Source organism: Triticum aestivum, chromosome 6A (genome assembly GCF_018294505.1).
Source record: "Triticum aestivum cultivar Chinese Spring chromosome 6A, IWGSC CS RefSeq v2.1, whole genome shotgun sequence".
Lineage (NCBI taxonomy): Eukaryota > Viridiplantae > Streptophyta > Magnoliopsida > Poales > Poaceae > Triticum > Triticum aestivum.
This window is the reverse complement of record NC_057809.1, coordinates 404,988,398-405,060,486: the sequence shown is the minus strand read 5'-3', so window position 1 is coordinate 405,060,486 and position 72,089 is coordinate 404,988,398. Positions and strand designations below refer to the sequence as shown.

Sequence of the window (72,089 nt, the reverse complement as noted above, 5' to 3'; positions counted from 1 at the left end):
CAAGTTTTACGTGGCTGCTATGGGCTACTAGCGAGAACCATTCTGACCTACACAAAACCACAATTGTGATTACCAAGTTTGTTGTTTTAACCTTCTGCTTGGACCGGTCGTAGTCAAATTTGATTCAACTAAAGTATGAGAAATAGACACCCTTGAGGGAGTCCTGGATTGCGGGGTCTCCGGACAGCCGGACTATCTCCATTGGCCAGACTGTTAGACTATGAAGATACAAGATTGAAGACTTCGTCTCATGTCCGGGTGGGACTCTACTTGGCGTGGAAGGCAAGCTAGGCAATACGGATATGGATATCTCCTCCTTTGTAACCGACCTTGTGTAATCCTAACCCTCTCCGGCGTCTGTATAAACCGAAGGGTTTTAGTCCGTAGGACAACAACCATAACATACAATCATACCATAGGCTAGCTTCTAGGGTTTAGCCTCTCTGATCTCGTGGTAGATCTACTCTTGTACTACCCATATCATCAATATCAATCAAGCAGGACGTAGGGTTTTACCTCCATCAAGAGGGCCCAAACCTGGGTAAAACATCATGTCCCCTACCTCCTGTTACCATCTATCCTAGACGCACAGTTTGGGACCCCCTACCCGAGATCCGCCGGTTTTGACACCGACATTGGTGCTTTCATTGAGAGTTCCTCTGTGTCGTCGCCGTTAGGCTTGATGGCTCCTGCTATCATCGATAGCGATGCGGTCCAGGGTGAGACTTTTCTCCCCGGACAGATCTTCGTATTCGGAGACTTTGTACTGCGGGCTAATTCGCTTGGCCATCTGGAGCAGATTGAAAGCTACACCCTTGGCCATCAGGTCAGATTTGGAAGTTTGAACTACATGGCCGACATCCGCGGAGACTTGATCTTCGACGGATTCGAGCCACAGTCGGGCGCGACGCACTGTCGCGATGGGTATGACCTAGCTCTGCCGCTGAACAGTACCCCAGAGGCTGCGCCCGCATTAGCTCCGACCCTTAGCTCGGAGCCAAATGCGCCTGTCGAGGACGGGTGGTTAGACACCGCCTCAGGGGCTGCAGTCTTAACGGTGATCGAGCCGAACACCAGCCTAACCCTCTGCGCAGCCCGTGACTCCAAGGTGCCGGACTCTTTTCCAGACTCCGAACCATCCGCGCCCCTGCCAATCGAATACGATTGGGCTTCGATCATGGAACTCACCGCCGCAGATATCTTTCAGCACTCGCCCTTCGGCGACATTCTGAATTCACTAAGGTCTCTCTCTCTATCACGGGAGCCCTGGCCGGATTATGGCCAACAGGATTGGGATGCGGACGTCGAAGAAATTCGACGCCCACCCAGCACCCACTTAATAGCCACTGTCGACGACTCAACCGACATGCTCGACTTCGACTCCGAAGACATCGATGGTATGGACGACAATGCGGGAGGCGAAGGGGAACCACCGCCCATAGAGCGCTGGATGACCACCTCATCATATGACGTATACATGGTGGAAACACCAAAAGAAGACGACAATGAGGAACGGAAGGACGCACCGAAGGCTTGTTCCCTCGAGAAGCAGTCAAAGCGGCGGCGCAAGCGCCGCCCCAAACCCTGCCTCGGCAGAAATAACGATCATACAGACCCATCGTTGGAGCAGGGCGAAACACTGCCGGACCACGGCAATACGGAGAATCAAACCGAACAAACCAATTCTATCAAAGATAATAGTCCGGTTGACATAACGCAGGACAGGCACCCGGAGCAGCAGAATGCCCGTCAAAGGCTTGTTGCCACCGCGAGGAGTCTGAAAAAGCAGAAGCAAAGGCTCAAGGCTGCGCAGGACACACTCCAAATCAGATGGAGTAAAGTAATCAACACAGCAGCGAATTACGGCGGCAATCGCCCCACCAAGAGCTACCCAAAGCAGAAGTTGCTACCTAAATTCGATTAGGAGGACTTAGACCCCCCACAACCAAAAATTAAAACAGCCATCTGGTCGGATAGACGACCTCACGGCCAACATAAAGCGGGAAGCAACGCCGCACATAAGCAAATACGCGGTCTACGCGAGGGCTCACATCAAATGGACGGCGAAACCAGATCCATCTATGGACCACGCAAGCGTGCTCCAGCATACGATGCAACACAACAAACATCCGAACGACGCGGTACACCCAGATATATGGGTGCCACACACACCCTATGTTTCACCGATGAGGTACTAGACCATGAATTTCCAGAGGGATTCAAACCCGTAAACATAGAGGCATACGACGGAAAAACATACCCTGGGGTCTGGATTGAGGACTAAATCCTCCATATCCATATGGCTCGAGGAGATGATCTCCACGCCATTAAGTATTTACCCCTCAAACTGAAAGGGCCAGCTCAGCACTGGCTTAAAAGCCTCCCCGAAAACTCCATTGGAAGCTAGGAAGAGCTCGAAGACGCCTTTTAGGCAAATTTTCAAGGGACTTATGTCCGACCTCCAGACACGGACGATTTGAGTCATATAACTCAACAGCCCGGAGAGTCAGCCCAAAAACTTTGGAACAGGTTTCTTACTAAAAAGAACCAAATTGTCGACTGTCCGGACGCCGAAGCCTTGGCAGCTTTTAAGCATAGCGTCCTTGACGAATGGCTTGCCAGAAACCTCGGCCAAGAAAAGCCAAGAACAATGGCAGCATTAACAAGCCTCATGACCCGCTTTTTGCGTGGGTGAGGACAGCTGGCTAGACAGATGCAGCACCAGCGACCCCAGTACATCTGAAGTTAGAGAGGGAAACGGGAAATCACGGCGCAACAGCAATAATAGACGCCGGAATAAAGAAGACATCACGAAGAGCACGGCAGTAAACGCCGGATTCAAAAGCTCTTGGCCAGGTCAACAAAAGCCGCCCTCTAAAGGCGCCAGAGACGAACTGTCCAGCCTAAACGAAATTCTGGACCGAATATGTCAGATCCATAGCACCCCTGGTAATCCCGCGAATCATACTCATAGAGAATGTTGTGTTTTCAAGCAGTCCGGCAAGCTCAACGCCGTACACAAGGGGGAGGATACACCAAGCGAAGACGAGGATGAGCCTCTCAAGCAAGACACTGGGGAACAAAAGAAATTTCCACCAGAAGTCAAAACAGTAAACGTGTTACACGTGATCAAGGGAAGAAACAAAACAGCACTCCCTGAAAAATATGCCCAAGGGCCTATCACCGCATAGTCCTGCCACTGGTCGTCTCAACCGATCACTTTCGACCATCGTGATTACTCAGCAAGTATCCGGCGTGCAGGATGGGCTGCCCTGGTATTAGACCCAATAATTGACGGATACCACTTCACACGAGTCTTGATGGACGGTGGCAGTAGTCTAAACCTGACATACCAGGATACAATCCGCGAAATGGGGATAGACCCAACAAAAATTTGCCAAAGCAATACTACCTTTAAAGGAGTAACGCCAGGCCTAGGGGCTCATTGCACGGGCTCCCTGCTACTAAAGGTTATATTCGGCTTCCCCGATAACTTCCATAGCGAACATTTAACCTTCCACATCGCTCCGTTCCAAAGTGGCTATCAAGCACTACTCGGACGCGAAGCTTTCGTTCGCTTTAATGCAATACCGCACTACGCTTCCCTCGCACTCAAGATGCCCGGCCCATGTGGCATCATTATAGTGAACAGAAGTACTAAGTGATCTTTGCGCGCCGAAAAGAGTGCGGCTGCCTTGGCAGCCGCACACTAAAAAACGGCCTGACCAACTAAAAGCATTTATCTGGTCGTCAAGACCTCGGACACGGTTAGACGAGTCCGGCGCAGCTATATGTAATTCATATCGGATCAATGGTCGCACCCCTATTACAAATACAAGGGGCTCAACACGGGCAGACAAGTGGCAATTTTTACTCATCTTGAATTATACATGGTTTCTTTAAAAACTATCCTTTTGCACGACAACTTTTTCACCTAAGTTCCTCTCTTTTACAGATGATCATCGTGCTACACCTGTTTAGGATACGGCACAATGGAGACACATGCGCAAACGTGCAACAGGGACCCGCTCCAAGGATTCTTTATAGATTAAGACCCTGCGTAAACCTTTTTTACTGTCTCTTATTGATACACATCCACCGAATTCTCGGCGCAGTTGAGAAGGATGCTGACGTCTTGGCATGTGGCCACGTCAGAATAATGCACGTACCTGGACACAAGGGGCTTCTTACAAAGGGAGTGTTCGGCGTCGCGAGTTTGGCCTTATATGCATCAGCTCCGAATCCTCGTATTCAAATTCTTCTGTGATGTATTCGGAGAAGGAACCCGCCTTGCAATGCTGAAGACAATACTGCGCGCCGGACTCATCGTCATTGAAGCCTGGTTCAGGGGCTACTGAGGGAGTCCTGGATTAGGGGGTCTCCGGACAGCAGGACTATATCCATTGGCCGGACTGTTAGACTATGAAGATACAAGATTGAAGACTTCGTCTCGTGTCCGGGTGGGACTCTACTTGGCGTGGAAGGCAAGCTAGGCAATACGGATATGGATATCTCCTCCTTTGTAACCGACCTTTTGTAACCCTAACCCTCTCCGGTGTCTATATAAACCGAAGGGTTTTAGTCCGCAGGATAACGACCATAACATACAATCATACCATAGGCTAGCTTCTAGGGTTTAGCCTCTCTGATCTCGTGGTAGATCTACTCTTGTACTACCCATATCATCAATATAAATCAAGCAGGACGTAGGGTTTTACCTCCATCAAGAGGGCCCAAACCTGGGTAAAACATCGTGTCCCCTGCCTCCTGTTACTATCCGGCCTAGACGCACAGTTCAGGACCCCCTACCCGAGATCCGCCGGTTTTGACACCGACAACCCTCTAGCCACCTTTATGTAAAACAAGTTGCATGTCAGTTGGTGGAACCAGTCTCATGTACGTTGACATGTAAGGTTGGTCCGGGCTGCTTCATCCCACAATACCTCCGAATCAAAATAATATGTTGGTGGTAAGCAGTATGAACATCACCGCCCACAAATTCTTTGTGTTCTACTCATGCATATCATCTATGCATAGAACTGGCTCTAATGCCATTGTTTGGAAACGTTACATGGAAAACAAAAAAATTCTATGCACACGCAAGATCTATCCATAGAGATGCATAGCTACGAGAGGGGAGAGTATGTCTACGTACCCTCGTAGACCCTAAGAGAAAGGGTTTATCAACGCGGTTGATGTAGTTGTACCCCTTGATGATCCGTCCCGATCAAGTACCGGACGTACGACACCTCCGCGTTCAGCATACGTTTAGATCCAGCAAGAGAGGCTAAGTAGTAGATGAGTTCTGGCAGCATGACAGCGTGATAACGGTAGTGGTGAACTTGTTCCTGCAGGGCTTCGCCATGCACTTTGGAAAAACTTGACGAAGGATGAAACCAGGGAGAGGGGCGTCGCACACGGCTTGGGGATTGTTGTGGTTGTGTGGCGCCCCCTCCCTCTCTTTTATATATAGGTGGGGGAGGGGAGGTAGCCAGGGTGCGCCCCAAGGGTGTGGTCGTCGGCCCCCTTTAGGCAGCTGCCCTATGGCGCCCCCTTCCTTTTCTGGCGCTCGGGAGAAGGCTCGAGGGGGTGGCGGCCCCCTTCCCTTTTTCTCATGTGGGAGAAAAGGCAAGAGGGGCCAGCCCTCTCCGTTTCCTTCCCTGTGGTCGGCGCCATGAGGTGGAGGCGCACCAGCCCCATGTGGGCTGGTGTGCACTCCCTCATTGGCCCGTTTGGCCCAACAAATTCACGGGGCCTTCTGGAACCCCTTCCGATGATCCGATGATTAACCGGTACATTCGGAAACCTTTACGATGACCAAATAGCATTTTCCTATATATCAATATTTACCTCCAGACCATTCTGGACTGCCTCGTCATGTCTGTGATCTCATCCGGGACTCCGAACAACATTCAATCACCAACTCACATAACTCATATAATATTATATCGTCAACGAACGTTAAGCGTGCAGAATCTATGGGTTCGAGAATGATGTAGACATGACCAATATGCCTCTCCAGTTGTCGGTGCAACAAACCCTGGGTCTGTTGACCAACTATGCACAGGCAGAAGATCAAGATTGAAGCAAAAGCTCAAGCGAGAGATTGAAGAACCAAGAGATTTGAAGAACCAACATGGAGCTCAGAAGGACTAAGACTGAGCCTAAGAAGCAAGATATCAACAAGAGAAGGGCCTCCCTTGCCGGGCAGGCGATCCCGACAAGGGGCGAGGCCACCACCAGATGCAAGCAACCGAGGCTCCCTGACAGAGCCCGCCGGGGCTCGCGGGGGCAGAACCACCCCACCAACCACTCAAGCATGACTCATGTCGTCAATAAGTGCGGCGTCAAGCCGCAGGGTGATTAAGTGGTAGCCATTCACCACATGGCAGCCATTTCCTACAGAGAAGCCTATAGATGACACCCGTCCTGCGACGTGTCAAGAAAGCAGGCGCGAAGCTAGCAAGATAGCCCGATAGGCCTTGCCTGGCGTCCAGTGATGTGACACTCAGCAGCGCATTAATTGCACCATGTCAGCCCGCAGAGTTAGGTATGATAACACTATTTTCTATCATATCAGTGGATAATGACCACTTTGCCACTGTGGTGACCCCTTAATCTATAAAAGGAGGCCCATGGCACTCGTAGGAGGGGTTAGAAGGTTGCAAAGTTAACAACCCAGGGCACCACATACGCGAAGTCGCCACAGGCAAACCTTGCCGGGAAAGTGCACTACGTACCACCACATTCATCCTTCAATCAATCCACTAAAGTAGGAGTAGGGTCTTACACCTCGCGGCAGCCTGAACCTGGGTAAATTGCTAGTGTGCTCCCCGTCGCGCTGTCGTACGCTGGTCTTCTCTTTGTGCAACGCACTATCCCCCCTGCTGAACCAACAAGGGGCCTCCTGGTCCCATAGGTGGCTGCGGAAATCCCGCGACATCTTTGGCGCGCTAGGTAGGCGAGCGCTTGTGCGAACCTGAAAGCATACACCGCGCGTCATCTTCATCGACATCTTCATCCTTGACATCGCCATCGACCATGGCGCCCAAGAAGAAGTCTGGCACCTTGGCTCATCCATCCACCTCGATGGCTCCTCCGCCCGTGGCCTCCAATGCCACGGGGGACACGGGAGCTCGCGAGGACGTGGACGCTGCTGGGGGCATGGTTGGAGTGGGTGTTGGGAAACGTAGTAATTTCAAAAAAATTCCTACGCACAAGCAAGATCATGGTGATGCATAGCAATGAGGGAAGAGTGTGATCTACGTACCCTTGTAGATCGAGAACGGAAGTGTTTGGTTGATGTAGTCGTACGTCTTCATGGCCCGACCGATCAAGCACCGAAACTATGGCACCTCCGAGTTTTAGCACACGTTCAGCTCGATGACGATCCCCGGACTCCGATCCAGCAAAGTGTCGGGGAAGAGTTCCGTCAGCATGACGGCGTGGTGACGATCTTGATGTACTACTGTCACAGGGCTTCGCCTAAGCACCGCTACAATATTATCGAGGACTATGGTGGCAGGGGGCGCCGCACACGGCTAAGAATAAGATCACGTGGATCAACTTGTGTCTCTGGGGCGCCCCTGCCTCCGTATATAAAGGCTCAAGAGGGGGAGGCCGGCCGGCCATCATAGGGCGCGCCAGGAGGAGTCCTACTCCCTCCGGGAGTAGGACTTCTCCCACAATCCTAGTTGGAATAGGATTCGCGAGGTGGGAAAAGAGAGAGAGAGAAGGAGGAGGGCGCCGGCCCCCTCTCTCCTTGTCCTATTCGGACTAGGGGGGAGGGGCGCGCGGCCCAGCCCTGGCTGCCTCTCCTCTTCTTCCACTAAGGCCCATTAAGGCCCATATAGCTCCCGGGGGGTTCCGGTAACCTCCCGGTACTCCGGTAAAATCCCGATTTCACTCGGAACACTTCCGATATCCAAACATAGGCTTCCAATATATCAATCTTTATGTCTCGACCATTTCGAGACTCCTCGTCATGTCCGTGATCACATCCCGGACTCCGAACAACCTTCGGTACATCAAAATGCATAAACTCATAATATAAATGTCATCGTAACCTTAAGCGTGCGGACCCTACAGGTTCGAGAACTATAGCAGCAGGGCTTCGCCTAAACTCCGCTACAGTATTATCGAGGACTATGGTGGCTGGGGGCACCGCACACGGCTAAGGAATAGATCACGTGGATCAACTTGTGTTTCTTGATCTGTCTTTGGTGCTAGCCCTGCCCCTCTATTTATATCTTGAGCCCTGGGGTCGAAACTTGGAGTTAAAGCCTTCACAAAGTCGGTTTCACCCGATAGGCAAGAGTCCTTCTCGGACTCCAGGGCCAGACGCCAGGGATCCCGGCGTCTGGACCCAGACGCCAGGGACCCTGGTGTCTGGCCCCTGGACTCTGCAAAACTTCTTGTTGCGCTTTCCAAAAACCTTGTGGGCTTTCCCCTTTGGCCCAAATAAAGTGTTCTCGTACCCAAACATTTCGGCAAACATCCGGGACCCCTTCCAGTGATTTCCGGAACCCTTTCGGTGACCAAACACTATTATCATATATATCAAACTTTATCTCCGAACCATTCCGGAGTTCCTCTCATGTCCGTGATCTCATCTCGGGACTCTGAACAACCTTCGGTATATCAAAATGCATAAACTCATAATATAACTGTCATCGTAACCTTAAGCGTGCGGACCCTACGGGTTCGAGAACAATGTAGACATGACCGAGACACGTCTCCGGTAAATAACCAATAGCGGGACCTGGATGCCCATATTGGCTCCTACATATTCTACGAAGATCTTTATCGGTCAGACCGCATAACAACATACGTTGTTCCCTTTGTCATCGGTATGTTACTTGCCCGAGATTCGATCGTCGGTATCCAATACCTAGTTCAATCTCGTTACCGGCAAGTCTCTTTACTCGTTCCGTAATACATCATCTCACAACTAACATATTAGTTGTAATGCTTGCAAGGCTTATGTGATGTGCATTACCGAGAGGGCCCAGAGATACCTCTCCGATAATCGGAGTGACAAATCCTAATCTCGAAATACGCCAACCCAACATCTCCCTTTGGAGACACCTGTAATGCTCCTTTATAATCACCCAGTTACGTTGTGACGTTTTGTAGCACACAAAGTGTTCCTCTGGTAAACGGGAGTTGCATAATCTCATAGTCATAGGAACATGTATAAGTCATGAAGAAAGCAATAGCAACATACTAAATGATCGGGTGCTAAGCTAATGGAATGGGTCATGTCAATCAGATCATTCACTTAATGATGTGATCCCGTTAATCAAATAACAACTCCTTGTTCATGGTTAGGAAACATAACCATCTTTGATTAACGAGCTAGTCAAGTAGAGGCATACTAGTGACACTTTGTTTGTCTATGTATTCACACATGTATTATGTTTCCGGTTAATACAATTCTAGCATGAATAATAAACATTTATCATGATATAAGGAAATAAATAATAACTTTATTATTGCCTCTAGGGCATATTTCCTTCAGTCTCCCACTTGCACTAGAGTCAATAATCTAGATTACACAGTAATGATTCTAACACCCATGGAGTCTTGGTGCTGATCATGTTTTGCTCGTGGAAGAGGCTTAGTCAATGGGTCTGCAACATTTAGATCCGTATGTATCTTGCAAATCTCTATGTCTCCCACCTGGACTAGATCCCGGATGGAATTGAAGCGTCTCTTTATGTGCTTGGTTCTCTTGTGAAATCTGGATTCCTTTGCCAAGGCAATTGCACCAGTATTGTCACAAAAGATTTTCATTGGACCCGATGCACTAGGTATGACACCTAGATCAGATATGAACTCCTTCATCTAGACTCCTTCATTTGCTGCTTCCGAAGCAGCTATGTACTCCGCTTCACATGTAGATCCTGCTACAACGCTTTGTTTAGAACTGCACCAACTAACAGCTCCACCGTTTAATGTAAACACGTATCCGGTTTGCGATTTAGAATCGTTCGGATCAGTGTCAAAGCTTGCATCAACGTAACCTTTTACGATGAGCTCTTTGTCACCTCCATATATGAGAAACATATCCTTAGTCCTTTTCAGGTATTTCAGGATGTTCTTGACCGTTATCCAGTGATCCACTCCTGGATTACTTTGGTACCTCCCTGCTAGACTTATAGCAAGGCACACATCAGGTCTGGTACACAGCATTGCATACATGATAGAGCCTATGGCTGAAGCATAGGGAACATCTTTCATATTCTCTCTATCTTCTGCAGTGGTCGGGCATTGAGTCTTACTCAACTTCACACCTTGTAACACACGCAAGAACCCTTTCTTTGCTTGATCCATTTTGAACTTCTTCAAAACTTTGTCAATGTATGTGGTTTGTGAAAGTCCAATTAAGCGTCTTGATCTATCTCTATAGATTTTAATGCCTAATATGTAAGCAGCTTCACCGAGGTCTTTCATTGAAAAACTCTTATTCAAGTATCCCTTTATGCTATCCAGAAATTCTACATCATTTCCAATTAGTAATATGTCATCCACATATAATATCAGAAATGCTATAGAGCTCCCACTCACTTTCTTGTAAATACAGGCTTCTCCAAAAGTCTGTAAAAAACCAAATGCTTTGATCACACTATCAAAACGTTTATTCCAACTCCGAGAGGCTTGCACCAGTCCATAAATGGATTGCTGGAGCTTGCACACTTTGTTAGCTCCCTTTGGATCGACAAAACCTTCTGGTTGCATCATATACAACTCTTCTTCCAGAAATCCATTCAGGAATGCAGTTTTGACATCCATCTGCCAAATTTCATAATCATAAAATGCGGCAATTGCTAACATGATTCGGACAGACTTAAGCATCGCTACGGGTGAGAAGGTCTCATCGTAGTCAATCCCTTGAACTTGCCGAAAACCTTTTGCGACAAGTCGATCTTTGTAGACAGTAATATTATCGTCAGCGTCAGTCTTCTTCTTGAAGATCCATTTATTCTCAATTGCTTGCCGATCATCGGGCAAGTCAACCAAAGTCCATACTTTGTTCTCATACATGGATCCCATCTTAGATTTCATGGCTTCAAGCCATTTTGCGGAATCTGGGCTCACCATCGCTTCTTCATAGTTCGTAGGTTCATCATGATCTAGTAGCATGACTTCCAGAACAGGATTACCGTACCACTCTGGCGCGGATCTCACTCTGGTTGATCTACGAGGTTCAGTAGTATCTTGTTCTGAAGTTTCATGATCATCATCATTAGCTTCCTCACTAACTGGTGTAGGTGTCACTGAAACAGTTTTCTATGATGCACTACTTTCCAATAAGGGAGCAGGTACAGTAAACTCGTCAAGTTCTACTTTCCTCTCACTCACTTCTTTCGAGAGAAACTCCTTCTCCAGAAAGTTTCCAAATTTAGCAACAAAAGTCTTGCCTTCGGATCTGTGATAGAAGGTGTATCCAATAGTCTCCTTTGGATATCCTATGAAGACACATTTCTCTGATTTGGGTTCAAGCTTATCAGGTTGAAGGTTTTTCACATAAGCATCGCAGCCCCAAACTTTTAGAAACGACAACTTCGGTTTCTTGCCAAACCATAGTTCATAAGGCGTCGTCTCAACGGATTTTGATGGTGCCCTATTTAACGTGAATGCGGCTGTCTCTAGAGCGTATCCCAAAAACGATAGCGGTAAATCAGTAAGAGACATCATAGATCGCACCATATCTAGTAAAGTACGATTACGACGTTCGGACACACCATTACGCTGTGGTGTTCCGGGTGGCGTGAGTTGCGAAACTATTCCGCATTGTTTCAAATGTACACCAAACTCGTAACTCAAATATTCTCCTCCACGATCAGATCGTAGAAATTTTATTTTCTTGTTACGATGATTTTCAACTTCACTCTGAAATTCTTTGAACTTTTCAAACATTTCAGACTTATGTTTCATTAAGTAGGTATACCCATATCTACTTAAGTCATCTGTGAAGGTGAGAAAATAACGATATCCGCCACGAGCCTCAATATTCATCGGGCCACATACATCTGTATGTATGATTTCCAACAAATCTGTTGCTCTCTCCATAGTACCGGAGAACGGTGTTTTAGTCATCTTGCGCATGAGGCACGGTTCGCAAGTACCAAGTGATTCATAATCAAGTGGTTCCAAAAGTCCATCGGTATGGAGTTTCTTCATGCGCTTTACACCGATATGACCTAAACGGCAGTGCCACAAATAAGTTGCACTATCATTATCAACTCTGCATCTTTTGGCTTCAACACTATGAATATGTGTGTTACTACTATCGAGATTTAATAAAAATAGACCACTCTTTAAGGGTGCATGACCATAAAAGATATTACTCATATAAATAGAACAACCATTATTCTCATATTTAAATGAATAACCGTCTCGCATTAAACAAGATCCAGATATAATGTTCATGCTTAACGCTGGCACCAAATAACAATTATTTAGGTCTAATATTAATCCCGAAGGTAGATGTAGAGGTAGCGTGTCGACTGCGATCACATCAACTTTGGAACCGTTTCCCACGCGCATCGTCACCTCGTCCTTAGCCAATCTTCGCTTAATCCGTAGTCCCTGTTTCGAGTTGCAAATATTAGCAACAGAACCAGTATCAAATACCCAGGTGCTACTGCGAGCATTAGTAATGTACACATCAATAACATGTATATCACATATACCTTTGTTCACCTTGCCATCCTTCTTATCCGCCAAATACTTGGGGCAGTTCCGTTTCCAGTGACCAGTCTGCTTGCAGTAGAAGCACTCAGTTTCAGGCTTAGGTCCAGGTTTAGGTTTCTTCTCTTGAGTAGCAACTTGCTTGCCGTTCTTTTTGAAGTTCCCCTTCTTCTTCCCTTTGCCCTTTTTCTTGAAACTAGTGGTCTTGTTGACCATCAACACTTGATGCTCCTTCTTGATTTCTACCTCCGCAGCTTTTAGCATTGCGAAGAGCTCGGGAATAGTCTTGTTCATCCCTTGCATATTATAGTTCATCACGAAGCTCTTGTAGCTTGGTGGCAGTGATTGGAGAATTCTGTCAATGACGCAATCATCTGGAAGATTAACTCCCAATTGAATCAAGTGATTATTATACCCAGACATTTTGAGTATATGCTCACTGACAGAACTGTTCTCCTCCATCTTGCAGCTATAGAACTTATTGGAGACTTCATATCTCTCTATCCGGGCATTTGCTTGAAATATTAACTTCACCTCCTGGAACATCTCATATGCTCCATGACGTTCAAAACGTCGTTGAAGTCCCGATTCTAAGCCGTAAAGCATGGCACACTGAACTATTGAGTAGTCATCAGCTTTGTTCTGCCAGACGTTCATAACATCCGGCATTGCTCCAGCAGCAGGCCTGGCACCCAGCGGTGCTTCCAGGACGTAATTCTTCTGTGCAGCAATGAGGATAATCCTCAAGTTACGGACCCAGTCCGTGTAATTGCTACCATCATCTTTCGACTTTGCTTTCTCAAGGAACACATTAAAATTCAATGGAACAACAGCACGAGCCATCTATCTACAAACAAGCATAATCAAGCAAGATACTTATCAGGTACTAAGTTTCATGATAAATTTAAGTTCAGTTAATTTACTTAAATAACTCCCACTTAGATAGACATCCCTCTAATCCTCTAAGTGATTACGTGATCCAAATCAACTAAACCATGTCCGATCATCACGTGAGATGGAGTAGTTTCATTGGTGAACATCACTATGTTGATCATATCTACTATATGATTCACGCTCGACCTTTCGGTCTCCGTGTTCCGAGGCCATATCTGTATATGCTTGGCTCGTCAAGTTTAACCTGAGTATTCCGCGTGTGCAACTATTTTGCACCCGTTGTATTTGAACGTAGAGCCTATCACACCCGATCATCACGTGGTGTCTCAGCACGAATAACTTTCGCAACGGTGCATACTCAGGGAGAATACTTCTTGATAATTAGTGAGAGATCATCTTATAATGCTACCGTCAATCAAAGCAAGATAAGACGCATAAAAGATAAACATCACATGCAATCAATATAACTGATATGATATGGCCATCAGCATCTTGTGCTTGTGATCTCCATCTCCGAAGCACCGTTGTGATCACCATCGTCACCGGCGCGACACCTTGATCTCCATTGTAGCATCGTTGTTGTCTCGCCAAGCTTGTGCTTCCACGACTATCGCTACCGTTTAGTGATAAAGTAAAGCATTACAGCGCGATTGCATTGCATACAATAAAGCGACAACCATATGGCTCCTGCCAGTTGCCGATAACTCGGTTACAAAACATGATCATCTCATACAATAAAATTTAGCATCATGTCTTGACCATATCACATCACAACATGCCCTGCAAAAACAAGTTAGATGTCCTCTAGTTTGTTGTTCCAAGTTTTACGTGGCTGCTATGGGCTTAAGCAAGAACCAATCTTACCTACCTATCAAAACCACAACGATAGTTTGTCAAGTTGGTGCTGTTTTAACCTTCGCAAGGACCGGGCGTAGCCACACTCAATTCAACTAAAGTTGGAGAAACTGTCACCCGCAAGCCACCTCTGTGCAAAGCACGTCGGGAGAACCGGTCTCGCGTAAGCGTACGCGTAATGTTGGTCCGGGCCGCTTCGTCCAACAATACCGCCGAACCAAAGTATGACATGCTGGTAAGCAGTATGACTTATATCGCCCACAACTCATTTGTGTTCTACTCGTGCATATAACATCAACATATAAAACCTAGGCTCTGATACCACTGTTGGGAAACGTAGTAATTTCAAAAAAATTCCTATGCACATGCAAGATCATGGTGATGCATAGCAACGAGGGAAGAGTGTGATCTACGTACCCTTGTAGATCGACAACGGAAGCGTTTGGTTGATGTAGTCGTACGTCGTCACGGCCCGACCGATCAAGCACCGAAACTACGACACCTCCGAGTTTTAGCACACGTTCAGCTCGATGACGATCCCCGGACTCCGATCCAGCAAAGTGTCGGGGAAGAGTTCCGTCAGCACGACGGCGTGGTGACGATCTTGATGTACTACTGTCGCAGGGCTTCGCCTAAGCACCGCTACAATATTATCGAGGACTATGGTGGCAGGGGGCGCCGCACACGGCTAAGAATAAGATCACGTGGATCAACTTGTGTCTCTGGGGTGCCCCTGCCTCCGTATATAAAGGCTCAAGAGGGGGAGGCCGGCCGGCCATCATAGGGCGCGCCAGGAGGAGTCCTACTCCCTCCGGGAGTAGGACTTCTCCCCCAATCCTAGTTGGAATAGGATTCGCGAGGTGGGAAAAGAGAGAGAGAGAAGGAGGAGGGCGCCGGCCCCCTCTCTCCTTGTCCTATTCGGACCAGGGGGAGGGGCGCGCGGCCCAGCCCTGGCTGCCTCTCCTCCTCTTCCACTAAGGCCCATTAAGGCCCATATAGCTCCCGGGGGGTTCCGGTAACCTCCCGGTACTCCGGTAAAATCCCGATTTCACCCGGAACACTTCTGATATCCAAACATAGGCTTCCAATATATCAATCTTTATATCTCGACCATTTCCAGACTCCTCGTCATGTTCGTGATCACATCTGGGACTCCGAACAACCTTCGGTACATCCAAATGCATAAACTCATAATATAACTGTCATCGTAACCTTAAGCGTGCGGACCCTACGGGTTCGAGAACAATGTAGACATGACCGAGACACGTCTCCGGTCAATAACCAATAGAGAAACCTGGATGCTCATATTGGCTCCTACATATTCTACGAAGATCTTTATCGGTCAGACCGCATAACAACATACGTTGTTCCCTTTGTCATCGGTATGTTACTTGCCCGAGATTCGATCGTCGGTATTCCAATACCTAGTTCAATCTCGTTACCGGCAAGTCTCTTTACTCGTTCTGTAATACATCATCCCGCAACTAACTCATTAGTTACAATGCTTGCAAGGCTTAAGTGATGTGCATTACCGACAGGGCCCAGAGATACCTCTCCGACAATCGGAGTGACAAATCCTAATCTCGAAATACACCAACCCAACATGTACCTTTGGAGACACCTATAGAGCTCCTTTATAATCACCCAGTTATGTTGTGACGTTTGGTAGCACACAAAGTGTTCCTCTGGTAAACGGGAGTTGCATAATCTCATAGTCATAGGAACATGTATAAGTCATGAAGAAAGCAATAGCAACATACTAAACGATCGGGTGCTAAGCTAATGGAATGGGTCATGTCAATCAGATCATTCACTTAATGATGTGATCCCGTTAATCAAATAACAACTCCTTGTTCATGGTTGAAACATAACCATCTTTGATTAACGAGCTAGTCAAGTAGAGGCATACTAGTGACACTTTGTTTGTCTATGTATTCACACATGTATTATGTTTCCGGTTAATACAATTCTTGCATGAATAATAAACATTTATCATGATATAAGGAAATAAATAATAACTTTATTATTGCCTCTAGGGCATATTTCCTTCAGTGGGTGACACCATTACCGCCTCCCCAGCGGCTGACACAGGGTCCGGAGCCACCAGAGGAGAACAACATCAACAGCGTCCCGACGGGCAAACTCTGCCAGGCATAGGCGAGGCGGCCACTCCGTCTGCGCCCCCTCCTCTAGCCGACGAGCACAGCCGCAGCAACGATGCTCGGTCAGGGGCGAGCCATCGTCCTCTGGTCGCCCCCTCCACAGGAGCGGCCGTGGCGCATGCGCCTCTTCAGGGATGAGCCAACCAAGCTCCTACGCTCAACGGAGCCGCTGATCTTTGAGCACCGCCGCCGCGCGACCCCGCTGTCCCGGTGATCATCCCACAATAGTGTGGGCGCGGCACCACCGCTGCCACTGGCACCATCCGGAGCTAGGTGACGGTGCAGTCGGCGTCATCGACATCCATGCCGAGCACGGCCACGGAGGCCATGGCGTGAGCTCAGCAACTACTGAGGTACCCGCCAGCGGCCAAGCAGATGGATGAGTGGCGTGCCACCATCCAAAGCCTGCTTGGTTTCGTCGAAGCTGGGGGCTCACGACAAGCTTGCCCACTACAACCTCCCCAAGCAACAGCCACCACCCGCGCTGATAGCCATACGAACGGGGCCGTCCCCACAGTTCAGTCCCTGCCGCGGCAGCCGGCGAGGGCGTGGCAGAATAAAGACCACGACAACGTGTCGATGGCCTCTTCTGACCCTCGAGCATGTCCAGGCCCGCGTCGAACCCCGGAAGACAGGCAACGGGGAGACGCGTGTGTCATCATCGAACGACGCTGCAACGACCCCCGCGAGACCGATGGGTGCGGCGGCCTCAACGTCGACGAGCCTGCGCTCGATGTTGGTGGGTGCCTACCTTTCGAAGTCGGCTGCCCTGCCTTTACACGAGAGTTGCGGCAAGTCCGCTGGCCATTCGTTTGTATGTTCAAGCCAGAGATACCTGAGAAGTACAGCGAGAGGCTGAACCCGGCAAAGTTCCTGAGCATCTACACCATCGTTATTTAGGCTGCCAGGGGAAGAGATGAGATGGTGTTCACCAACTACTTCCCTTAGGCTCTCAAGTCCAATGTGAGGTCTTGGCTGATGCACCTGCCGGAAAACTCCATTTCTTCATGGGCAGACCTGTGCCACGAGTTCATCGGTGCCTTCACCGGTGGCCACCAAGAGCCTGACAGGCCCAGCGACCTACAGCTTCTCCAGCAGAAGGAAGGAGAAACCCTCCATAAGTATTTGCAGAGATTCAGTAAGGTTCATAGAAATATTCCAAATATCCATCCGACAACTGTTATAGCCGCTTTCTAGTCCAATGTGCACAACCGTCGCATTCGTTCCAAAATGAACGTGCGGTTTCCCAAGACTGTGAAAGAACTATATAAGCTGGTGGACAAATGGGCCCGGATGGAAGAAGGAAGGAAGTTGCCCAGAGAGGAGGTTTGCATTAACGTCGATTCAAAGGATGAGGATGAATCAACGAGTCAGAGGAAGGGCAAGAAGTGTTGTAAGAAGCCAAGAGATAAGGCAGTGATGACTGAAGGAGGTTCGGGCACACCTATTACCGGCAAGAAGGCCAAAGTCGAGGCCCCCGACAAGGAAGCTGTCGCATGCACTGCCTGCCAAGAAGCCACGGGCACGCAAAAGGTTGGGAAAGGTGATGGGTCGTACTGTAAGATCCACCAGACCAAAGGCCACGACCTTCAGGAGTGTTATCAGGTTGAGCCGCTTGTTAAGAGACAGAGGGCAGAGTATGACAAGCGTGATAAGGAGAAAGGTCGCAATGCTGCTGGCGGTAAGGGCCAAGGCGGTGAAGCAAATTGCCCCGCTAGACCCTTTCGGAACCAAGGAAAACCCGCCAGGGGCCAAGAGAAGGAAAATATGTGATGATGTGAGTAATGAAGGGAATGAGGAGGAAACCAGCGAGCAGGAATTTTAGAGGGCCACTAACGCCCTATGCATTGATGGGGGTGCATCTTTGCACTCCTCTCATCGTCAACTCAAGCAATGGACACGAGGTGTCAATGATGTGGAACCAGTCCCAGAGGCCCGGAAGCCGCTCAAGTGGTCCCGCACGCCCATCATCTTTGATGAGGAGGATCACCCTTGCCACACTAATGCGGTAGGGTATTTACCATTGTTGGTCTCCCCAACAATTCACAACCTCAAGGTCACAAAGATGTTAGTGGATGGCAGGGCCGGGTTGAATCTCATTTCCCTAGCAGTTATCAGCAAGCTTCAGATAGGAGGGGAGGGGCTAGAAGCCACCGGCACATTTCAAGGAGTTAACCCGGTAGGAGTCATCCTAATGGGAAGATCATGTTGCCGGTGACGTTTGGGGGAGAGCTAAACTTTCGGACTGAGAATATTGTGTTTGATGTGGTTGATCTCCCCCCTGCCGTACAACGGGATTCTTGGACGATAAGCCCTGGCCAAGTTCATGGCAGCGTCCCACTATGCTTACAACACCCTAAAGATGTCCGTGCCATTGGGAGTCCTCACTATCCCGTCAGATGAGAAGGATTCAATTATCTGTGTGGATAAGATGTATCGGGATGCAGTCGTAGTAGAGGCAGTGGCAGCATCCGCTCCCACCAAAGAAAGAAAAGGAAAGAAGAGGGATTGTAGGACCTTCGGCAAGGAGTTCGGGAAGCATGCCCCCTCTGAGTGCACGGCACCCATTGACGACGTGCCTGAGTGTTCCAACAACAAGAGGTCCAAGGTTGCTGCACCCCAAGTGAAGAAGGTCCCGGCAGGGCTGGCTGGCGTTGATGGTACTTTCACTATCAGCGCCACCCTCGATGACAAATAGGAAAGCGCACTCATTGCCTTCCTGCGGGCGAATATCGATGTGTTTGATTGGCAACCATCTGATATCCCTGGTGTTCCGAGGGACACCACCTTGTTGTTTGCCTACATGCTAGACCCGTCAAGCAGAAGGTATGGAAGCAGGCCTTGGAGAGGCAGCAGTTCATTGCAGAAGAGATCAAGAAGTTAGAGGCAGCTGGTTTGGTCAGAGGAGTATTGCATCCAACATGGTTGGCAAATCCAGTGGTGGTCCAGAAAACCAATGGGAAGTGGAGTATGTGCATTGATTTCATAGATCTCAACAAACTTGCCCAAAGGACCCATTTCCCTTGCCGCGCATCGACTAGATCATGGATTCTACTTCGGGATGTGATTTGCTCTCTTTTCTGGATGCATACTCAGGATATCATCAGATCTTCATGTCTAAGGAAGATGAAGAGAAGACATCATTTATGACTCGATCTGGTACGTACTGCTTTGTCCGCATGCCATTCGGAAGGAAGAAAGTGGTGCAATGGCCAGTGTACTTTGTCAGGTCCTTATTACATGGCACTAGATCGAGGTACTCTGGCATGCAAAAGTTGATCTTTGGTCTTATTATGGCCTCAAGGGAACTACGCCACTACTTCCAAGCCCATGAGATCACGGTTGTCACTCGTTTCTCGTTGAAAAGGATACTCCGAAACCCTAAGGCAACTGGCAGAATAGTGGAATGGGCTTTGGAGTTATCCAGCTTTGGTTTGAAGTTTGAGAGCACTTCAACTATTCAGAGCAGGGCATTGGCAGATTTTATTGCAGAATGGACGCCAATCCCTGACGAGGAAAGGACAGAGACAGCTCTCCGCGGCAAGGAATCACCCCAAGAATGGATTATGTATTTTGATGGTGCTTTTTCCGTACAAGGTGCAGGGGCTGGCGTGCTTCTTGTTGCCCCCTCCCGGGGGCACTTGAAGTACGTCGTCCAGATGCACTTTGCCCAGGAATAATCCACCAACAATACAACAGAGTATGAAGGGCTCCTTGCTGGGCTCAGGATTGCGGCAGAATTGGGAATTAAGAAGCTGATCATTCGAGGAGATTCAGAGCTCGTGGTGAGACAAGTCAAAAAATATTACCAAAGCCCATTGATGGAAGCATACGTTGAGGAAGTAAGGAGATTGGAGGAGCACTTTGATAGGTTGCAAACAGAGCACGTACCCCGTGCGGAAAACAGCATAGCTGATCAGCTGTCAAAGTGTGCTGCACAGAAGCTTCCTGTGGAACCAGGGACTTTTGTTCTCCATCTCTCTCAACCCTCCGTATCACCAGCCACAATGGCCTGGAAGAGGAGAAACATAGACTACGGTAAGCCTCTCCCGGCAGAGACCCTGCCGGAAACAACTTTTCACAGCCTGCCAGACCACCCCCTCCAGCCGGGCCTATGGACCCCGTGAATGAGGCTGGTGCTCCCGCAACTGAGGAGGTGCCACTAGTCCTCGTTGCCGAGCCCCAGGCTCCAACTTGGGCAAGGCACATTGTCCACTTCCTCCAAACCGGAGAACTCCCTGGCAGTCATGATGATGCTGAAAGAGTAGCCCGGAGGCCAGTATGTATCAGTTTGTCGATGACACTCTGTATAGAAGGAGGCCCAACAGTGTGAAATTGAAGTGTGTTTGCCGGGAGGATGGAAAGGAACTGCTGGCTGATATTCACATAGGAATGTGTGGCTCACATATTGGATCAAGGACATTAGTTGGGAAAGCGTTCCGGCAAGGAATCTATGGGCCCACAGCCCTCCAAGATCCAGGTTAGCTCATCACGAAATGTGAAGCCTGTCAATTCCATTCGAAGAGAATACACCTGCCTGCCCAAGCCCTTCAGACAATCCCTCTATCATGGCCATTTTTGGTTTGGGGGCTCGATATCCTCGGCCCCTTCCCCCGAGCAATCGGTGGCTTTGAATTCTTGTTCGTTGCCATCGACAAGTTTACAAAGTGGTCGGAAGTGACTGCCGTGAGAAAGGTGACTGCTCAGTCAACTATAAAGTTCTTGAAAGAATTGGTGTGTCATTTCGGAGTTAGCGCAAGGATCATCACAGACAACGGCACCCAGTTCACGAGCCACACCTTCATGCAATATGTTCACACCCTCGGATGCAATATGTGACAACGCTGTGCTACTTGAGGAGAACCGTCTCCGGGCTGCTACGCGTGCTACACGGTACCAGCAAGCCCTGCGTCCCTATCATAGCTGCAGGGTTCATGCCCAGTGTTTTAAGGAAGGTGACCTTGTCCTTAGGCGCGTTCAGTCCGCCAAGGGTACAAACAAGCTATCACCAAAGTGGGAAGGCCCTTACCGGGCGGTACGAGCCACCAGACCTGGCATAGTCTGTCTGGAGATCGGAGATGGCACACAGTTACAAAACTCATGGAATATTTATCATCTCCGTAAGTACTACCCGTAAGGCGCGAGGCTGCCGGGCACCGCCCGGTAGCCACCCTTTTGTACAGGCCTTGCCTCAGTTGCATGTAACCCCTTATACAAAGCCGAGGTGATGACCCCGTGCAAGATAAAATAAATAAGCGATGTGGGGGGCCCCGATCGAGATCGCATGCATGCACAAGCACATCCAGATCATTGCATAAGCATTTCATGAGCATTTGCATATGCATGTAGATAGGGCTGCATCCTGCATTCATTCTCATCTACATGGAGTTGCAGGTTCCTGCCATGAAGTTGACTCCAACAAAGGACGAGAAGATTGCAAGGCACAGCGATCCCCGGCAAGCGAAACAGATAAGTTCACCTCTTGTCCATTAGTGTTATGTAAACTATAACTTGTGCATAGAGAAACCTCACTGCTCTCTTGAAACTAGGATGCTCCCATCCTTGGCTCGAACGTTGCTTTGGCCTGGATGGTCGTAGTGGCCCTTGATGAAAAGGGAGTGGGCGGGGGGCTGGTGCCTCAGTCTGTTCCCCGGCAGACATGGTTCTCCGGCAGACGAAAGGGTGTCGGCAGGATATCCTGCCGGGAAAACTCGTTTAACTACATTAAACAGGCACTTCACCTCTGCATGGACGTATACATGCATGGGTTCCTGGCAAGGCATATTCCTTTCATTGACATGCATATACAAGTACAAGCGTTACAGAACACAAACATGGACCAAAGGATTACATATTTGAATTAAAATTTGGCTATTACCTACAGGTTTAAGATTGAAAAAAGATAAGTGCCTTGTAAACTCCTCTCCCTATCCCTCTTATCCCAGGTATCGCAGTGGGAAGAGAAGAGGATGGGCGCCACGTCGGCGCGACGCCACCCCGATCCTTGTTAGGAGCTGGCAACCCCAGACTGACAAGGTCGGGAGTGGCGAGGCTACGAAGGAGGAAGATGTGCAGGGCACCACGACGACTATCGGTGTCAAAACTAGCGGATCTAGGGTAGGGGGTCCCGAACTGTGCATCTAAGGTTGATGGTAATAGGAGACAAGGGACACGATGTTTACCCAGGTTCAGGCCCTCTCTATGGAGGTAATACCCTACGTCCTGCTTGATTGATATTGATGAATGTGAGTATTACAAGAGTTGATCTACCTCGAGATCGTAATGGATAAACCCTAGAGGTCTAGCTTGTATGGCTATGATAATGAGTATCCTATCCGGACTAAGGCCTCCGGTTTATATAGACACCGGGAGGATCTAGGGTTACACAAAGACGGTTACAAAGAAGGGAATCTACATATCCGGTCGCCAAGCTTGCCTTCCATGCCAAGGAGAGTCCCATCCGGACACGGGTGCAGTCTTCGGTCTTCGTATCTTCAGAGCCCAACAGTCCGGCCCATGGCTAACAGGCCAGACGCCTGATGACCCCTTAGTCCAGGACTCCCTCTGTAGCCCCCGAACCAGGGTTCAATGATGAGGTGTTCGGCGTGCAGACTGTCTTCGGCATTGCAAGGCGGGTTCCTCCCCCAACATCTTCCCAGTAATGTGTTCGGCCTTCAATTGAATGCCGCACACCTCGGCTTCTATGCATTTATGACTTTGTCCTCCACGTGTCAGGCGAATGTGGGTGGTCAGGGTATTTTTTGCAAATAACACCCTAGCCCTTCAAGAAAAAATGTCTATTTAAAGGGATTGGATCTCAGATCCTTTCGGCATCACGCGAAGAAAATCCTCAGATATTGCCAGGCGAAACCATTCCAACATGGCCAATGTTCCCAGCTCCTCTTCCCGTTCCAACCTAGAGAGAAGCGAGTGGAAGAGGTGCTCCGTACCCCACAGCCAATTGGTGAAGCTGCAAATGCAGGGATTTCTCCCTCATGCAGATCTGGTCCCTGTTCGAGCAGGACTAGCCTCCTTCAACGGAAAAACCCAAGCGGAGAATTTCCCCAATCCGTCTGCGGGAGAATGAGTGTGCTTCGTCCCCTATCTTCTGAGGGGCGTGGGATTTCCAATTCACCCATTCCTCCAAGGGATTCTGGAGTACTATGACCTCCAGCTGCATAATTTTACCCCGGCCTCCATCCTACACATCGTGGGTTATGTCACTTTTATGCGAACTTTTCCTGGGTTGCGAGGCCCATTTTGATTTATGGAGAAGACTGTTCTACCTCGTCCCTCGCAATCAAGGTGGGTCAACTTTTGAAGTGGGAGGAGCCGAAGTGTGGCGCATTGCCAGGACCGATACCTGTCCGGCACGCCAAAGAAAGCTCCCGAAGAGTGGCCCTCCAAATGGTTCTATATCGACGATGTCGCTCTACCCGACCCCATCCGCATGGGCCTCCCCGAGTTTTTAAATGCTCCGCTGAAGAAACACCATAGCTGGCGTCCTTGAAGCCTCGACGAAGAGGATAGTGCAGAGATCAGCCTGCTACTGGGCAAGATTAAGATGCTTGCCCAGTCCGGATTGTCAATAGCCGAGGTGATGGCGATTTCGATAACGCGGGGGGTCCAGCCACTTCAATACAGAGGGCTGCCCATGTGGCATTATAACAGAGAAGATGACGCCTCATGTTATGGCCGAAAGGGTCCGAAGACTCCTACCACCCTAGCCAAAATACTGGTCGAGTTGTATAAAGGGGAGAAGGAGGAGTTTACCCGTCTCCAAATCCGAGACGGGTTTTCCATGTATAATCCTTCTAGCTGGGTAAGGATCAGCTCCACTATTTTATTCTTGTCCCTGAATCATTCTTGACAGGCAGCATCCTATCTTGCTCATAACAGGAATGGTGAAAGGCTCTCGAGGGGATTTATGACCCTTCCCCTCAGCCGGAGAATCGCAACCGGGATCTCGACCCCGGATATGAGGAAGATCCGGACATATTTGTGGAGCTTGAGGAGGGAATATTCTATCAGATGTTCTATGATGGTACATACGTACCCATTATCGCTGATTACCCTGTCCTCCTTCCTGCTTCACATGTAAGTAATGCGAAGACACCTTATCCAAAAAAGTTTTCTCATTCCTCCTTACCCACCGCACTGTCCTGTGCTATAGAAAGGGAAGCGTTTGGTGCGCCATGCTGCCCCGTGAGCATCCCCGAAGAGAGCGTCCCCCATACCAGGCAAGCCTTCTAAGAGGAAGGCAAACGAACATACGGCCGAGCCTTCATCAAAGAGGTATGAATTTGCAAGTATGCACTTTTGCAGTAACGTCCAACTATGACCTTTCCGTTTACCCTGTATCAGGAAAAAGATGTGCCGGACTATACCCGGGGGTCCGGCCGGTCATACTTCCCCGCAGCCAGGATTCAAATCCTGCCGTGAAGACGGGGGCTGATCTAGGGGTGACGCCGGACTGTCCTCCAACCGAGGACTCGGATGATGTATCCGTCACCAAGTCGGAAATGGAGAGCGGTATGAAACATCCGCGTTGCAGGGCCGTTTTATGAGATCCCGGCTTTTCAGAAGAGTCATTTAACGCCTTCACCTCGGCCGATGCATATATCCTAGCTGCTCGGGATGGGCTTAATAGAGCCACAAAACAACATTTAAAAGATGTGCAGGTAAGTTTGTTTTGTCTGACTATGATAGCCATATTCCAGTAGCCCCCGAGACTAAACTAGTTGAAACAACTGATTTAAGGATCAATGCACAACCAGGTGCTCACGGAGAAGAACACCATGTTAACTCTGGAACTAGAAAAGTGTCAGCGCCAGATGTCTCCTCCCAATGCCGAACTGGAGAAATCCAAGAAGGCATCCCCCGATAATGTTTCCCTCCATCGAGAAATCATAATTGTACACTAACAATGCTAATCTGGTTGCTTATCATTGTATTGGATCGTTAGACCAACTGTAGGAGCAGCTAGACACCGCTGGAGGCGAAGAACATGGAGCCAAGAAACTACTAGCAGCGGGCGAGCGTGTGTTAACAAAACTCATTCAGGAGAAAAAGAAGCTCCAGGATTCGAGCACCAAACTGGGCGAAGAACTGAAATACGTGCGAGCTTAGCTAGCTGACTCCGTGAAGGAGAACAAAAAACTGTGAGGCAGCATATTCAGTATGTGGCCGCATTTATCTTATAACAGTTTGGAAGTAACCGTAGCTGATATAGTCGTGATTGCAGGTGTATTAATGGGGCGCCCTGAATAGGAGGTGTCCAGATCATCAAGTGATCTTCTGCAATAGCTGTTGCAGTTGCACGAGCAAGCTCAGCAGGCAATGCAGAGTGTAGCCAAGGCCTTATGGCCATCCGACTCCCCCCAGGGAGTATGGAGAAACTTGTAGAGATGTTCAAGGGAGCGCGGGGGGTGTATCCGACTGTAGAAGATATCGGCCTGCCGAGAGGGTGCGCGAGAAGCCTGGGCCACGATAAAAAAGCGGTATACCAAGCTGGATACGAATCACATGGCCCGGGTCGGACCGCTAGGGTCAATTGGGGAAGAAATTCCCTTTAGTTTAGTATATGGCCAAGTTGAGGTGGCTGCTAGATACTCACAACATAATTGTAAGTTAGACCGCCTGTTGGATGATACGTCCATTTTGCATCATGCTTTTATATTGATATTTATTGCATTATGGGCTGTTATTACACATTATGTCACAATACTTATGTCTATTCTCTCTTATTTTACAAGGTTTATATAAAGAGGGAGAATGCCGACAGCTGGGATTCTGGGATGGAAAAGGAGCAAATATTAGAGACCTATTCTCCACAGCTCAAAAAGTCCTGAAACTTCATGGAAGTCATTTTCAGAATATATAAAAAATACTAAGTGCAAGAAGTTCCGGAGGGGGGCCACACCCTGCCCATGAGGGTGGGGGGCGTGCCCCCTACCTCGTGGGCCCCCTGGTGGCCCTCCCATGCCCATCTTCTGCTATATCGAGTCTTTTGATGAGAAAAAAATCATAAGCAAGCTTTCGAGATGAGACTCTGCCGCCACGAGGCCGAACCTTGGCAGAACCAACCTAGGGATCTGGCGGAGCTGTTCTGCCGGGGAAACTTCCCTCCCGGAGGGGGAAATCATCGCCATCGTCATCACCAACGATCCTCTCATCGGGAGGGGGTCAATCTCCATCAACATCTTCAATAGCACCATCTCCTCTCAAAACCTAGTTCATCTCTTGTATCCAATTCTTTTCTCTAAGTCTGGATTGGTACCTGTGGGTTGCTAGTAGTGTTAATTACTCCTTGTAGTTGATGCTAGTTGGTTTATTTGGTGGAAGATCATATGTTCAGATCCTATATGCATCTTAATACCCCTCTGATTATGAACATGATTATGCTTTGTGAGTAGTTACGTTTGTTCCTGAGGACATGGGAGACGTCTTGCTATTAGTAGTAATGTGAATTTGGTATTTGTTCGATATTTTGATGAGATGTATGTTGTCTCTCCTCTAGTGGTGTTATGTGAACGTCGATTACATGACACTTCACCATTATTTAGGCCTATAGGAAGGAATTGGGAAGTAATCAGTAGATGATGGGTTGCTAGAGTGATAGAAGCTTAAACCCTAGTTTATGCGTTGCTTCGTAAGGGGCTGATTTGGATCCATATGTTTCACACTATGGTTAGGTTTACCTTAATACTTTTGTTGTAGTTGCGGATGCTTGCAATAGAGGTTAATCATAAGTGGGATGCTTGTCCAAGTAAGGGTAGTACCCAAGCACCGGTCCACCCACATACCAAATTATCAAAGTACCGAACGCGAATCATATGAACGTGATGAAAACTAGCTTGACGATAATGCCCATGTGTCCTCGGGAGCGCTTTTCTCTATATAAGAATCTATCCAGGCTTCTCCTTTGCTAAAAAAAGGATTGGGCCACCTTGCTGCACTTTATTTACTTTTATTACTTGTTGCTCGTTACAAATTATCTTATCACAAAACTATTTGTTACCTATAATTTCGGTGCTTGCAGAGAATACCTTACTGAAAACTGCTTATCATTTCCTTCTGCTCCTCATTGGGTTCGACACTCTTACTTATCGAAAGGACTATGATAGATCCCCTATACTTGTGGGTCATCAAGACTCTTTTCTGGCGCCGTTTCCGGGGAGTGAAGCGCCTTTGGTAGGTGGAATTTGGTAAGGAAAAATTTATATAGTTGCTGAAATTTACTGTCACTTGTTACTATGGAAAGTAATCCCATGAGGGGCTTGTTCGGGGTATCTTCACCCCGACCAGTAGAGCAAAGAGTTGCTCCTCAACCTATTGAACCTACTGAAAATGAAAATGTCTACTTTGAGATTCCTTCGGGTATGATAGAAAAACTGCTAGCTAATCCTTTTGCAGGAGACGGAACAATGCATCCTGATGAGCACCTAATATATGTGGATGAAGTTTGTGGATTATTTAATCTTGCAGGTGTGCCCGAGGATGTTATTAAGAAGAAGTTCTTCCCTTTATCTTTGAAGGGAGATGAATTGACATGGTATAGGCTATGTGATGATATGGGATCATGGAACTACAAACGATTGAAATTGGAATTTCATCAGAAGTTTTATCCTATGCATCTTGTTCATCATGATCGCAATTATATATATATAATTTTTGGCCTCGCGAAGGAGAAAGAATCGCTCAAGCTTGGGGGAGGCTTAAATCAATGTTATATTCATGCCCCAATCATGAGCTTCCAAGAGAAAAAATTATTCAAAATTTATATGCTCGGCTTTCTGATAACAATCGCACCATGCTCGATACTTCTTGTGCTGGCTCTTTTATGATGAAGAATATTGAATTCAAATGGGATTTACTGGAAAGAATTAAATGCAACTCTGAAGATTGAGACCTCGATGAAGGTAAGGAGTCAGGTATGACACCTAAGTTTGATTGTGTTAAATCTTTTATGGATACCGATGTTTTCCATAAATTTAGCACTAAATATGGATTTGACTCTGAAATAGTAGCTTCTTTCCGTGAATCTTTTGCTACTCATGTTGATCTCCCTAGGGAGAAGTGGTTTAAATATCATCCTCCCATAGAAGTAAAAGTAGATGCACCTATTAAGGTTGAAGAAAAGACTATCACTTATAATGATCCTATTGTTCCTACTTCTTATGTTGAGAAACCACCTTTTCCTGTTAGGATAAAAGATCATGCTAAAGCTTCAACTATGGTTCGTAAAAGCAATATTAGAACTTCTATACCTCCTAAGCAAGTTAAAGTTGAACCTAATATTGCTATTGTTAAAGATCTCTTGTCTGATAATATTGATGGGCATGTTATTCATTTCTGTGATGAGACTGCTAGAATTGCTAAACCTTGTGCTAAAGATAAACATAGACCCGTTGTAGGCATGCCTGTTGTTTCTGTTAAAATAGGAGATCATTGTTATCATGGCTTATGTGATATGGGTGCCAGTGCTATACCTCATGACTTATACAAAGAAATTATGCATGATATTAAACCTACTGAGATAGAAGATATGGATGTCACAATTAAACTTGCCAACAGATATACTATTTCACCAATTGGAATTGTTAGAGATGTTGAAGTCTTGTGTGGGAAAACTAAATATCCTACTGATTTTCTTGTTCTTGGTTCCCCACAAGATAGCTTTTCTCCCATTATATTTGGTAGACCCTCCTTGAACACAGTTAATGCTAAGATAGATTACGAAAAGGATGTTGTTACTATTGGTTTAGGTGATATGTCTCATGAATTTCATTTCTCTAAATTTCGTAGACAACACCGTGAAGAGGAATTGCCTAGTAAAGATGAAATTATTGGTCTTGCTTCTATTGCCATGCCTCCTAGTGATTCTTTAGAACAGTATTTGCTAGACCATGAAAATGACATGTTTATGAATGAAAGAAGGGAAATAGATGAAGTATTATTTAAACAGGAACCCATCCTGAAACACAATTTTCCTGTCGAAATCCTAGGGGATCCTCCTCCACCCAAGGGTGATCTAGTGTTTGAGCTCAAACCGTTACCTGATACTCTTAAATATGCTTATGTTGATGAGAAAAAGATATATGTTGTTATTATTAGTGCTAACCTTTCAGAGCATGAAGAAGAGAGATTATTGAAAACTCTGAAGAAGCATCGTGCTACTATTGGATATACTCTCGATGATCTTAAGGGCATTAGTCCCACACTATGTCAACACAAAATAAATTTGGAGCAAGATGCCAAACCAGTTCGTGATCACCAACGACGGCTGAATCCTAAGATGAAAGAAGTGGTAAGAAAGGAAATACTAAAGCTCCTTGAGGTAGGTATAATTTATCCCATTGCTGATAGTCAGTGGGTAAGTCCCTTCCATTATGTCCCTAAAAAGGAAGGTATTATTGTCATTCCTAATGATAAAGATGAATTGATTCCGCAAAGAATTATTATAGGTTATAGGATGGTAATTGATTTCCGCAAATTAAATAAGGCTACTAAAAAATATCATTACCCCTTACCTTTTATTGATCAAATGCTAGAAATATTATCCAAACATACACATTTTTGCTTTCTAGATGGTTATTCTGGTTTCTCTCGATGATCTTAAGGACATGGCATCTAAGACCACTTTTACTTGCCCGTTCGGTACTTTTTCTTATAGACATATGCCTTTTGGTTTATGTAATGCACTCCAAAGATGCATGATGGCTATATTCTATGAATTTTGTGAAAAGATTTGTGAGGTTTTCATGGACGATTTCTCCGTCTATGGATCCTCTTTTGATGATTGCTTAAGAAACCTTGATCGAGTTTTGCAGAGATGTGAAGAAACTAACCTTGTCTTGAATTGGGAGAAGTGCCACTTTATGGTTAATGAAGGTATTGTCTTGGGGCATAAAGTTTTTGAAAGAGGTATTGAAGTTGATAAAGCTAAGGTTGATGCTATTGAAAAGATGCCATGTCCCAAGGACATCAAAGGTATAAGAAGTTTCCTTGGTCACACCGGTTTTTATAGGAGGTTCATTAAGGACTTCTCAAAAAATTCTCGGCCTCTGACTAATTTATTACAAAAAGATATACCATTTTGTTTTTGATGATGATTGTGTAGAAGCATTTTAAATACTTAAGAAAGCATTGATCTCCGCACCTATTGTTCAGCCACCTGATTGGAATTTACCCTTTGAAATTATGTGTGATGCTAGTGATTATGCTGTAGGTGTTATTCTAGGGCAAAGAGTTGATAAGAAATTAAATGTTATTCAATATGCTAGTAAAACTATAGACAATGCTCAGAGAAATTATGCTACTACTGAAAAAGAATTTTTGGCAGTTGTATTCGCTTGTGATAAGTTCAGACCTTATATTGTTGATTCTGAAGTAACTATTCACATGGATCATGCTGCTATTAAATATCTTATGGAAAAGAAAGATGCTAAACCTAGACTTATTAGATGGGTTCGCTTGCTACAAGAATTTGATTTACATATTATTGACAGAAAGGGACCTGAGAACCCCGTTGCAGACAACTTGTCTAGGCTAGAGAATGTTCTTGCTGACCCACTACCTATTGATGATAGCTTTCTTGATGAACAGTTAAATGTCATAAATGCTTCTCGTACTGCTCCATGGTATGCTGATTATGCTAATTATATTGTTGCTAAATTTATACCACCTAGTTTCACATACCAGCAAAAGAAAAAGTTTTTCTATGATTTGAGACATTACTTTTGGGATGACCCACATATTTATAAAGAAGGAGTAGATGGTGTTATTAGACGTTGTGTACCTGAGCATGAACAGGAATAGATCCTATGCAAGTGTCACTCCGAAGCTTATGGAGGACACCACGCTAGAGATAGAACTGCACATAAGGTATTGCAATCCAGTTTTTATTGGCCTACTCTCTTCAAGGATGCCCGTAAGTTTGTTGTATCTTGTGATGAATGTCAAAGAATTGGTAATATTAGTAGACGTCAAGAAATGCCTATGAATTATTCACTTGTTATTGAATCATTTGATGTTTGGGGCTTTGATTATATGGGATCTTTTCCTGCCTCTAATGGATACACACATATTTTAGTTGTTGTTGATTACGTTACTAATTGGGTAGAAGCTATTCCAACTAGTAGTGTTGGTCATAACACCTCTATTAAGATGCTTAAAGAAGTTATTTTTCCAAGGTTTGGAGTCCCTAGATATTTAATGACTGATGGTGGTTCACATTTTATTCATGGTGCTTTCCGTAAAATGCTTGCTAAATATGATGTTAATCATAGAATTGCATCTCCTTATCACCCACAGTCTAGTGGTCAAGTAGAACTGAGCAACAGAGAACTCAAATTAATTTTGCAAACTACTATTAATAGATCTAGAAAGAATTGGTCCAAGAAACTTGATGATTAATTATGGGCCTATAGAACTTCATATAAAAATCCTATGGGTACATTTCCGTATAAAATGGTTTATGGAAAAGCATGTCACTTACCTCTCGAACTAGAACATAAGGCTTATTGGGCTATTAAAGAGCTCAATTATGATTTCAAACTTGCCGGTGAGAAGAGGTTATTTGACATTAGCTCACTTGATGAATGGAGAATGCAAGCCTATGAGAATGCCAAATTATTTAAAGAAAAAGTTAAAAGATGGCATGACAAAAGAATAAAAAAGCGTGAGTTTAATGTAGGTGATTATGTATTGCTATACAACTCTCATTTAACATTTTTTTACAGGAAAACTTCTCTCTAAATGGGAAGGTCCTTACGTTATCGAGGAGGTCTATCGTTCCGGTGCCATAAAAATCAACAACTTTGAAGGCACAAATCCGAAGGTGGTGAACGGTCAAAGAATTAAACATTATATCTCAAGTAATCCTATAAATGTTGAAACCAATGTTATTGAAACTGTAACCCCAGAGGAATACATAAGGGACACTTTCCGGAATGTTTCAGACTCTGAAAAGGAATAGGCATGTGGTACGGTAAGTAAACCGACTCCAAAAGAGTTCTAATGGCAATTTTCTTCCGTTTTGGAATATTTAGAAAATGGAAAAATAAGAAGCAGTCTGGGAAGGACACGAGGGCTCCACGAGGGTGGAGGGCGCGCCTTACCCCTGGGCGCGCCCCCTACCTCGTGGGCACCTCGTGTGCTCTCCGGACTCTGTTTTCTTGCATGTTACGTATTTTGGTTGGTGAAAATTCATTATATAATCTCCCGGAGGTTTTGACTCCCATATCACGCAAATATCTCTCGTCTTTGTTTCGAGCTGTTTTTCTGACAGATCTAGGTCGTCATGTCGTCTCCAAGTACCCCCAAGGACAAGTTTTTCGAGAAGGTCATCAACCCTTACCTCGCGGAAGTGCTCCAACACCCTCAAACCATTGAGATGCGTGAGGGGGTGCTACACATCCGTGATGCTGAGGGACCAAGGAGGACCGGAAGCATGGAGACAAGGCTCGAGGCAATGGAGCAACAAGTTCTCAAGTGCCAGGAGATGGTGGAACATGGACTCGACACCAACCATATGATGATCGCGGAGTTGACCAACAACCACAAGCTGGATGCCAAGAACATTGGGGAGACCATCTTCAAGCTTCATGAGAAGATCGAGCACCTCCAAGCCCAAATCTATGACCTGCAAAAACAAAATTGTGAGTATGAATATAGATTCAAAAGGATGAGTTTGGCTGCAGATTTGAGGGTCCAGGAGACTCGATCATCCTTCTATGATGGCGAGCCTATGCCTTGGAAGAAGGACGACAAGCCTACATCATCAACAACTCCACCCTCTCTACCAACAAAGAAGAATTGAGTATCTGGTATGGGCACTCCCCTTGGCAACTGCCTAGCTTGGGGGAGTGCCCCGGTATCGTATCACCATTACTTTCATCTTTACCGCTTTTCTTAGTTCGATCCTTTTGATAAAATTTTGATCTAGTAGAATAAAAATTCTTAGTATGATCTACTCCCTCCGTTCCTAAATACTTGTCTTTCTAGGCATTTCAACAAATGACTACATACGAAGTAAAATGGGTGAATCTACACTCTAAAGTATGTCTACATACATCCGTATGTAGTAGTCATTTGAAATGTCTAGAAAGACAAATATTTAGGAACGGAGGGAGTAGTTGTGAGTTTTGCTTTATGATCGTTCTATGTAATGGAGTCCGTGAGCTATATATAATAAAGATTAGTGTTGAGTCAAGGGCTTGATTATTTTGCCATGATCTTGAGTGAATAAAATAAAAGATAAAGAATAAAAAGAAATAAAAGAGATCATATGGATCTTATGGAGTAATGAGCTCACATAGAAAGAGTATGATGATTAAAAGTTGTTGAGAGTTGACAAACCTAGTTTTGGTCATCATTGCAATTAATAAGAAGTAATAAAGAAAGAGAGGTCTTCACATATAAATACACTATCTTGGATATCTTTTATGATTGTGAGCACTCATTAAAATATGACATGCTAAAGGGTTGACGCTGGACAAGGAAGACAATGTAATGGGTTATGTTTTCTTACATCTGAGATAAATTATATTGTCATGGATCATCGAACATGATTGAGCTTGCCTTTCTCCCTCATGCTAGCCAAATTCCTTGCACCAAGTAGAGATACTACTTGTGGTTCCAAACAACCTTAAACCAGTTTTGCCATGAGAGTCCACAATACCTACATATGGATTGAGTAAGATCCCTCAAGTAAGTTTTCATCGTTGCAAGCAATAAAAATTACCCTCTAAATATGTATGACTTATTAGTGTGGGAGAAAATAAGCTTTATACGATCGTGTGATATGGAAGAAATAAAAGCGACAGACTGCATAATAATGGTCCATATCACAAGTGGCAATATAAAGTGACGTTCTTTCGCATTAAGATTTTGTGCATCCAACCATAAAAGCACATGACAACCTCTGCTTCCCTCTCCGAAGGGCCTATCTTTTACTTTTATCTCCTACCTTGCATAAGAGTCATGGTGATCTTCACCCTTCCTTTTTACATTTTATCTTTTGGCAAGCACAACATGTTGGAAAGATCCTGGTATATATGGCTAATTAGATGTGAGTTTTCATGAACTATTATTGTCGACATTACCCTTGAGGTAAAACGTTGCGAGGCAAAACTATAAGCCCCTATCTTTCTCTATGTCCGATTAAAACTCCATACCCATAAGTATTGAGTGAGTGTTAGAAATTGTGAAAGACTATATGATAGTTGAGTATGTGGACTTGCTGAAAAGCTCTTATATTGACTCTTTCCTATGTTATGATAAATTGCAATTGCTCCAATTACTGAGATTATAGTTTGTTAGTTTTCAATGAAGTTTATGATTCATACTTCAAATTCTGATTGAATTGTTACTCTAGCATAAGAGATCATATGACAAGAATTATATAAGTTGTTGTTCTAAGAATGATCATGATGCCCTCATGTCCGTATTTTATTTTTATCGACACCTCTATCTCTAAAGATGTGGACATATTTTTCGATTTCGGCTTTCGCTTGAGGACAAGAGAGGTCTAAGCTTGGGGGAGTTGATACGTCCATTTTGCATCATGCTTTTATATTGATATTTATTGCATTATGGGCTATTATTACACATTATGTCATAATACTTATGCCAATTCTCTCTTATTTTACAAGGTTTACATAAAGAGGGAGAATGCCGGCAGCTGGGATTCTGGGCTAGAAAAGGAGCAAATATTAGAGACCTATTCTGCACAGCTCTAAAAGTCCTGAAACTTCACGAAAGTCATTTTCAAAATATATAAAAAATACGGAGCGCAAGAAGTTCCGGAGGAGGCCACACCCTGCCCAGGAGGGTGGGGCGCGCCCTACCCCCTGGGCACGCCCCCTACCATGTGGGCCCCCTGGTGGCCCTCCGATGCCCATCTCTCTGATATATGGAGTCTTTCGATGAGAAAAAAATCATAAGAAAGCTTTCGGGATGAGACTCCGCCGCCACGAGGCGGAACCAATCTAGGGCTCTGGCGGAGCTGTTCTGTCGGGGAAACTTCCCTCCGGGAGGGGGAAATCATCGCCATCGTCATTACCAATGATCCTCTCATCGGGAGGGGGTCAATCTCCATCAACATCTTCAACAGCACCATCTCCTCTCAAAACCTAGTTCATCTCTTGTATCCAATTCTTGTCTCTAAGTCTGGGATTGGTACCTGTGGGTTGCTAGTAGTGTTAATTACTCCTTGTAGTTGATGCTAGTTGATTTATTTGGTGGAAGATCATATGTTCAGATCCTATATGCATATTAATACCCCTCTGATTATGAACATGAATATGCTTTGTGAGTAGTTACGTTTGTTCCTGGGGACATGGGAGACGTCTTGCTATTAGTAGTCATGTGAATTTGGTATTCGTTCGATATTTTGATGAGATGTATGTTGTCTCTCCTCTAGTGGTGTTATGTGAACGTCGGCTACATGACACTTCACCATTATTTGGGCAAAGAGGAAGGCATTGGGAAGTAATAAGTAGATGATGGGTTGCTAGAGTGATAGAAGCTTAAACCCTAGTTTATGCATTGCTTCGTAAGGGGCTGATTTGGATGCATATGTTTCATGCTATGGTTAGGTTTACCTTAATACTTTTGTTGTAGTTGCGGATGCTTGCAATAGAGGTTAATCATAAGTGGGATGCTTGTCCAAGTAAGGGCAATACCCAAGCACCGGTCCACCCACATACCAAATTATCAAAGTACCGAACGCGAATCATATGAACATGATGAAAACTAGCTTGACGATAATGCCCATGTGTCCTCGGGAGCACTTCTCTCTATATAAGAATTTGTCCAGGCTTCTCCTTTGCTACAAAAAGGATTGGGCCACCTTGCTGCACTTTATTTAATTTTATTACTTGTTGCTTGTTCCAAATTATTTTATCACAAAACTATCTGTTACCTATAATTTCAGTGCTTGCAGAGAATACCTTGCCGAAAACCGCTTATCATTTCCTTCTGCTCCTCGTTGGGTTCGACACTCTTACTTATCGAAAGGACTACGATAGATCCCCTATACTTGTGGGTCATCCTTGGACGGTATAGAGGAGGAAGTTTTTGAGTCCTAAGTGACTATGTACTTTCCTTCCAGCTGGATAATAAAAACAATTGTCACGGCCGACCTTTTCGCTTCGACCTCTAGACCTGAAGGTGTGGAGGGTTTCCGAATACCCTAACGATAGAATATATCGGGGCATGCATGGGAACCAGGCGTAGGGGTTATAGTTGCTTGAACAAACAAAGTGTATTCGGCTAGTTATGTTATATTAGATTATGTAAGAAACATCTTCCAGAGAGAATAGTTCCGTTAAGGGTTCCTTTCCCCGCGTGAGCATGCATTTGATGTGGATGTCCGAACTGTGCTTGAGAAAATCGCAGAGTAAGTAACTTCTGGGGTTTCATAATGGAATGAATGCGGGGACATCTTTAATTTGCTGACCGAATATTCCCTTAAGAACGATAGCTTTCGGCTTCACCCAGTCTGAGGTACACATCCGGATGACCCGGCAGTAACAATCGCAGAGGTGCTCCCTTTATGCCCAAGCCGAACTAACGGGAACGTAGGGCATAAGCACAGGAGCCAGGCAATCCAACTTGGCCAAAACTTAAGTCATATCGATGCATATAATGGCGAAGAAAAGGTACGTATGGAAAAACACATGTGTGGTGAGCTTGATGCTCAAAGGATAATAGCAAGCTTCTGTACGAGAAGCCCCCAGGTATAATGAACGTACATATGCAGAGATGTACGCATCCGGTAAGGATGGTCTGGCCATACTGAAACCGTAAGTCTAAAGAGAAAAATATAAGAAAAAAAAATAAAAAACGAAAAGATAGAAAAAGTAATGTTAATAACAGGAGGGAGGAGACTGAGGGAGTCCTGGATTAGGGGGTCTCCGGACAGCCAGAATATCTCCATTGGCTGGACTGTTAGACTATGAAGATACAAGATTGAAGACTTCGTCTCGTGTCCGGATGGGACTCTACTTGGCGTGGAAGGCAAGCTAGGCAATACGGATATGGATATCTCCTCCTTTGTAACCGACCTTGTGTAACCCTAACCCTCTCCGGTGTCTATATAAACCGAAGGGTTTTAGTTCGTAGGACAACAACCATAACATACAATCATACCATATGCTAGCTTCTATGGTTTAGCCTCTCTGATCTCATGGTAGATCTAATCTTGTACTACCCATATCATCAATATTAATCAAGCAGGACGTAGGGTTTTACCTCCATCAAGAGGGCCCGAACCTGGGTAAAACATCGTGTCCCTTGCCTCCTATTACCATCCGGCCTAGACGCACAGTTCGGGACCCCCTACCCGAGATCCGCCGGTTTTGACACCGACATTGGTGCTTTCATTGAGAGTTCCTCTGTGTCATCGCCGTTAGGCTTGATGGCTCCTATTATCATCGATAGCGATGTGGTCCAGGGTGAGACTTTTCTCCTCGGACAGATCTTCGTATTTGGCGGCTTTGCATTGCGGGCTAATTCGCTTGGCCATTTGGAGCAGATTGAAAACTACGCCCCTGGCCATCAGGTCAGATTGGGAAGTTTGAACTACACGGCCGACATCCACGGAGACTTGATCTTCGACGGATTCGAGCCGCAACCGGGCGCACTGCACTGTCGCGATGGGTATGACCTACCTCTGCCGCCGAACAATACCCTAGAAGCTGCGCCCGCATCAGCTCCGACCCTCAGCTTGGAGCCAACTACGCCAGTTGAGGACGGATGGTTAGACACCGCCTCAGGGGCTGCAGTCTCAACGGCGATCGAGTCGAACACCAGCCTAAACCTCTGCGTAGCCCGTGACTCCAAGGTGCCGGACTCTTTTCCGGACTCCGAACCATCCGCGCCCCTGCCAACCGAATCTGATCGGGCGCCTATCATGGGATTCACCGCCGCAGATATCTTTCAACACTCGCCCTTCGGCGACATTCTGAATTCACTAAGGTCTCTCTCTTTGTCAGGAGGGCCCTGGCCAGATTATGGCCAACAGGATTGGGATGCGGACAACGAAGAAATTCGAAGCCCACCCACCACCCACTTCGTAGCCACTGTCGATGATTTAACCGACATGCTCGACTTCGACTCCGAAGACATCGACGGTATGGACGACGATGTTGTAGACAAACATGAACCAGCACCTATAGGGCACTGGAAAGCCACCTCGTCATACGACATATACATGGTGGATACACCCAAAGAAGGCAATAGCGACGGGATAGTGGAGGATGACCCCTCCAAGAAGCAACCCAAACGCCGACGTCAGCGGCGCCGTTCTAAGTCCCGCCAAAGCAAAAGTGGTGATACCGGCACAGGAGATAATAACACTCCGGATGGTGCCGAAGAAAACAACAAACCCCTCCAGCAAGATTTAGAGCAGGAGGATGAAGGAGCCAGCTCTCCTGAGAGAGCGGCAGACGGAGAGGAGGAGGATGACAATTACATCCCCCCTCCGAAGACGAGGCAAGCCTCGGCGATGATGAATTCGCCGTCCCAGAGGATCCCGTCGAACAAGAGCGCTTCAAGCGCCGGCTCATGGCCACGGAAAATAGCCTGAAGAAAAAGCAGCAGCAGCTTCAAGCTGATCAAGATCTGCTAGCTGAAAAATGGACTGAAGTCCTCGCGGCCGAGGAATATAAACTCGAGCGCCCCTCCAAGAGTTACCCAAGGCGCAGGTTACTACCCCAACTGGAGGAAGAAGCGTATGATATGGCTGATCAGCCACCTCGTGGCCGCGATAGAGAGGCATTCCAGCCAAAAGCTCAGCCTCCACCCCAACGCCATTCAAATAAAAAGGCATGGGGAGATACGCCAGACCTGCGAGACATATTGGAAGACAAGGCAAAGCATTCAAGATCGATCTACGGATCACGAGGGCGCACCACTCTACGAGACGACAAACGTCACGCCGGATACAGTAATAGCAAATCCGGTCGGGCCGAACACAGTAGGCAAGACCCATTCGAGCTGCGTCCAGATATAGCCCAATACAGAGGCGCCGCACACCCCTTATGCTTCATAGACAAAGTAATGGAACATCAATTCCCAGAAGGTTTCAAAACTGTAAATATTGAATCATATGACGGCACAACAAATCCCGCAGTATGGATTGAGGAGTTCCTCCTCCACATCCACATGGCCCGCGGCGATGACTTACACGCCATCAAATACCTCCCACTAAAGCTCAAAGGACCAGCGCGGCATTGGCTTAACAGCTTGCCAGCAGACTCCATTAGCTGTTGGAAAGATCTGGAAGCCGCATTCCTCGACAACTTTCAGCGCACTTATGTGCGACCATAAGACGCCGATGACTTGAGCCACATAATTCAGCAGCCAGAAGAATCAGCTAGGCAATTCTGAACTCGGTTCCTTACAAAGAAAAATCAAATCATCGACTGTCCGGATGCGGAGGCCTTAGTGGCTTTCAAGCATAATATCTGAGACAAGTGGCTAGCCCGGCACCTTGGTCAGGAAAAGCTGAAATCTATGGCAGCTCTCACGACGCTCATGACCCGCTTTTGTGTGGGAGAAGACAGCTGGCTTGCTCGCAGTAATAACATATCAAAGAACCATGGTACCTCAGATACCAAGGACGGCAATAGTAGGTCACGTCACAACAAGCATAAGCGCCGCATTAACAGCGAAAATACTGAAGATACGGCAGTCAATGCCGGATTCAAAGGCTCTAAACCCGGTCAGCGGAAAAAGCAATTGAAACAAAGTACGCCGGGTCCGTCCAGCTTGCACCGTATACTCGATCGCTCGTGTCAAATACACGGCACCCTAGACAAGCCAGCCAATCACACCAACAGGGATTGTTGGGTGCTCAAGCAGGCCGGCAAGTTAATTACCGAAAACAAGGACAAGGGGCCGCATAGCAATGACGAGGAGGAGCCCCGGCAGCCGCACACTGGAGGACAGAAGTGGTTTCCCCTGCAAGTGAGGACGGTGAACATGATATACACAACCCACATCCCCAAGAGGGAGCGGAAGTGTGCTCTCAGGGACGTATATGTGTTGGAGCCAGTCGCCCCAAAGTTCAACCCTTGGTCCTCCTGTCCGATCACCTTCGATTGCAGGGACCACCCTACTAGTATCCGTCATGGCGGATTTGCCGCACTGGTCCTAGACCCAATCATTGACGGATTTCACCTCACTCGAGTCCTTATGGACGGCGGCAGAAGCCCAAACCTGCTTTATCAGGACATAGTGCGCAAAATGGGTATAGACTCCTCAAGGATCAAACCCACAAAAACGACCTTTAAGAGCGTCATTCCAGGTGTAGAGGCCAATTGCACAGGCTCAATTACACTGGAAGTGGTCTTCGGATCCCCAGATAACTTCCGAAGCGAAGAGTTAATCTTCGATATAGTTTCGTTCTGCAGTGGTTATCACGCGCTGCTCGGGCGAACCGCATTCGCTAGATTCAATGCGGTACCGCATTATGCATACCTCAGGCTCAAGATGCCAGAACCTCGCGGAGTTATTACAATCAATGGAAACAGAGAGCGCTCTCTCCGAATAGAGGAGCACACCGCGGCCCTCGCAGCAGAAGCGCAAAGCAGCCTCTCAAGGCAATCAACCAGTTCGGCGCTTCAAAACCCGGACACCTTCAAGCGCGCTCGGGGCAATCAGCAAATAGACCGCCTGGCGCGATCTGAGCTCGCGTAGCAATACGGCGGCCACCCCAATCCCAGCCCAGCGGTGATGCTCGTGCCGCGCGTACATAATTACGCATTAAAAATACCATGGGCACAGGTGGGGAGGGGGCACAACTACGGCACGCCCCAAAACGCGGCCTAAATCGCACTAGGGGCTTCCCGTTAGGTTACATTTCTTTTTCTTTCAGGACCTTAATCTCTGAAAACACTGTCCGGCAGCACTATTGCCGAACACATGATGCAGCAACCAAGGAGGCAGATAGCTACGTTATACCACGGAATTCCCAGGTTGATCACAGTAATGAGTGAAATATTCAATTTAATATCAGTCCTCAGCTTGCCCTTGGAAGGGACATAGTCCTACTCTTTTCTTATCGCACTATCTGTATCACTCTGCTTTAACACAATTTTTAATAAACAATGCATGGCATTACGACTATTATTGCATTTTTGTGTTCATTAACACTACACCACAACACGAATGCAATGGCATGTAATCTGCCGGGAGAATGCCCTTAAAGAGGGCAGGCAAACTGCCAGGACAAAGTTTCTCCCGGCAGATAGAACTGCCACAAGAACGACTGCCGGGAAATAGATCTCCCAGCAGATACAGATCTCCCGGCAGTACCACTGCCAGGAAGCGATGTTTTCCCAGCAGATAGAAGTATATGCCAGTAAGCTAATTGCCGGCAGTTACAATAGTGCCCCGGCAGATAGTCTGCCCTTGACTTTTACTTACCCCGGTAGTTTTCCTAATCCTGGTAGCATACGGTAGCATATGTAGTTCTTTTTATTTCTATTCATACAGGAATTGACTCAATATTCAGTACCGGATCTCAAACACATAATGACTCAAAACATCAGTATTTCAACATTCAAAGATCCATTTGGTAGCATCCAACTACATCGGTAAACAGAATTTACATAAGACAATAAGATTTCTTTTGTTCAAAACTAAGATAAACAAATGGTTTGAGCTTGACGCACAGCTACAGCCATGTTCAGGAAGACAAATTGCTCGTTCGCAGCCGTTTGTTGGATGGCTTTATTAGATGTCTTGTGAATAACTGACTCGCCACCATCCTGTGAAACTGCATCCTTCAAAGAGGGCCACATGTCTCTCGCAGAAGAGTCACCAAACTTGCAATGTTTTGAAGATCACAGCTTAACCTCGCCCCACATGATTCTGTTGTTGCTATGAATACAAGAAACATCATGTGGGCATCCTAGTTGACTGGTCCAACTACTATCATGTAGTAGAAGTTCTGTAGCATTCTAACAATCTCCTCCTCGTGACAAAACTTACAAGCTTGAGACAAAACTTGTTGAACTGCATAGAAAACAAAATCAAGTTTAAAATTTTCGAAGTACAAACTAGCAGCATCTATGAACTAACAAAAAATTAACATCAAACCAGGAAAAGATTAACAAATTGAATACAGGACAAAGCAAAAGATATGACAGGTGTACCTTTTGTAGAATATATTTCAGACTCTCAGTGTGTGTATATATCTATAGCAATATTACTACCGATGATTATAAATGACACACTTTGACACTTCCAAGTACAATTCTGGATATGTAGTAAATACTAAGCAGTAAAATGCAAGGTCAAATAATTTGTACACATGAGATGCTTCCTTTTTCCCCAAAACTGCATGGCAAGCATAGCATGTTTATACTTAGGAACTAACTCGGGTAAGACAGTAAATAGTAGTGTTTATCTATGAGATGCAGTTTAGCGGTTCATTTCTCTAATTACCCAGAAATAAGTTTTCAAGCCATCATCATAACAATCTGCAAGATACTACACTTATCTATAGAGTATAACGCCCGACAAAGTGAGTACACGTAGCATTTTTTTCAGAGGGAGTAAAAGTAGCATTGCTTTGATTCTAAGTAATCATTGACAACTTTCAAAATCCAAAAGGCACAACTTACAGAAATAAAGAAGTAAAATGTATGAGTTGCTAGAGTTTAGCACCTTCATTCCAATATGCAAGTACAGCCGATGAAAAATTCAGAAGTACATGTAAACTGGTATAGCATTGATTAAACAAACTACACCAGATCCTTCTAGCACGTGGGTCAAACAATTGATATGCGTCCAAATTCTGGATCACACATTAGCACAAAATCTCGCGAAAGATAAAAAAAATCTGGATTATCTACTAGATCCATATGGTACCTCGTTTCAGTGATGGAACTACCAACACAGGTTTGCTGATCTGACTACTCAATACTGTCGGCATCTTTTGGTTCCTAGTTGCTCACCCCGTGTCGCTCGCATAGGCAACACCAGTGCGCACAACCCTAGCCACCGCAGGACCTCGGCATCTTTCTCTTTTTCTTTGGTAGCTTGCCTGCGTTCAATCCATTGAATACACACTATTAGAAGAGCCTTGATCTCTGTCTGCTCTCGGCTTAGTACCAGAATCATGCAACTTCAGTCCATAGATAAGCCATTGTTTAGTTTTTGTATGTTGTGCATTTAGCGAACAAGAAACTGGATGCTCACTGGATTGTGCGCTCAGTTTTTTGAAAGACCAGTCATTACGAACCAAACTTGAAAACTATGAACCAGTTATAATGAAAAGGGCAACACCGATACAAACAACAGGCTGCACTGTTTCAGTCTGATACAAATTCAGATAATTTTACAGTGTACGCTTAGTTTCTTTCAAGCTGTACCAATTTAGATGCATATAAGGATTATTTACTGAAAGGATTTAGGTCAAATATAAAGGGCTTTCTGCAGAATGGCCTGAACAAGAACTTGTCATAAAGCAAACAATGAGTCTAGCATCATCTAAGCAGAGTATGGGCAACAATGTCATCTATAATCCAATAAAGTATTCGAAATGTACCATTTGGTAAAAAAATCATTGGAGAGGCACATAGATTTCTCGTTGTACACAAAATTGTCTACATGCTCTACATTTTGGCAAAGAACGTATTCCAATGCAGTACTTATCACAAGAACTCGCATAAAAATAGTTTAGCATGCACTGAATTAATCAAGTGAACATGAAGAGAATTAAGATATCGAGGTTAGCCGCAAAATTTCAACACCATAGCAGGGCCCATTACACGATTACTAGGGATGAATGATAGAAATAGCAAAGAAATCTCATCGTCGGTTGAGAAGGAGAGGAGGCAGGGCTGATCAGGCGGTGAAGCAGAGGACGTAGGCGGTGCTGCTTGGGCGAAGAATTAGAAGTTAGGCAACGCAGTTTTGGGCGAGGATGTAGACGAGGTGCTACCCAGGGCAGACGACGTAGTCAAAGCAGCACTGCTTGGTGGAGAGGATGAGGAGGAGGCACGCTTCTCAAAGGAGACAAAGACCAATTACATAATTTAACATACAAATTGAGGGACCAAATCAATGGTACAACCATGATAAATGAAAGAATTTAAGCAACATGGATCCTCGGATAATCACATTCATATCCTGAAGCTATACGTGCACCGGGCGTGAGTGGGCATGGCACATTAGTTCTTGTTCACATCACATCTAAGCAGTAATACTAATAGCTAAACTATGGAAGAAATCAAGAAATTAGAATAGAGGGCTTAGAACTCTGCACATGATACAGTATCATCCAAGCTATATGCCACATTTTGAGATACCCAAACAATTGGCCTAGAACTGTAAACTGTTCACAAATCTTCTCGAAATAAAACTCACAGTCGTTACAATTTTCTGTAGTGACTTCCAGAGCACAACCAGTGCAGTACATATCCAAACAAAAAGTTTGCCCAATGTATGACCGAGATAGGAAGTGTAACTATGGCCTAGCTAGCTTACAAAATCTGCATTCATGTTATTAAAGGTACTAGCCACTTGTAATTTATTGACTATGGAAAATAAAATTTAGAGGCAGAGCGTGCCACTTTGCTTTTCTTGATCTAGCTTTAACTGAAAAGGCTGTAGCTTGTAATAACACTGACTTGCTCATAAAAGTACAGAGCAATCTGCATCACATAAATCCTAAGATGCAAGTGACAGACTGAATGCTGAAACGCCTACACATGTGGTTATGATCTACTTTCAGTACCTCACTTTCTATCCGATGATTCAATTAAACCTCATTCATATTGGAGTCTACTATCTTCGCCTTATTTCTTTAAACTCTATTGTAAGTAGTTTTTATCTAATGATTCAAGAAATTATCAAAAACTATAGCCCTTGTTCTGTCCACAGATCACACATCACAGAATACACACCTGAGACTAATAAAACTCATAGGACAAAGAGAAATCTCACGGGTTGGGGTGAGGAAGTAGAGGAGACCGGGATGTAGTCGACGCGGCACTGCTCGTGTGAAAGAACGCAGAAGCGGCATCTGCTCGGGGGAGAGGATGTAGTCGGCGCTCTTGGGGGAGAGGACGAAGACGTGGCGGGACGGAGCTTCTGGAAACAGCGACGCTGCCCGTGCCAGGAGCTCCTGGAAGCAGCGACGCTTCTCGGGCTGGATCTCCTGGAAGCGACGGCGCTGCTCGATGGAGGATCTCCAGGGAGCGGCGGGGCTGGTGGCGAATGGTCGTCGGGGCGGCGGAGGGTGCTCGGGGGAGTGGTCTGGGAGGGATGGCACTAGGGCGGCGTGGTCAGGGAGGGAGGTGGCACTCAGGTGTGGCGGAGGGTAGGCGGTCGGCAGCTGCGGAGGGTAGGCGGCGGCGGGGGGGAAGGGTGCTCGAGGAGGAGGCTAGGTCAGGCGGCTGATTTGGGGATTTTGGTGTGAGTCAAAGACTGGGGATTTTTGTTTAGTATATTTGGAGCGTAAACTTTTGCCCCTCGCGCGCTCTCCCACGTTAGTATTGATAGTTTTTGTTTGGCCCTACATCTAGTCCCCTGCAGTTAATATGTCATTGTTTAGTTGTGATGACAGATATTATGCCCTTAAAAGTGGGCATTGTTGCCCGCAGTGTGCATGCCCTTATTGTCTTACTTCTGCCGGCAGTTTATACATCGTTGGGTACTTCTACCGGCCGTTAATAGATTCCCGGCAGATAATTTTCCCTTATGATGCTATTTCTCCCGGCAGTTAATTGCCCCAAATCAAAGGTTGTAGTGTAGTGTAATGACGCCTTGCAACCGTACACTCTGGTACGGCTAATACACCAGGGGCTTATGTACCCCACAATGCGGTGTGAAAAGTCCGAACACTTTCACAAGTGCGGCACCCCGAACTTATAGCATTATATGCATCATCTTCGAATCATGTCTTTGGTCAAATGTTGGGTTTGCCCGGCTCCTATGTTTTGGTACATTACGTTCCGCTCCATCGGCTAAGCTAGCGCTAGGAGAACTACTGCGATTGTGCCCCGGTTTTGCCGGGCTGAGCACCTCAGTAGAGAAAGCTAAAACTGACTGTCATGATAAGGCGAGAGACTGGTCGCTGTTCGGCGAGGTTTTTCGAGTCCCCAAAGACTTATGCCGCTTAGGGCGAAGGGCCGACCCTGTCCGGCTTACAGGAGTGTATCGCGCCCCGTATTCGGCCTTTCAAATACCAGGGGCTTCGCCAAAATTTAAAATTATAGAATTCTATGGCTAAGTGAGAGTGATAAAGCATTATTAGTCCGTTTGCCTTGTTCGTTGTGCTGAGCACCTCCCTCGAAGGACCCAAATATGGGAACAAGAGTGCTCAGGTTTATCCCGAACACCCCATCACTCGTGGCATGGGGGCAGAAGCCGAGGACTAGCCATCTATCAGATTGGATAAACGGCCAAACAGAAGGTAATATTTTAAATTCAAACAAGCGTTGCATAGCGCATATGAAACAAGTTTTCATAAATACAGGATAAAATAAGAAAGTTTACTCAAATATTACATCTTTTGAACACTCGTCCGCGATAAGACGGGCACCCGGCAGAACACCCGCGTAGTACATCTCGGGGTGGCGGTGCTCCTTGCCCTCTGGCGGCCCATCCTTGATCAGCTTCACGGCGTCTAGCTTGACCCACTGCAATTTCACACGGGCGAAAGCCCAGCGTGCACCTTCAATGCAGACGGATCGCTTGACGACCTCCAGCCGCGGGCAGGCATCCACAAGCCGCCTCATCAGGCTGAAGAAGCTGTTCGGAAGGGCGTCGCCAGGCCACAGCCGGACTATGAAGCTCTTCATGGCCTGATCGGCCGCCTTATGTAGCTCGACCATCTACTTCAGTTGGTCGCTCATTGGCACCGGATGTTCGGCCTCCGCATACTGAGACCAGAACAGCTTCTCCGTCGAGCTTCCGTCCTCGGCCTGGTAAAATTGTGCGGTATCGGACACACTACGGGGCAAATCTACGAATGCTCCTGAAGAGCTCCGGATCCGGGTAAGTAATCGGTAATTTACTTTTACATGCTTGCTTTGCATATAAAAAGCCTTACCCGCCGCTATCTTCCTCATCGCGTCGACCTCTTGGAGGGCCTTCTGGGCCTCGGCCTTGGCACTCTTTGTGCTCTCAAGGGTCGCGGCAAGCTCGGACTCTCGCGTCTTCGAGTCAAGCTCCAATGCCTCGTGCTTCGTCACGAGAGCTTGGAGCTCTTGCTGCACCTCACCCACCCGAGCCTCGTGCTTTTCTCGCTCGGTGCGCTCCTGGGCCGCTTTATCTTCGGCCTGGGTTAGCGCTTGCTTCAGGGTCGCCACCTCGGTCGTGGCCCCTGGCAAACATACAATGATCCTGTCATTTTGCAATCGCGTCCTTTTTTATATATACACATCTATGGACAGGGTATTACTTACCCTTGTTCTCCTCGAGCTGCCTCTTGGCAAGGCCGAGCTCTTTCTGGGACCCCTCGAGGGCCTGCTTCAGTACGGCGACCTCCGCAGTCAGTGCGGCGGATGCCAGCAGCAACGCCTGCATATGCATATTGACATACTTATATTAGACTCCTGTGATATTATTTGATCCTCTGTTCGGCTTTTCTTTGTGAACACCGAACAAAGCATCAGGGGCTACTATCTATGCGGTAATGTTTCTACTACATTTTAAAACACTTACCTCGAAGCCTGTTAGAAGGCTGGCACAGGTTTCAGTCAATCCGCTCTTGGCGGACTGAACCTTCTAGATCACCGCACTCATGATAGTGCGGTGCTCCTCATCGATGGAAGCACTGTGCTTCCAGCAGATTGTCCGGTGCCTTTGGATGGACAGAGATCACCGGCACAGGCGTCTCGCCCCTCTTAGAAGGAGGTCGCCTGCCCGAGCCCGGAACCGCTGGAGGGTCCGGCGCGGTGTTCGGCTGAGGGCCGAACTCGGAGCTCTCAGGGGCCCCGTCCCCTCGGCTCCCGGAGTCCGGAAGGTCGCCTCGAGGCACCTCCGGGGCTGTCTCCCCTCGATCCGGTGCCACTTGAGACAACACCTCGACATCGTCGGCAGGATGAGAGGAGGTGGCGGTCGGGACTGGATCGCTATCCATGTCCGACATGCCCAAGGAGCCGTCCGATGATACATCAAGGCTGGCTCGTGGCGGCCTGCATAATTGCGTTCGACATTAGAGAAAGCAGTGCGACAAAGGAATCCTATGAGTTACTCTGGTATCCGAATACTTACGATCTCCCCGGGGGCTTAACCCTGGGGAACCACTCGTCTTCGCCTTCGTCGGCGGCGGTGGAACCGTCCGGAAGGAGATTCCTTCCCTTCTTGGACCCTCTGGCCTCCACGGTTGGGGCGGCCTTCCTTTTTTCTCTCCCGCAGTCGATGGGGGAGCATCTTCTTCTTCCTCTTCCTCGTCTTCGGGGGAAGAGTGCACCGCAGAGTCATCGGATAGTGAGTCCGACGACGCCTGGCGTCGGGAACTCTTCTGAGTTCCCTTGGCCTTCTTGGTCTTCTCCGGCACCGTATAAGTGGCCGGAGTCAACATCTTCGTCAGAAGATCGTCTGCAGGGCCTTCGGCCAAAGGAGTCGGACAGTCGATTTGTCCGGCCATTTTCTGCCAGTCCTGTCAAAGGTACGGGAGTTTAGATCCCGCATAGAGTCAATCTATATATAAATAAGTATCATGTGAAAGCTAAAGTAGCTTACCTCACTGGCTTGGCGCTTCACGCTGAATCCGCGATCGGAACTCGGGGACCGCTGCCCATGCAGGGTCGCGCGGCTCGGTGATATAGAACCACCCCGATTGCCAACCCTTTATGGTTTCCACAAAGGAGCCCTCGAGCCATGTTACGTTGGGCATCTTGCCCACCATGGCGCCTCTGCACCCCGCCTGGCGGCCGCCCACTACCTTCGGCTTGACATTGGTCTTCAGCCATAAGCCGAAGTGGGGCCTGATGCAGAGGAAGGCCTCGCACACGATGATAAACGCCGAGATGTTGAGGATGAAGTTAGGGCCAGGTCGTGGAAATCCAGTGATAAAACATGAGCCCCCGGACGAAGGGATGGAGAGGGAATCCCAGTCCACGGAGGAAATGGGTGAGGAATACTACCCTCTCATGAGGCCTGGGGGTGGGGATGAGCTGCCCCTCATCTGGGAGCCGGTGCGCGATGTCGTCGGGCAGGTATTCGGCTCTCCTCAGTTTCTTGATGTCTCCCTCCATGACGGAGGAGACCATCCACTTGCCTCCTGCTCCGGACATGATTGGAGAAGGTCGAGGTGGGAAGTGCGGACTTGGGCGCTAGAGCTCGAGTGTGCAAAAACGGATGAGCAAAGGAGGAAGAAGGCGTGGATAGAAAGGTGAATCCTTATCCCTTTATATGGGCGGACGAAGCTAAGTGTCCCCACTTGCCCGGTAAAACTCGCTTATCCCCCAAGTGCCGCAATTGATGGTGTGGTTGGGTTACCCACGCCCGTATTGATGAGAATCCCGTAATCAGGGGACATGATCTCTGCTTTAACAAGACATGTCAAAAATCTGCCTCGCGTTATGTGCGGGGCTGGTTAAGAGAAACGGTTCGAATAATCACCGGGCCATGACGTAACGTCATGCTACCAAAACAAGCCAACAAATTAGATCTGCGAAAATATTATTCTCTCTACGGTGCAATGTGGAACTTATTTTGCAGGGTCGGACACTATCCTCGTATTCAAATTCTTTTGTGATGTATTCGGAGAAGGAACCCGCCTTGCAATGCCGAAGACAATACTGCGCGCCAGACTCATCGTCATTGAAGCCTGGTTCAGGGGCTACTGAGGGAATCCTGGATTAGGGGGTCTCTGGACAGCCGGACTATCTCCATTGGCCGGACTGTTAGACTATGAAGATACAAGATTGAAGACTTCGTCTCGTGTCCGGATGGGACTCTACATGGCGTGGAAGGCAAGCTAGGCAATATGGATATGGATATCTCCTCCTTTGTAACCGACCTTGTGTAACCCTAACCCTCTCTGGTGTCTATATAAACCGAAGGGTTTTAGTCCGTGGGACAACAACCATAACATACAATCATACCATAGGCTAGCTTCTAGGGTTTAGCCTCTTTGATCTCGTGGTAGATCTACTCTTGTACTACCCATATCATCAATATTAATCAAGCAGGACGTAGGGTTTTACCTCCATCAAGAGGGCCTGAACCTGGGTAAAACATCGTGTCCCCTGCCTCCTGTTACCATCCGGCCTAGACGCCCAGTTCGGTACCCCCTACCCGAGATCCGCCGGTTTTGACACCGACAGAGACGAACACAGAGTTCGGCGCTAGGCATAAAATCGTCATAGTCTGGCCGCATTCCAGGGGTTCGGCTCCAGGTGATTGTCTGACGCATCACGCAGGCGGTACGCTCCTCCAGTGAGAAGTTCGTCAATGATGAATGGACCCTCCCACTTGCGCTTGAGTTTTTCCTTTTTCTTCTCCAGCAGGCGTAGAATGAGTTCACCAACGTTATAAGTCTTGGCTCGCACTTCTCTGCTTTGATACCTGCGAGCTTGTTGTTGATAAAATGTGGAACGGGCTTTTGCGATGTCGCACTCCTCCTCCAAGGCATCTAGGTTGTCCTGCCAATCAAGCTCAGCTTTTTTCTCGTTGTACATGCGCACTCGAGGTGAGTCATGAATAATATCGCAGGGTAACACTGCTTCTGTACCGTACACCATGAAGAAAGGTGTATATCCGGTAGTGCGGTTGGGCATGGTCCGCAGCCCCCAGAGTACGGAGTTAAGTTCCTCCACCCAGTGCTTGTCTGATTCTTTCAAAGACCGCACTAGTCTAGGTTTGATGCCGCTCATAATAAAACCATTAGCCCGTTCGACTTGACTGTTTGTCTACGGGTGATAGACTGAGGTGTAATTGAGTTTAATACCTAGATTAGCACACCAAGTTTTCACTTCATTTGCTGTGAAATTAGAGCCATTATTGGTTATGATGCTATGTGGGACACCATAACGGTGAACCACGCCGGATATGAAATCTATTACCGGCCCCGCTGAGGTCTCCGGACAGCCGGACTATATCATTTGGCCGGACTGTTGGACTATGAAGATACAAGATTGGAGACTTCGTCCCGTGTCCAGATGGGACTCTACTTAGCGTGGAAGGCAAGCTAGGCAATACGGATATGTATATCTCCTCCTTTGTAACTGACCTTGTGTAACCCTAGCCCCCTCCGGTGTCTATATAAACCGGAGGGTTTTAGTCCGTAGGACAACATAAAATCATACCATAGGATAGCTTCTAGGGTTTAGCCTCTCTGATCTTGTAATACTCATATCATCAAGAATAATCAAGCAGGACGTAGGGTTTACCTCCATCAAGAGGGCCCGAAACTGGGTAAACATCGTGTCCCCTGCCTCCTGTTACCATCCTCCTTAGACACACACTTCAGGACCCCCTACCCGAGATCCACCGGTTTTGACACCAACATTGGTGCTTTCATTGAGAGTTCCACTATGTCGTCACCATAAGGCTTGATGGCTCCTTCGATCATTGCTAGCGATGCGGTCCAGGGTGAGGCTTTCCTCCCCAGACAGATCTTCGTATTCGGCGACTTCACACTGCGGGCCAATTCGCTTGGCCATCTGGAGCAGATCGAAAGCTACGCCCCTGGCCATCAGGTCGGATTTGGAAACCTGAACTACATGGCCGATATCCGCGGAGACTTGATCTTCGACGGATTCGAGCCCATGCCGGACGCGCCGCGCAGTCACGACGAGCAAGACGTAACTCTGCCGTCGGACAGTGTTCGGGAGATCGCATCCATAGCTACTCCGGCCTTTAATCCGGAGCAAGTCGCGCCATCCGAAAGCGGAGGGATGGACCCCGCCATGGAGGCCGCACTCTCAGCGGCGATAAAGCCGGATACTGACTTCACCCCTTACGAGAGCCGTGTCGCCAAACCACTGGATTTATTCCCGTCCATGGACTCCGAGCCGCCTACATCCGTGCATGTCTAATCCGAGGGGGCGCCGGTCATGGAGTTCACCTCCGCGGATATCTTTCACCACTCACCTTTTGGAGATGTGCTAAATTTATTAAGGTCTCTCTTCCTGTCAGGAGAACCCTGGCCGAACTATGTCCGCTAGAATGGGACGCGGACGACGAAGAAATTCGCTGCCCACCCACCACCCATTTAGTAGCCACTGTCGATGACTTAACCAACATGCTCGACTTCGACTCCGAAGACACCAACAGTATGGACGACGATGCAGGAGACGAGCCGGAACCACCGCCTACAGGGTGTTGGACCGCTACTTCATCACATGACATATACATGGTGGATGCACCCAGAGAGGGCAATGGCGAAGAGACAACGGATGATGCACCATCCAAGCAACCCAAGCGCCGACATCAGTAGCGCCGCTCTAAGTCCCACCATAGCAAAAACAACGATAATAATAGTCCACCCGACTCTGGAAGAAACGACAACTTCACCACCCTGGTGGCAGAACACGATCAAGATGCAAACTGCAAACATAGTACGGATCCGCTGTCTGAACACGATGACGCCAAAGACAAGCCTCATCAATCCCTGTCTAGGGAAGAAAACAGTCCAGACGAAAGATGCACGCATCATCCCGGAAACACACTTGGAGCAAGAGAACCTCCGCAAAAGGCTTATTGCCACAGCGAGGAGCCTGAAGAAACAAAAGCAAAGGCTCAAGGTCGCACAAGACATGCTCAACAGCAAGTGGAACAAAGTAACAAAGTATGGTGGAAGCTACCATAAACATAGCTATCCAAAGCGCAAGCTATTACCGGAATTCGACGATGAGGCCTCAGAGCCCACACAGCCGAAGAATGAGACGGCCAACCGGCCGGATCCACCACCTTGTGAGCGCGATAGAGCGTCTAACAAAGTCACGCATAAGTCAACACACGATCTACGTGAGAACTTGTGTCAAAAATCCGGCGCGACCAGATCTATCTATTGATCTAGGAAGCGCGCTACGGTACACAACCAATACCAAATACTACAACCGTCCGAACATCATGGCGCATCCCAATACAGGGGTGCCGCACACCCCTTATGTTTCACTGATGAGGTGCTGGATCACGAATTCCCAGAGGGATTCAAACTGGTGAACATAGAGGCGTACGACGGAACCACGGACCCTGGAGTCTGGAGGACTTCATCCTCCATTTTCATATGGCTCGTGGACACGATCTCCATGCCATTAAATACTTGCCCCTCAAAAGCTTAAAGGGCCAGCTAGGCACTGGCTGAAAAGCCTCCCTGAAAACTCAATTGGAAGTTAGGAGGTGCTCGAGGACGCTCTCCGGGCCAATTTTCATGGGACTTATGTCCGACCTCCGGAGGCAGACGACTTAAGTCATATAATCCAACAGTCCGGAGAGTCCGCTCGAAAGCTTTGGAACAGGTTCCTCACCAAGAAGAACCAAATAGTCGACTGTCTGGACGCCGAAGCATTAGCAGCTTTTAAACACAGCGTTTGAGACGAATGGCTCGCCAGACACCTCGGTCAAGAAAAACCGAGAACAATGGCAGCCCTAACAAGCCTCATGACCCGCTTTTGTACGAGCGAGGACAGCTGGTTGGCCCGAAGCAGCACCAGTGACCCAAGCACATCCGAAGTCAGGGATGGCAATGGTAAACCACGACGCAACAAAAACAAGCATCGAAATAAAGAAGGTAGCCTAGATAACACGGCGGTAAATGCCGGATTCAGGGGCTCTTGACCAGGTTAGCGGGAAAAGCCTTTCAAAGGCAGCAGAGAAGGACAATCTAGCCTAAACAAAATTCTTGACAAACTCTGTCAGATTCACGGCACCCCAGACAAACCTGCAAATCATACCCACAGAGAATGTTGGGTCTTCAAGCAGGCCGGTAAGCTAAACGCCGAACACAAAGGGGAAGAGATACCAAGCGAAGACGAGGATGAACCTCGCCAGCAAAGTGCCGAAGGACAGAAAAAGTTCCCACCAGAGGTTAAAACAGTAAACGTGATCCATGTGACAAAGAGGAGAAGCAATCACGCACTCCGATGCACACGCGCCATAGAGCCCGTCACCCCTAGGTCCAACCCCTGGTTGGCCTGCCCGATCACTTTTGATCGTAGGGATCACAATACACATATCTGGCGTGAAGGACTGACGGCCTTGGTGTTAGACCCAATAATAAATGGGTACCATTTCACAAGGGTCCTCATGGACGGCGGTAGTGATCTAAATCTGATATATCAGGACACAGTCCGCAAAATGGGGATAGACCCGACACAAATAAGCCACAGTAATACTACCTTCAAGGGAGTAATACCAGGCCAAGAGGCCCACTGCACGGGATCTCTACTACTAGAGGTGGTATTCGGTTCTCCCGATAACTTCCAAAGTGAAACGTTAACTTTTCACATCGCTCCATTCCGAAGTGATTTTCAAGCACTACTCGGAAGGGCGGATTTCGCTCATTTTAACGCAATACCGCATTATGCTTTTCTCAAGCTCAAGATGCCCGGTCCACGAGGCGTCATCACAGTTAGCGGAAATACCAACCATTCTTCACATATGGAAGAGGACACGACAGCTCTAACAGCCGCACACTAGACGGCCTCACCAACCTGAAAAAATGGCAGGTCGTCAAAACCACGGACATGGTTAGATGAGTCCAGCGTTCCATCATACATGCATGAGATTGGTTTTCAAACCCTCATAAAACGATACTAGGGGCTTCCCGCGTGTAATCACGGCCAGCCCGGCTCAACTAGGCTTCTCTGGAATTTTGATAATTCATTCTTCTTTTTGGCACGACAACTTTCACCTAAGTTCTTTCCTTTTGCAGATGACAATCGTGCTACACCCGTCCAGGACACGGCACAACGGAGATACAGGCGCAGGCGCGCAGCAGGGACCCACCTAAAGGTTTCTTTTTAGATTAAGACCATGCCTAAACCTTTTTACTGTCTCTTGTTGCTCACATCCTCCGGATACTCCACACAACCGAGAAGGATGCCGACATTATTGGCATGTGGCCACGCCAGGATTTTGCACGTACCTGGACACATGGGGTTTCTTATAAAGGGCATTGTTTAGCCCGGTATATGTTATAAACACCAAACACCTTAGGGAGTGTTCGGCGTCGCTAGTTTGGCCCTATATGCATCAGCTCCGAATCATGTCTTTGGTCAAATGTTGGGTTTGTCCGGCGCCCACGTTTTGGTACCTGACGTTCCGTTATATCGGCTAAGGTAGTACTGGGAGAACTACTGTGATTGTTCCCTGGTTCATCTGGATGAGCACCTCAGTAGAGAAAGCCAAAAATTTCCTGTCATGATATAGCGAGAGACTGTTCAACCACTCGATGACTGATCGAAATCTTTGGGATTCCTCCGCATTAACGAAGGGCCATTTCCCGGTCATGTACGTACACGCCACGTATTCGGACGAGCGCAGAAGTACCAGGGGCTATATAGTAGCCCCATTGTCAAACTCATATGGCTAAGTGAGAGTGTTAAAGCAATATAGTCCGATTGCCTTGTTCGCTACGCTATCACCTCCTTAACGGACCAATACGTTGGATCAAGTGTGGATATTCATCTTTTGCGAACACCCCCGCATTATACGCGTGGGGGCGGAAGTCGACGACTGCAAACTTTCAGGTTATATACATATATACATAAACGGCCGCACAGGAGGCATCATAGTACTTTCGGGCAAAAGTATAAATACATCCTTGATTAATTCAGTAAAACATTGTTGGTACAATGGGATTACATGTCACTAGAAAATAATATTCTTCGAGCACTGAGCCTCTATCGAACGAGCGCCTTTAAGGACTTCTTCAAAGTAGTGCTTGGGAGCCACTCGGCCTATGGTCGAACCCTGTGCCGCAATAGTGGTGCCCTCCATCTCTGCCCAGTATGTCTTGACATGGGCAAGGGCCATCCGCGCACCTTCTATGCACGCCGATCTCTTTACAGCATCAATGCGTGGCACAATACCAAGGAATTGTTGCACTAAGCTAAAGTAGCTATTCAGCCTTGGCCCTCCTGGCTACAGGTTATCCACAACGGACCTCATGGCAAGTCCGGACAACCTATGGAGCTCGGCCCACTCGGCCAATCGCTCATTCAACAGCAGCGGATGGACTGGAGCGTGAAACTGTGACCAGAACAGCTTTTCCACTTCGGGACCTTTCTGATCCTTGAAGTACTCGGCCGCATCAGCAGCACTTGCAGCCAAATCCATGTACGCGTCCACAGAACTCCATAGCCGGTCCAAAGGAGCATACTTTGGATCTCCGAACTTAGTCCGCAACAAGAAGGGCTTCCCAGACACGATATCTGCAGCTTGATTCGGCTCCTCCTTCGTCGCTCTAATTTTGGAGCGGGCTTCCTTGGCAGCCACCCGGGCCTTCTCCAGGTCTGTCGCCTTCGCCCAGTTTTCTTCTTGAAGAAGCTGGTAGCGGTCAGCAACATTTTTTAACTCTACAACCATCTTGGCTATTTTTTTCTTGCTCTCGCAATGCGCGGCCTATTCAGCCCTTAACTCTTCGACCGCCTTTAAAGTGGCTGCATTGCTACTCCTTGCTTGCTCCTTGGCTCGGGCAAGCTCCGCCCAAAGGGTCTCCACGGTGGCCGCTCCATCTGCAGTCACAACATATTAAAGATACTAGCATCATGCTGCTCTTATTATGTGACGATCACCAGAAAAATCACTCACCCTGTGCCTCGTCAAGCCGCTTGTTGACAAGCACGATGTCGGCATCTGCCGCATCCAGTTGCCGCTTTAGTTCGGCAAACCCATCAGTCCGGCTAGCCACCGGAGCTTCAACCACGTACACATAAAGGCGGTCTAGTTATTACCTGGGACTATGATCCTCTGTTTGCCGCCATTTTCGATGATAACCAGAGTCTCAGGGGCTACTATCTGCATGGGCATACCTAACGTATGTGGTACTATTAAAAGCATACATTATTTCACGTACCTCGAAGCCTTTCAGCAAACTCATAAATGCTTCATGCAAACCGCTTTCAGCGGATGAAATCCTTTCAATTACTGTACCCATTAGCGTACGATGCACTTCCGAGACGTCAGCTTGCCCCAGAAGATCCTTCAGCGCGTCCGACCGCACACTATACGGACCCTTGTTGTCACTCTTCTTAGGAGCCGGATACTGGGGACACCAGGCAGCCAAAGAGTTATCCTCTGGCCCTAGGAGATCCGGAGATACCCTTCGCGATAGCACTTCAAGGTCGCTCGCTTCTTGAGCCAGGGTGTCCGGGGGAGGCATTTCGCTCTCCATCATCTCCGGAAGAAGATCCCCTAAAGATGAACTCTGTCGAGAAGGGTTGTGATCCGGACTACAATTTATAAGCATCGGTTATTGCCTTCGGAAGTAAGGTAGGATGTTTTCACTATTAAGTACTATTCGATTACTTACAGCCCGGTAGAGGGCTTATCCCCGCGTGGACATTGTGAGGCAAGAATACCCTCCGAGGCAGGACCCTCTGGCGGAGATTTCTTCTCCCGTTTGGAAACCTTAGTTTCTAGATCTTCAGAGGTAGTCCTCTTCCTTCGCCAGGGAGAGAGAATGCCAGATTCTTCCCCTTGGTTATCCTCCTTCGCGGATGTGCTTATTCCCTTGGTTAGAATAAGTAGCGAAGGAGGCCCGCTTTCGCCCTCTTTATTCCCCCTTCATCTTCCTTTGAGGGCACTAGATAAGGTGTTGGATCGAGCATCTTTTCCATCAATGGATTGTCCAAGCCCCTAGGAAGGGGGGCCGAACACCGGATCATGTTCGCCTTTGCTATCCAGTCCTGCTCAAAGAGTGATTCTTCAGAATGATGTCATGATAAATAAAAGGATAGGGTGTTCGGCCATGGGATTACTTACCTGGGCAGCGGGGCGGTTGTAGCTCATGCCCACGTCCTTGGTGGTGTCCGGACACTCTATTTGGGGTCCAAAGAACGATTTGTACATCTCCTCGTGCGTCATGCCGAGGAAATGCTGAATAGTATGCGGTCCCTCCAAGTTGAATTCCCACATGCGGAGGGGCCGGCGTTTGCAAGGCTGGACTCGACGAACCAGCATAACTTGCATTACCATAACCAGACTGAAATCTCCCTCGAAGATATCTCGGATACGACTCTGCAGTATTGGCACGTCCTTGGCTGGACACTAGCTCAGCCCCCTACTGATCTGTGACATCAGTTGTGGTGGGGGGGGGGGGGGCGAGCGAAAGGTGGGGGCAGCTACCCATTTGGCACTTCGGGGAGCTGTGACGTAAAACCACTCCCGCTGCCACAATCCGGACACCTCTTAAAAGGAACCCTCTGGCCATGGAGCGTCAGTGATTTTGCTTATTAAAGTGCCTTGGCATGCTGCGTGCTGCCCCTCGATCATCTTCGGCTTCATATCGAAGGTCTTGAGCCTCAGGCCGAAGTGAGGAGTAATGCGGAGGAAGGCCTCACATACGACAATAAATTACGAGATGTGAAGAAGGGAATCCGGGGCCAATTCATGAAAATCCAGCCTGTAATAGAACATAAGACCCCTAACAAAGGGATCCAGGGCGAGGCCTAGTCCTGGAGGAAGTGGGAGACGAACACAACGCTCTCGTTGGGTTCGAGAGTAGGGACGACCTGCCCTCAGGAAGGCAGCGTATGCGAAATTTCGGCGGTTAGATATTTGGCCTCCCTCAACTTCTTGATGTCCTCCTCCGTGACGGAGGAAAGCATCCACCGACCTTGAAGGTTGGATCCGGACATGATTGAAGGTCCGAAGCACCTGATTTGAGCTTTGGGTGTTAGAACTCGAGCCGGGGGAAGGATTCGGTTGAGCGCGGGAGGGAAAAAAGAAAAGGCTGTGTCACCTTTATTAAGAGGGTGAATATCAGGCATCCTCCTCATGGCCGTTTGAGACTTACCTAAGATCTAGGAGTCATACCAACATGCATGGTTGGGTTACCCACATTTGTATTGATGAGAATCCCATGATAAGGGGAACAAGAACTCTGCTTTGACAAGACGTGTCAAGGAAATCACCTCGTGTTATGTGCGGGGCTGGTTAAAGTAAAACGGTTCAAATAATGACCGGGACGTGGCGCGATGTCATGCTGTCAAAACTTGTCAGCAGATTAGATTTGTGGAAATATTATTCTCTCTACGGTGGTATGTGGAACTAATTTTGCAGGGTCGGACACTATCCTTGTATTTAAACTCTTCCATGGTGTATTCGAAGGAGGAACCCGCCTTGCAATGCCGAAGACAACACTGCGCGCCGGACTCATCGTCATTGAAGACAAGTTCAGGGGCTACTAAGGGAGTCCTGGATTAGGGGGTCTCCGGACAGCCGGACTATATCCTTTGGCCGGACTGTTGGACTATGAAGATACAATATTGGAGACTTCGTCCCGTGTCCGGATGGGACTCTACTTGGCGTGGAAGGCAAGCTAGGCAATACAGATATGTATATCTCCTCCTTTGTAACCGGCCTTGTGTAACCCTAGCCCCCTCTGGTGTCTATATAAACCGGAGGGTTTTAGTCTGTAGGACAACAAACAATCATACCATAGGCTAGCTTCTAGGGTTTAGCCTCTCTGATCTCGTGGTAGATCAACTCTTGTAATACTCATATCATCAAGAACAATCAAGCAGGACGCAGGGTTTTACCTCCATCAAGAGGGCCCGAACTTGGGTAAACATCGTGTCCCCTGCATCCTGTTACCATCCACCTTAGACGCCCAGTTCGGGACCCCCTACCCGAGATCCGCCAGTTTTGACACCGACACCCGCTTCGGCCATTTTGACTGGTTTAGCCTCTATCCACTTAGTGAATTTATCCACCATGACCAGCAGGTACTTTCTCTTATGGCTTCCTCCTTTAAGGGGTCCGACCATATCGAGTCCCTAGACCGCAAAAGGCCAAGCGATGGGGATTGTTTGTAAGGCAGTGGGGGGCATATGGCTTTGGCTGGCGAAGAGTTGGCATCCTACACAATGTTGGACAAGGTCCCTTGCATCTGCTCAGGCCGTCGGCCAATAAAATTCTATACGGAAGGCCTAGCTAACAAGGGCCCAAGCTATGGCATGGTGACCGCCGAGCCTGGCATGAATCTCGGCCAAGAGCTTCCCCCTCCTCCTCGGAGATACGTCTTTGAAGAACTCTGGTACCGCTTTTCGTATAGAGCTCTCCGTCATGAACCTTCTAGGCCAACGAACGTCGGACAATGCAACGGGCATCATTCTAGTCCTTAGGAAGCTCCTTCCTGTTAAGGTAGGCCAGGAAGGGTTTGGTCCATGGGGGAAATGACGGCCATGATGAGATGCGCCGACGGTGTTATTTCGGTGGCTGAGCCTCCGATGATGTCGGTGTTTTCGGAATCTGGGGTTATGTTTGGATCCGGACTAGTGTTGCCGTTTTCCCCCTACCACACCACGGATGGCTTGAAAAGCCTTTCCAAAAAAGATATTAGGTGGGACGGGGTCGCGCTTAGCGCCGATACGAGCAAGAACGTCCGCCACTTGATTACTTTGTCGAGCCACATGATGGAACTCGAGCCCCTCGAACCGGGCCGACATTTTTATGACTGCGTTACGATAAGCTGCCATCTTCGGATCATTGGCGTCGAAGTCTCCATTTATTTGAGATATTGCGAGGTTTGAGTCCCCGCGCACTTCTAGGCGTTGTATACCCATGGAGACAGCCATCCAGAGACCATGTAATAAGGCCTCGTATTCGGCTGCGTTATTGGAGTCTGTGTATAGTATTTGGAGTACATACTGAACGACGTCTCCAGTAGGGGACGTTAAAACGACGCCCGCTCCTAGCCGTGGCAGCATTTTGGAGCCATCGAAATACATAACCCAATTGGAATATGTGTCGTACTCTTTAAGGAGTTCGGCCTCTGTCCATTCGGCGACAAAGTCAGCCAGTACTTGGGATTTAATAGCTCGACCTGGTTTGTATGTTATATCAAATGGAAGGAGCTCAATGGCCCATTTGGCAATCCGGCCCGTGGCATCGCGGTTGTTTATAATATCATTGAGTGGTACTTCGGAAGCCACCGTGATCGAACACTCCTGGAAGTAGTGACAGAGCTTTCGGGATGCCATGAAGAACGCGTATGCTATCTTTTGATAATGGGGGTACCGGGATTTTCATGGTGTAAGGACAGTGGAACGTAGTATATTGGCTTCTAAAGCGGGAATTTGTGTTCGTCCTGTTCTCGTTCGACGACGAGCACGGCGCTCACCACCTGATGTGTTGCTGATATGTATAACAACATCGGTTCGCTAACGTTTGGCGCGGCTAGGATTGGGTTGCTTGCAAGAAGGGTTTTTATTTCCTTCAGTCCGGCTGTTGCCGCATCTGTCCACTCGAAGTGATCGGTTCTCCGTAGAAGACGATAGAGTGGCAGTGCCTTTTCTCCCAATCTAGAGATAAATTGGCTGAGAGCTGCCATGCAACCCGTGTTCTTTTGGACTTGTTTAAGGTCTGTCGGCGTAGCCAATTGTGACAGACCTCGGATTTTGGCTGGGTTTGCTTCAATTCCTTTGTTGGAAACTATGAAGCCCAGCAGTTTTCCGGCGAGGATGCTGAAAACGCACTTTTCTGGATTGAGCTTGATGTCATACGCGCAGAGGTTATCAAATGTGAGACGTAAATCGTCTATTAATGTTTCGACACGCCTGGTTGTGATGACGACATCATCCACGTAACCTTCAACTGTCTTGCCGATCTTCTTCTCCAGGCATGTTTGAATCATGCGTTGGTATGTGGCGCTGGCGCTCTTGAGCCCGAAGGGTATGGTGTTGAAGCAAAACGGCCCATATGTGGTTATGAATGATGTTGCAGCTTGATCGGACTCCTTCATTTTGATTTGATGGTATCCGCAATATGCATCCAGGAAACATAGTGAGTCGTGTCCTGCAGTAGCATCAATGATTTGATCAATGCGTGGCAATGGGAAGGGATCCTTAGGGCAGGCCTTATTGAGGTCTTTAAAATCGACGCACAACTACCAGGATTTGTCCTTCTTTGGTACCATCACCAGGTTTGCCAGCCAGTCCAGATGTTTTATTTCTCTGATGAATCTGGCCTCAATTAATTCGGCTAGCTCCTCCCCCATAGCTTGACGTTTGGGTTCGGAAAAGCGCCATAGTGTTTTCTTGACTGATTTATATCCTATTAATATATTGAGGCTGTGTTCGGCCAGCTCACGTGGGATTCCTGGCAAATCAGAAGGGTGCCAGGCGAATATATCCCAATTTTCACGCAGGAACTCTCGTAGCGCGCCATCAACCGTTGGATCTAATTGTGCTCCGATGGATGCTGTCTTCTTGGGGTCTGTTGGACGGACTTGGAATTTGACTATTTCTTCTGCTAGTTTGAAGGAGGTCGATTTGGGTCGTTTGTCTAGGATGACATCATCCCTGTCCACCGTAGAGCGCAGCGCGACTAATTCTTCAGCCGCGAGGGCCTCAGCTAATGCCTCGAGGGCCAAGGATGCGGTTTTATTCTCGACACGGAGTGCTATGTCCGGATCACTAGCTAGAGTGATTATACCATTGGACCGAGGCATCTTAAGCTTCATGTATCCGTAATGGGGTACCGCTTGGAAGCACATAAATTCATCTCGCCCTAAGAGGGTGTGATACCCACTGTTGAAAGGGGCCACTTGTAAGGTTATTTCTTCAGACCGATAATTCTCCGGCGTTCCGAATACCACGTCGAGTGTTATTTTTCCACACACTGCGCCTCCCGACTAGGGATAATTCCTCGGAAGGTCGTGCTGCTTTGATCAATGCGGCTCCTATCTATTTCCATTTTGTGGAGTGTATCTTCGTAGATGAGGTTTAGTTCGCTGCCGCCGTCCATAAGGACCTTGGTTAGCCGAAAGCCGTCCACAATTGGACTAAGGACCAAGGCGGCTGGTGCTTGGACAGTCCTGTATTTTGGTTCGTCGCTGGTATTAAAAGTTATAGTCGTGTCGTTCCAAGGTTTTATTGCTTCTATTTGATAGACTTCGGCGAGTCCGCGTAGTGCTCTCTTGCGCCTATTGTTGGAGGCGAATGTCTCGAAGACCGTCAGTACTTTGGGGTCGTTGTCCTCTAGGGGGTGTTGTTCTGGGTTATTCTTGGTGAGGATATCCTCGCCGCTCTTAGCCACTTGCCGGAGTATCCAACATGCTCTAAGGCTATGTGTTGGTATGTTATCAGGTGTTGCATGTATTTTGCATGGTCCATCGAGCCATCCTTCCAGAATGGTTCCGCGCCCCATACTGGACTGTATTTCTTTACTATTGAACCAGGCGTGTGGCAAGGGTGTGGCCTTTTCGCCTAAATGAAGGGTTGAGTGGGGACCAATGATTCCCAACGAGCTGCTTGAGTTTTCCAGGCACTTTCCATTGCATCGTACTTCTGCATGATGGTTGCCAAGTCAGCGCAGTGTAGGATGCGACGGCGGTTAATTGCATTGAGGATTCCTTCGTCCCTGCAATTGTTGCGGAACACTGAGATCGCTTCCTCGTCGTAGCAATCTTTAATCTTGTTTTTGACAAGAAGGAATCTGGCCCAGAAGTGGTGGACTGTTTCATGAGGCTGTTGTTTTATACTCATGAGAGTGCTTGCATTCGGGTGTGTGGGTGGATGTAAATCTGATCCCTGCCCCAGTTTCCGATTTGGAGTCTGAAGGTCTTCCGAACTTAACAGATCGGGCTCCGGGATGTCCACTAATTTTTTAGGCCCGTCATCCGATTCTATGTTCGGAGGGCAGGATGATTCACCTCACGGGTAGGTGTCCGGCTCTTCGAGACCGGAGATCTGGACATAGTACGTCCTCAATATGGAGGAAGAGTTATTGACTCGCTTCTCGACTACCACTATGTGGTGGGTGATCGGCCGGGATTTGATTTCTCTTTGTTTGGGTTTAAACCCAATTCGATCATAGTATGTAGCGACCCCTAGGGCGGCGATGCGATCTAGGAGCTCGTTTAAAGACGAAAGCTCTGCTAGATCCATCTGCTTGGAGTGTTCGGGTTGATACGAAGGGGGTTTCTGATGACCCGAGAGGTCATCGCTGGCTTAATGTCCGAACGGGCGGTCATGGTAAAGCCGCCCAGCCGGAGGGTTTGTCCTGGAACCAGGGTTCCTCTGGTGGTGATATTATCCTTGAGAACAAGGCAAAACATCGATCTTGTTGTCGACGGCACAATGGAACTCTCAATGAAAGCACCAATGTCGGTGTCAAAACTGGCGGATCTCGGGTAGGGTATTACATCCATAGAGAGGGCCCGGACGTGGGTAAACATCGTGTCCCTTGTCTCCTGTTACCATCGACCTTAGACGCACAGTTCGGGACCCCCTACCCAAGATCTGCCGATTTTGACACCGACAACGACCCCCTGGTCACCACCCCTAGAACCGGAAGGGGTCTCTAGAACAGGCACCGGCATAAGAAGACGCCAGCGCCCAGCCAGAAGACCCCAAAAGGAAGCGGAAGCACCAGGGGAACGAGGCTTTTCCCGGCAGTCAAAAGAAACAGTGATGATGACGCCGGGAAAAGAGGGGAAGACCCAGGCCAAGGGGCAGCAAGTCTCTAGTACGACGCGAACGCGTCGATGCGGTCGCCTACTGGGCGGCCCGCCTCCCATCTTCTCCTTCTCCTCAGGCTTCATCTCCATCAACACCGCTCCAGGAAAAGGCCGGGGCCCCAATCAGGCGCCCCCAGCAGAGAAACAGCAAGCGGCTAGAACAGCCGGGGGACACGAGCCACGCCGTGCCCCACCTTGGCAGGCAGGAAGGCGCGTCCCTTGTCAACATCGGCCCCAAGGCCTCTAAGAGGGGTGATGCTGGGATTACCCATGATCTCCAGCTCCTACTCCCGGACGAGCATCGAAGATACCAAGAGATTCACCACGCCAAGGACTAGGTTCACTCCCCAAGCGTCAGCACTGGCATGAGAAGACGAAGGCCCCAAACCAGAGCCCGGGGGCTGGCCCCAGGCTTCCTTCTCAAGCATGACCAGAAGAAATAGAAGATGAGGAAAGGATGACAACAGAGATGGATGACTCCGCCCTCCTCCGCTCCTCCCCTTTTATAGGCCGGGCGAGGAGGGATAGCCACTCCATCCATGGATGACCACCGCCCTCCTCCGCCAATTCAAGACGAGCGGGCCCTTTCCAAGGTACTCTCCCGTGCCACGCGCCTCCGTTACCTATCCCGCGCGATGCATGCTGCATACATGGCTAAGGATAAGGGCGCGTTGAGGGAAGAGTAAATTGGTAGTTTCTACCTCGTGTGTTAAAGTCATTCACGGGCCATTACTGGAGCAACCCCACCATTATTGGCTTTATGCCGCACGCGGAAAAATCGGAAACTGGCCGAGAATCAAGGCTAATGAAGTAGCAACGAAAACTTAAGGGGCCAACCTTGCATGTGCACCTATTAGGCCCTACCCCAACGATGCTTAGCAGCGCGTTCGGGGCTGTCCCGGGGGCTTTTGTCGGTGCAACAAACCCTGGGTCTATTGACCAACTGTGCACAGGCATAAGATCAAGATTGAAGCACCAGCTCAAGCTAGAGATTGAAGAACCAAGATATTTGAAGAACCAACATGTAGCTTAGAAGGACTAAGATTGAGCCTAAGAAGCAAGATATCTACAAGAGAAGGGCCTCCCTTGCCAGCACCAGTAGCAAGCAACTGAGGCTCCTCGACAGAGCCTGTCGGGGCTCGCGGGGGTAGAACCACCCCACCAACCGCTCAAGCATGACTCACGTCGTCAATCAGTGCGGTGTCTAGCCGCAAGATGATTAAGTGGCAGCCATTTCCTACAAAGAAGCCTACAGATGACACCCGTCCTACGACGTGTCAAGAAAGCAGGTGCGGAGCTGGAAAGATAGACTGGCAGGCCTTGCCGGGTGCCCAGTGATGTGACACTAAGCGACGCATTTAATGCACCCTGTGAGCCCATAGAGTTAGGTATGATAGCACTATTTGCTATCATATCTGTGGATAATGACCACTTTGCCACTGTGGTGAACTCTTGATCTATAAAAGGAGGCCCATGGCACTCGTAGGAGGGGTTAGAAGGTTGGAAAGTTAACAACCCCAATCCACCACATATGCGTAGTCGCCGTAGGCAAACCTTGTCGGGCAAGCGTACTACATACCACCACATTCATCCTTCCATCAATCCACTAAAGCAGGAGTAGGGTCTTACGCCTCGCGGTGGCCCGGACCTGGGTAAATTGGTTGTGTGCTCCCCGACGCAATGTCGTCCGCCGGTCTGCTCTTTGTGCAACGCACCATCCCCCCGCCGAACCAACAAGGGGCCTCCCGGTCCCAGAGGTGGCCGTAGAAATCCCGCGACACCAAGTCAATAGCCAATAGCGGGACCTGGATGCCCACATTGGTTCCTACGTATTCTATGAAGATCTTTATCGGTCGAACCTTTATGACAACATACGTAATTCCCTTTGTCTGTAGGTATGTTACTTGTCTGAGATTCTATTGTCGGTATCTCCATACCTAGTTCAATATCATTACTGGCATGTTTCTTTACTCGTTCCGTAATACATCATCTCGTAACTAACTCCCTGGTTACTTTGCTTGCAAGCTTCTTGTGATGTTGTATTACCGAGAGGGCCCAGAGGTACCTCTCCGATATACGGAGTGACAAATCCCAATCTCGATCCATGCCAACTCAACAGACACCTTCAGAGATACCTATAGAGCATCTTTATGATCACCCAGTTACGTTGTGACATTTGATAGCACACAACGTATTACTCCTGTATCCGGGAGTAGCATGATCTCATGGTCAAAGGAATACATATTTGACATTAAGAAAGTGGTAGCAATAAACTGAACTATCATATGCTATGCTAACGAATGGGTCTTGTCAATCACATCATTCTCCTAATGATGTGATCCCATTATCAAGTGACAACACATGTCTATGGTTAGGAAACCTTAACCATCTCTTGATCAACGAGCTAGTCTAGTAGAGGCTTACTAGGGACACGGTATTTGTTTATGTATCCACACATGTATTTAAGTTTCCAGTCAATACAATTCTAGCATGAATAATAAACTTTTATCATGACTAAGAAATATAATAATAACCACTTTATTATTGTCTCTAGGGAATATTTCCAACAATTTGCTGGAAGCAGCCATGGAGATTGCTAGGACGGGGCGGTGGCGGATGTTGCTGATTAATAACCCACAAGTATAGGGGATCGTTTGTAGCCTTCTTCGATAAATAAGAGTGTCAAAACCAATGAGGAGCTAAAGGTAGAACAAATATTCCCTCAAGTTCTATCAACCACCGATACAACTCTACGTACACTTGACGTTTGCTTTACCTAAAACAAGTATGAAACTATTTTGCAAGAATAAAACTACGAGTACTTTGCGAGAATAAAACTACGAATAAATTGCAAGGTAATAAAAGTGGATAGCTTTTGTCAACAAGAAAGTCATTTGTCCCTAGGCAATCGATAACAAGTACCAGTAATCAATCTTGTAATTTCACATGAGGGAGAGGCATGAGCTAACATACTTTCTCTACTTGGATCATATGCACTTATGATTGGAACTCTAGCAAGCATCCGCAACTACTAAAGATCATTAAGGTCATGAAACCCAACCATAGCATTAAGTATCAAGTCCTCTTTAGTCCCATACGCCATACCCCACTTACTCGGGTTTAAGCTTCTGTCACTCTCACAACCCACCATAAGCGAACCATGGACATATTGCAACACCCTACAACGAGGATCCACCACGTTCGCCTAAGACGGAGGGCACCGGAAACTACAAGGGAAAAGCCTAGTAGTAGCGCGGGTTTAATGCCTACTAGTAGCGTGGGGAACAACACTACTAGTAAGGTGCTACAACTATTACTTAGCAGTAGCGCGTGGGGCACACGCTACTGCTAAGACATATAGCCGCAACACGTGTTTATTCCAGCGCTACTCCTAATCTCACTAGTAGTAGCATGTTTCCTGTCCATCGCTACTAGTATTCTATCTTTCATTTTTTAGTGTATTTATATGTTGTTAAACATATTTTGGTACAATACCAATTATGAGGTTGCTATATCATTATGTTCATAACAGTGTCGGAAATGAAGGTGGATGAGGTTCAAATGGAGGGAACATGTGGTGCATGTCGAAAGTATACTACTAGTTTGGACTAGGAGTACTTTCGATGTGCACCACATGTTGCCTCCACTTGAATCTAATCCGCCAACATAAGCTATGTAATCATCATCATAGTCATTACCACCAACACTAGCTATTTAATCGTCATAGTCATAGTGTAGCACATCATCATCTTCAAACTCATTCTAGCTAGCTAATCACCACCAACACTAGCTAATAATAATCATCATAGTCATTACCACCAACACTAGCTATTTAATCATCATAGTCATAGTGTAGCACATCATCATCTTCAAACTCATTCTAACTAGCTAATCACTCCTACTGCTCTCTCTCAGGTAAAATAGCATAAAACATGTGCACCACTCCTGCTTCATCTTATTGGAGCATGCAGATGAACCTGTCTCCTAATTGTGGGATGCGCTTCAGATTGTTTCCCCTAGTCACTACTAGGAAAAGGGCTATAGATAATATGGACACTAATGGCGCACCACACATGTGGTGCGCCACTCCTATATAGCAGTGGCGCACCATGTGTTGGTGCGCCATTAGTGTCTATCAGACTAATGGCGCACACACCAATGGTGCGCCACTACTAACATATTTTTTCCAAAAATACTAATGGCGCACCAGGGAATAGTGCGCCATTACTAGTTTAACTAGTAATGGCGCACCACTCACCACATGCGCCACTACTATCATTTTTTTGCAAAACTACTAATGGCGCACTGCCAGTTGGTGCGCCATTAGTAACCAGGGTTACTAATGGCGCATTCGTAGGTGGTGCGCCATTAGTAACCTGGGACCAGCTCGATATTTTGGACAGCCACCTACACACTCACTTTCCCCACTTCATTCTCTCCACCTCCACCTCCAAGCTTGTCTCGGCTGCCTCCTCCTCCTCACCTCATTTGCAACATAGATTCATCCAAACTAAGTGGTTAAATTACCCTTTTTTGATAGGTAAGTAAGGGGAAAGCTTTCTTTATGTTGTAGATCTACTTTTTTCTCCCTCCAACAACGTGCACATGCACTTTTTATGGCCTAGCTAGATCTATGTATATTTGTGGTGTTATATATGTTTGTGGTGGTGCATATATGTTTGTGTTTATAGGTACCGGTATTTGAAATGCGATAATTGCCAATATTTGGCCGGAATGTTGATTCATTTCCGTTTCGGCGAGAATTTTGGCACTATGCATTCTTTTTGGTCCTATTTTTAGGGAAAGTCATGACAAATTTTTTTCTTGGTTCTAAAATATCGTTTTTCTCTACCCCGCAGGCGACCATGGTCCGCATGATGACCGAAGGCATCGTGAATAGGTTTTTGAGCTCCACGAAGGACGAGATGCTTCAAAAGAACAAGATAGAGATAAGATGTCCGTGTCGAAGATGCAAGCTGAAGAGCCTTATTGCGGACCCGGATTCCGGGTAGGTGCAGGGCCACCTGCTCTTGCGTGGTTTCATGGATGGCTATCGGTGGCAAGGTGATGAAGATGACTATGAAGTCGTCCATGGGGGCCAGGCAAGAAATGAGGAAGGGCAGCAAGACAACCACCGCGGCGAGGGCGGGCAAGAAGACGAAGAATCTCCAGGACATGATCACAACGGTGATGTTGTACACAGTCATCATGTAGAAGATGCCGGACATGATGATGAGGAAGATGAAGATGCCGGAGCAGACGACGATGGACCATCGATGGCCTGGGTGCAGGACCCTCATATTCAAGAGCTGCTTCTCAAGCAGAGGGATAACGCAAGAGCTGCCGCCTGAGAGAAAGCCAGGCTGGATCAACTGGAGATAGACGCGATTACTCCATTGTATGAAGGATGCAGGCCCGAGGATACCCGCCTGAAAGTAACGCTCATGGCTCTGGAGATCAAGGTAAAACACAAAATGACCGACGCATGCTTCGATGAGAACATGTCATTTTGGCACGAACGTCTTCCCAAGGGGAACAAGTGCCCGACCAGTTTCGAGGAAGCGAAGAAAATCGTGTGTCCGTTGGATTTACCGCACGTGAAATACCATGTGTGCATGAACAATTGCATCATTTATCGGGACGAGCACGCGGAGTCTACCATATGTCCGGTGTGCGGCATTACTCGATACAAGAAGAGGAAGAAAGCTCCTCGAAAAGTGGTGTGGTACTTTCCGATCACTCCTTGTCTGTAGCGGTATTTTGCGGACCCTAAGATAGCAAAGCTCCTGCGTTGGCATGCGGATAGGGAGGAGAAGAAGCGAGAAGATGGCAGAAATAATCCGGAGATAAATAAAAAAGACAAGATGCTGAGTCACCCTAAGGATGCGAGCCAGTGGCAAGCGTTGAACTTCAAACACCCAGAATTTGGGGACGATCCAAGGAACATCGTGCTGGGCACGAGCACCGATGGAGTCAATCCGTTTGGTAGCCAGAGAAGCACACATAGCACCTGGCCTGTGTCTGTGTGGATGTACTACCTTCCCCCCTGGTTGTGCATGAAGAGGAAGTACATTCACATGAGTATGCTAATTGAAGGGCCGAAACAAACAGGGAACAACATCAATCTGTATCTGGGGCAGCTGAAAGAGGAGCTAGACATGCTGTGGAAAACGCCAGCCAATACATGGGACGTCGCAGAAAAAGAATATTTCCCTATGAGAGCCGCACTGCTCATGATGGTGCACGACTATCTCGGTTACGGATATCTCGCGGGGCAGGTGGTCCACGGATTTTCTGGATGCGTCAGGTGCATGCATGACACAACGTATCACCAGCTAGATAGAGATCCCGGGTCTTCGAAAACCGTGTTCATGGGACATCGAAGGTGGCTTCGCGATGATGACCCATGGAGAAAACACAAGGATCTGTTCAATGGTAAAACTGAACCCCGAGGACACCCGCGTACGAGGAGCGGCGAGGAAATAGACGAGCTGTTGAAAAATTGGAAAGATTGCCCACTGTCGGGAAAGAAGCAAAAGACGCCAGAGCCAGTAAAGAAGCGAAAGGTGGCGAAGCCGCTGCTGAAGGTATGGAAAACGAGGTCTGTTTTCTGGGACTTGTCGTACTGGAATATCCACCGTGTGCCTCACAGCCTTGATGTCATGCATACCACGAAGAACGTGTGCGAGAGTCTGCTTGGTACCCTGCTCAACATGCCAGAGAGGGCCAAAGATGGGCCGAAAGCAAGGGCAGACTTGAAATCAATGGGCATCAGGGAGGAGCTTCACGCTAATGATGATGATGATGATGATGATGAGGTGAAGCAGGACACGGAAAGTCGTTGCAAAGGCAAAAAGGCCAAGAAGACCGGAAAT

The 72,089-nt window shown here is 47.6% G+C and overlaps 1 long non-coding RNA gene across 2 annotated transcripts; it reads right to left on the bottom strand.

Annotated features, from left to right (window-relative positions):
- Positions 1-42,127: 42,127 nt before the first annotated feature.
- On the bottom strand, positions 42,128-46,070 carry LOC123127663 (uncharacterized). Of its 2 annotated transcripts, none has more exons than XR_006462737.1 (3): positions 45,573-46,070; positions 43,494-44,629; positions 42,128-42,635 (listed from the first exon to the last, which is right to left on the bottom strand). It is a non-coding gene; the product is annotated as an uncharacterized lncRNA (long non-coding RNA). The 2 variants fall into 2 exon arrangements; XR_006462736.1 differs by having other exon boundaries at positions 43,494-43,668; positions 45,573-46,058.
- Positions 46,071-72,089: the final 26,019 nt, after the last annotated feature.